Source organism: Populus trichocarpa, chromosome 1, assembly GCF_000002775.5.
Source record: "Populus trichocarpa isolate Nisqually-1 chromosome 1, P.trichocarpa_v4.1, whole genome shotgun sequence".
In the NCBI taxonomy this organism is placed as follows: Eukaryota; Viridiplantae; Streptophyta; class Magnoliopsida; order Malpighiales; family Salicaceae; genus Populus; species Populus trichocarpa.
The window spans coordinates 5018326-5090414 of NC_037285.2; the positions used below are offsets into that span (position 1 = coordinate 5018326).

The 72089-nt window shown below is 32.3% G+C and overlaps 5 protein-coding genes, 1 long non-coding RNA gene and 1 pseudogene across 8 annotated transcripts; 4 read left to right on the forward strand and 3 right to left on the reverse strand.

The window, feature by feature from the left end:
* Window positions 1-575: 575 nt before the first annotated feature.
* LOC7491431 (trihelix transcription factor ASR3) lies at window positions 576-3381 on the reverse strand. The gene is made up of 3 exons (XM_002299315.4): window positions 2417-3381; window positions 1986-2027; window positions 576-1197 (listed from the first exon to the last, which is right to left on the reverse strand). Exons 1-3 carry the CDS (start codon window positions 3123-3125, stop codon window positions 908-910), a joined length of 1041 nt encoding a protein of 346 aa, XP_002299351.1. The 5' UTR covers window positions 3126-3381; the 3' UTR covers window positions 576-907.
* Window positions 3382-9838: 6457 nt separating this feature from the next.
* LOC7491432 (uncharacterized) lies at window positions 9839-11307 on the forward strand. Its single transcript, XM_002297837.4, has 2 exons — window positions 9839-10245; window positions 10797-11307. Exons 1-2 carry the CDS (start codon window positions 9968-9970, stop codon window positions 11206-11208), a joined length of 690 nt encoding a protein of 229 aa, XP_002297873.1. The 5' UTR covers window positions 9839-9967; the 3' UTR covers window positions 11209-11307.
* A 13018-nt stretch (window positions 11308-24325) lies between these two features.
* LOC7482820 (protein MEI2-like 4) lies at window positions 24326-32704 on the forward strand. Of its 2 annotated transcripts, none has more exons than XM_002297839.4 (15): window positions 24326-24826; window positions 25458-25665; window positions 25879-25924; window positions 26991-27311; window positions 27484-27914; window positions 28026-28184; window positions 28355-28471; window positions 28554-28702; window positions 29097-29194; window positions 29430-29822; window positions 30197-30845; window positions 31107-31191; window positions 31300-31368; window positions 31599-31778; window positions 32008-32704. In XM_002297839.4, the coding sequence occupies exons 2-15, from the start codon at window positions 25591-25593 to the stop codon at window positions 32164-32166; spliced, it is 2931 nt and encodes a 976-aa protein (XP_002297875.4). In that variant the 5' UTR covers window positions 24326-24826; window positions 25458-25590; the 3' UTR covers window positions 32167-32704. The 2 variants fall into 2 exon arrangements, with proteins under 2 accessions (XP_002297875.4, XP_024438714.2); XM_024582946.2 differs by lacking the exon at window positions 24326-24826 and adding an exon at window positions 24833-24968.
* A 5018-nt stretch (window positions 32705-37722) lies between these two features.
* Window positions 37723-40818, reverse strand: LOC7482821 (OVARIAN TUMOR DOMAIN-containing deubiquitinating enzyme 1). 2 transcript variants are annotated; one of them, XM_024600887.2, is made up of 9 exons: window positions 40482-40818; window positions 40316-40381; window positions 40147-40230; window positions 39908-40030; window positions 39184-39236; window positions 38914-38963; window positions 38750-38850; window positions 38124-38407; window positions 37723-38004 (listed from the first exon to the last, which is right to left on the reverse strand). In XM_024600887.2, the coding sequence occupies exons 1-8, from the start codon at window positions 40593-40595 to the stop codon at window positions 38141-38143; spliced, it is 858 nt and encodes a 285-aa protein (XP_024456655.2). In that variant the 5' UTR covers window positions 40596-40818; the 3' UTR covers window positions 37723-38004; window positions 38124-38140. The 2 variants fall into 2 exon arrangements, with proteins under 2 accessions (XP_024456655.2, XP_002299353.3); XM_002299317.4 differs by having other exon boundaries at window positions 37723-38011; window positions 40482-40816.
* Window positions 40819-45893: 5075 nt separating this feature from the next.
* Window positions 45894-46673, forward strand: LOC112325448 (eukaryotic peptide chain release factor subunit 1-3-like; annotated as a pseudogene).
* A 743-nt stretch (window positions 46674-47416) lies between these two features.
* LOC127905414 (uncharacterized) lies at window positions 47417-49206 on the reverse strand. The gene is made up of 2 exons (XR_008059396.1): window positions 48798-49206; window positions 47417-48725 (listed from the first exon to the last, which is right to left on the reverse strand). It is a non-coding gene; the product is annotated as an uncharacterized LOC127905414 (long non-coding RNA).
* An 11063-nt stretch (window positions 49207-60269) lies between these two features.
* On the forward strand, window positions 60270-63313 carry LOC7482822 (ethylene-responsive transcription factor ERF113). Its single transcript, XM_002297841.4, has 2 exons — window positions 60270-60736; window positions 62628-63313. Exons 1-2 carry the CDS (start codon window positions 60595-60597, stop codon window positions 63179-63181), a joined length of 696 nt encoding a protein of 231 aa, XP_002297877.1. The 5' UTR covers window positions 60270-60594; the 3' UTR covers window positions 63182-63313.
* Window positions 63314-72089: the final 8776 nt, after the last annotated feature.

The window sequence follows — 72089 nt, forward strand, 5'->3', positions numbered from 1 at the left end:
TCAATATTTTAGAACAAATATTCCTTGAAAGTTATTTTATTTGTAGAAGTTTGGTAAAAATTGTTTTTCAAAAAAAATTTTATTTAAAAATATATTAAAATTTTATTTTATTTTTGATATCAATACATTAAAATAATAAAAAAATTTAAAAATTTAAAAATACAATTGAACCTAATGCTAATGCTATTTATAACATATTCATACAATCAAATCCAAAGTCAAGACCCTCACACATAATTTTACATTTTAGATATCGAAAAATCATACATAATTTTACATTGTAAATATTGAAAGATTGATCAACTTTCTCAATTTAGACGAGAAGTAACTTGAGGGATCAACTTTCTCAATTCAGACGAGGAGTAATTTGAGGGGTGTAGCTTCACTGGTCAGGCCATACGTTTGCTTCCTAAAGATCACCAGTTCAAGTCCCACAAACCTCAAAACCACTAGAGGCTTACATAGTCGTTAACTTCAGAATACATGAGATTAATCGAGATACACGAAAACTAGTCCGTCCATCATGTTAATAATAATAATTAAAAAAAAAAAACCCAAGGAGAGATTGCAATGCATGCAAGGAATGACCTCTGTAGCTTAATATAACGAATGACCTGTACATATACCCGAAACATCCAGGAGTGAACAATAAAGAAGCAGAATGTGGTGGTGTATACGCTTATCTCTGAATTTATTATCTACTCGAGGACCCTATGTATGGCCTATAATGGCACTACGCCACAGAGGTGGCAAAATACAAGGAAGAGTAATAAGAATAAAATACACGATGTGAAATGTGGTCCTAAGATAAACCATCAAGATCAATTTACCAATACTCCACCCCCAGCTAAATCTATGAAACTAAAAAAGAGCTTTGTTATGTGCACAATCTCCTATCTGGATTTAGCTACAACTTATCCGCTATTTTCCCAAGCGCATTCGCGAGCTTATTGAGAACAGCAACCAAGCCATCTGCATGATCCTTCCTCTGCTCCCGGTCCAGCTGAAAATTTGTGTTCTGAGCTTCAAGCTGAGCAGTCAGCATTTTGCCATTCCTTTCCAAGACATCAATCAAATGACTCTGCAAACTGATGGTTTCCTCATCACCATCTATCACAAACCGTTTCCGTTTCCGTTCCTCATGCGAAGCAGACCCCATCTCAGGATTTGTGGCGGGCCTTTTATCATTTGGTGGAACTGCAATGTACACAAAAAAGAGTACAGTTTCTCTGCATGTAAAACTAGCCGATGATGAAGTTTCAAGACCAGGAGAAGTTGGAATATGCCCGAACCACCAATTTTTTCTGACCTACACACTGGCCCGTAGCATATATCCACTAACAATGTGTTCATAGACCTCAAACAATAGAATAGGTAATGGTTATTGAACACTTGAATACCAAACTAAACCCCACAACCGGAGACATCAGTACACATAAACTGTAAACCATGAAGTCAATTTTTTCGACGGACTACAGTTATGAAAGAACCACATTCTACATTCAAACAAGAGTTTCACAATAACTTATCGAGTAATAAAAACCTCGCAATATATCATGCGATTAGTCGTGACCGCACAGCTGAAAGCTAGCAGGCAACAAAAACTTTCGAAAACACAGATCACATGAATTAAAGGCAAATCATGACAATCTGAGCCAAGGGTCAACCCAAAGTCCCAAAAGACAATTTAAAGTTGATGGGGTCATGATCCGACTCTTGCTCTTTATCCATATGGTCATTAGTTTTCCATTTGCGCCCTGTTCAGATTTTCATCATAAAGAGTCTGGTTGTAAATTACTTGCCCTACACAAACACGATCTCTTCAGGGTAAGGCTATAGAGCCACCGTCTCTTCAGGGTACGACTATGAATAAACTTGAAGAAAAGATCAGCGATTCTTTTTCCATGAAAGAATAGAAGAACCAATTGAAGAGGGCACCAAATCATAGACAATATGATCAATAAACTACTAGATCTGAGCATTACCTTGAGCTTGACTTGCTCGTGGAGCTGGCTGGTACTGCTTCTCTGTGCATGACAAGAACCAAAACAAAGAGCTAAAAAAATCAGCAACTGTGATAATCTAAAACCTCTGTTATTGGTAATAAATAAATACGAAAAAAATAATAGATAAATAGAAATTAAAAAAAAAGAAAAAGAAAAGGAGTAACCATGGAAATTGGAGGGCTTTCATTTTTTTAAAAAAAAGTACAAACGAAACACCCCATTTCAGTACTTAATAAAATCCGACCACCAACTTTATAGCAGCAGCATCATCTACCACTAAAAATCTTAAATCTTTTACTAACAACCAAACAAAATTTATAGAATCAAAACCACAATTATTACATAAACCCAAAAAACCCACCAAACCTCAAAATTTCAGAAGAAAAAATAAAACCTCCAACCCCAATTACCTGAAATCGGTGTCGGATTAGCAACCCCTGCCGTCACCGCCATCTTTATCGGTTGCACCTCCTTAACTACAGCCTCCGGACTCCCTCCTCCCTCCTCCTGCTCAAAATCCGAAAACAACCCATCCTCCGCCGCTGCACTCCGCCCACTATCAAAAACCACCTCCTCCGCTACTGCCTCCGCCTCCGCCGCCGTCGAAGACGGTGCCAAAGCAAGCGCCAATCCCGGGACCGTACCGCCGCCACCATCGAGAATATCATATACCTCCCTATCAAAAAACCCAGGCAACTTCCTTTCTCTTCTCAAATCATTCCTCATAACCCAAAAGGACTCCGTTTCTTCTCTTATTGAAGTCTCCCATTCTTTTATCTTCTTAAAATCACCTGCTAAATTACTCCATCTTTTCCGACACTGAACCGGTCCTCGGTTCACTCCATGTCTTTTACAGTAAGAAGATACTGAGGCCCATTTCGGTTCGATTTGACCCGACCCGATGCCCATACCCGATGCGCGACCTCTCCGGACTCTGTTTTCTGCCACTCTCTTGCCCTGTATGAGTACTAGAATTTCTTGCCGCGTCCACCGAGGGAGTCTCGGTGCTTTGTTTCCGTCATCCCCGCCGTCTCGGATGTTGGTGTCAACGCCGTTAGTTCTTTCGCCGTCAACTGGATTTTGAGTTGGGGTTAAGCTTAATTGCTGCTCTAAAGCCATAATTAAAGAAAATGATGAAAGAGGATTTTTTTTATCTTTTGGTTTTTTTAAAGGCACGTGACTTTACGAGGGTGGGGAAGTAACGGAGTTCTAAGGGAGAGTCCGTTACGGCGTTTAGAGGAGAGGGATCATCAATCACTTGTCCTCCCCGTAATTACAGAATTGAGAGAAGGAGAGAAATTGAGAGAGAGGTTTTGCTTTAAGGTTTCGGTGGTTTTTATTTTTTTATTTACTTTGGTATTGACTGAGTAGATAGTGCCTCTTAATCCATGATTAAGGGTAGTCAATTGTGTGATTGATCAGGGTTATATCTTTAATCGCTCAATTAACAGGACGGTATATATTTCTTTATTTTTTTTTAATACAAAGTTATTAAACTCGGCATGATTCGTTACTCAATCTATGGGCTAGGTAACAGCTTAACTAGAGTAGTCAAAATGATGTTTTTAATTTTATAAAAGCACTTTGTATTGCATTACAAAACACACAATGATAAATCTTGAGTCAATCCATGAGATCATGGAGGCTTTTTTAATATTTTTTTACACAAAAAATTCAATTTATAAATTGAAAAGTTTATTTAAGCATCTAATTAAATAAATCAAGATCCATCTATAGAAAAAAAATAAAAAAAAATCACTAACAATAACTAAAAACAAAATTGAAAAAGTCAATAGATACATTTTGCAACATAAAACATTTATCCGGTTGTGTTTGCTGTATTTATTTATTAAAATAAGTTTTGTATTCAATCAAATAATAACAGAAATATACACACACACATGAAACTAATTGAACAAAATAAGAAGAAAAAAAATATTATGCAAGGCTGCATATATTATAAATATTATCTAAAAATAAAGTTAATTGATATAAAACATAAAAAAATATATAGATACATTTTGCAACATAAAACATTTATCCGGTTGTGTTTGCTGTATTTATTTATTAAAATAAGTTTTGTATTCAATCAAATAATAACAGAAATATACACACACACATGAAACTAATTTAACAAAATAAGAAGAAAAAAAATATTATGCAAGGCTGCATATATTATAAATATTATCTAAAAATAAAGTTAATTGATATAAAACATAAAAAAATATATAGATAGATAAGAATAATATCTTCAAAAATTAAATACATATAAAATATGTAAAAAAAAACTCTATTAAAAAAAGACTAAATAATAAGAAAATAATAACAGAGGAGGGATAATAATTGAAACATAAAATATATTTTTTTATTAAAAAAGTATCAATTAGAAGAAAAACCAAAATCAGAATAAAAAAACAAGAAAAAAGCAATGATAGTTCAAGAGTCGCAGGCGTGTTTCAAATATATAAAAAAAACAAATGACTCGAGTCATAGCCTTTATCATGTTTAATAAGTTGGTTTTATTTTAATTAGACAAAAAAATAGACAATGATAGTAAATGGATAATTTTTCTTTTTAAATAAACCATGATAACTTAAAAAAAAAACCTTCAGAAGTACAAAATTGGATAAAAAATTAGCTCGAGTCAACCCAAGATAGCAGAATAGACATGCAACCTAAGTTATAAAAAAAGAGTCAACCCAAGTTAACCCGCAAAACTTGTGGCCAATGTCACAAGACTGAGATAATATGATATAAAAGAAATTAAAGAAAACCATAAAGTCAGCCTTCCTTTTTTAAAAAAAAAATAAAAACAATGTCAGACAATGAAATTAGAAAAAAATATAAGCCAACAAAGGATGTCAACTAGTATTAGTTTTTTAAATCCGTGACCTGGATCATTAAATTAAAAGCACTTTACATGGAAAAACAACAAAGGTGAAATCGAGAAAAAAACTAATTGCACAAGAGAATCTAAAATAAAAAATAACAATTAAAATAACGAGGGAGAAAATTAAAATAAAAAATAAATTAAATGACAATCCAAAACTTTTATTTGGAAGGTTAAATTGAAAAGAACAATAACTTTAATAAAAGTAAAAACAAAATCAAAACAATAAAAATCAAACTGAAAAAAAAAATACACCATAAACTTAGATTAAAAGAAAAATTAAAAACCTATAAAACTTTTACAAAAAAGCAAAGGACCAAATTAGAAATCAAAAGAATGATAATCAAATTGAAGAAAAAAAAATACATAACAAGATGGGATTAAAAGAATAAAGTGAAAATAAATAAAAATTTTATAAAAGGGTTAAAACTAAAAGAATAAGAACTAAATTTAAAATACAAAAAATAAAAAGAACCAACTTGTAATTTTTATGGGAGAAGAGAGAAAATAAAAGAAAGAAAGAAATTTATTAGCGACAAACCGCCCCACGACCTCTGACTTGCGCTACATTAGAAGGAAGAAGATGAGGCGGAGATTCAAATGACAAGGCAGAAACCTATCTCTAATCACTTACAGACACCACATGCTTTCAACAACTTTTTGAATTTTTATATTAAGTAATTAATGTAAAAAGACATAGAGATCCTTTGATTGTTACATAAATAACAAAAGAAAATATATGAGAAGAAAAAAAAACCCCTGCATGATGCTTTTTTTTTTTTTTAATTTCAAGAGCAAAATTATATTTTTTGCTGTATTTTAGAAAATAAAAAAAATTAAATACCTTCAAGTAATAGTTTTAAAATTTTGATTATCCAAGGTAATAAAATTATCTTATTATTTTAAAAATTAAAAATCACATATATTTCCGTATTAATAATTAATTGATCATGATCATATTCCTTTTAAAAAAAGAATATTTATTGGAAGAGCACAAAAATCATTGCACCTAGAAATGAATAATAAATTTAGTTTGTGTGTAAAGTTTTTGCTACGAATTTCAGAGTGGTAGGCTATAGATGATTACTTTGTTGATTTGGACAAGGGCTACCCTTATCTATCTTCCTGTTAAGTACTTTTCTAGGCCCCGTAATGAGGTCATTATCTTTGAGTAAAACACGGTTAATTTTAACACGTTTTATTGGGCCACCTTTCACGAGCTACGCATCTCTTTCCATCAAAACTATGTTTGGAATTCGGGTCAAATAGAGGTCGTCAAAATTTATTTTTTATTTAAAATAATATTATTTTTTAAAATTATTTTAATATGTTAATTTTAAAAATAAATAAAAATATTATTTTAATATATATATATATATAAACAACTATTATTACATTCCTAGATATCCTACTAATCCTCCTCTTGTACATGGCTTCACAAATTCATTTAATTGGTATTCTTTTTTATATAATTAAGTAGTAAATATTCTTAATCCTCGAAGTGAATATTTTTTTTTTTATTGAAGGAAGACCATCCTCTAAGACTTACAAAATCTTAAAAAAAACCACAAATTTCACTTTCAAACCATGATAAAATCATTCATGAATCTAATGTGGATCTTGAACGAAAAAATCAACATGCTCCACAATTTTTTTTTTTATATTAACGTGGGTGTTTGGATCAGTTTGGACACACCTCGACTAATCTCACAGACCCTGAAGTTAACGACCATGTAAACTTCCAGTGGCCAACATATTAACAATCACATGGCTCCAACTGAAACCAGAAGAAAAACAATAGTGGGTACTCAAGATTAATCTTGCACGTTAGATAATTCTTTTTATAATAATTTATCCCTGAATTTTTCTCTCCAAGAGCCAGAGATTCGGCATTCTTAGGTTTCCTTTTCAGTAATGGCGTGGACTAAAATGCTGATAAGGGCATCCTACCCTCCCAATAAAAACAAATTGGTACATCTTTCTCTTTTCTACGAGCATTTATATTAAATATTTTTTATTAAAAAATATATTAAAATAATATTTTTTATATAAAAATTTATTTTTGATATAAAGACATTAAAACAATTTAAAAAATAATTTTAAATAAAAATATAAATTTTTAACAAACAAAAACAAACTCTTAATCATTTCTTGTAATCTTCACTTGATGGCTAGCTAACACATGAGAATGCCCCATAATTTAAAGCCACATTTATGGTTGGTTGGATTTGAAAGTTGAGAGCCCCATGACGGGTGCCTTCTCTCTTCTCCTACACGTCCTTTTTGCCTTCCATTTCTTCTCATCTGTTTATCACTTTATCCCTTCCCATCTAATTAAATGAATTAGCCCATTTAGTTTCGTGTCAAGCAATATAAATATATTTGATTGTGGAAAAAAGCTTCCATAAAGGGGCTGGAAGGAAGCACAGACCTCATGAGGGGTTAGTAAAGGGTCACCATCTTCATGCGCTATCGTTGGGACCAGGTTGATGACTGTGGCCCTCCATCTGCGTGGGCTAGCCTATATGTAGCCGCCTTTACTAGGTGGTCGCTCTAGCCATGTTACCCCCTCCCCCTCTTTCTGGACCTCCGGTTGAATGAAATGGCTAAGCACGCACCCTTCCTGCCCCCTCGGGCATGCAATTGACATCTCTTTTATGTGCTCAGTGGTTAGAAAAAGGTTTGCACTCTTTTTTAATTTTTTAGTTTAAATCTCACATCAGCATTTTAAAAAATTTATTAATTTATAATTATATATATAAACATGACCTTTATTTCAAAATATTTGATTCGATAAAAATATCTTTAATCTCAAGAATCATCATCTTATCTTATCTTAAGAAAACTTTACATGACAAAATAAAAAAATACACATACTCAAAACATTAATACATGGTTATCTATTCCAATGAAAGCCCATCCAAGCAGCGGCAGAATCAGGGGAGGCGAGCAGGGGCCCGGGTCCCTATAAAATATTTTAAATTTTTGTATTTTTAGTGTTTAAATATGAGATAATATAATATATTTTTATTTTAAATAGATAAGTTTTCTAATAATAAATTATATCTTGAGTTTTGACCATTTCTATTATATAATTCCAGCTCCGTCCCTGTATGCAAAGGAAAAGAAAAGAAAGGACAATGAAAAAAACAATCGGCTAAACTGGGTTTTATTATGATCATGTCATGATTTTGTATGTTCATTTTATGTGTTTTTTATTTTTTAGTGTTTTTAAATTATTTTAATATATTTATATAAAAAATAAAATAAAAAAATATTATTTTAAAATATTTTAAAATAAAAAATATTTTATAAACAACCTTCATCACATCATCATATGTAGTGATGACTTACTCCCTCTGTTTCATGGATGGTGCAATTTTTTTTTTTTTGGTCTCTCAAAAAAAAAAAGGGTTAGATATGCTTGAAAAAATAGACACCCCATTAGCTTTGTTGCTGCCATCGCAATAATACGATGTTCGCATTCTAGCTATGGTCACATGCATTGTCTAAGTAATCAACTAAAGCCAAACAAATTTTGCTTAATCTTTGATTAGACCATAGGACCACCATGAACAACAGTGTCATGAACAGCTCTCGTTTTTTAATGGCTTCTGGGACTAATAACAGGTGTGGGTCCAAGATGGCTCTTTAATCACGAAGATTATCTTCTAATCATGGCGTCTGCTACTAGAAGCAATCAAGGAGTAAGTGATGTTTCCCACACTTAATATCATTGATTTGTAAACTTAATCGCAACTCAAAAGAAAAAAGAGGATCTTTTTGTGCGTGGCCTGTTTTGGATTGGATTGATTGTTTTCTCATTGGGTCAAGAGTGAAGATGTCTGATGGTACTTTTTCAAGCCACATCTGTGGGGAGATTGTAGTGGTTGGATCTCCGAGTGCCACTGTCTATGGAAGAATAACAGCTGAATCAGAAAAACACACAGCTCTGGCCCGAAGAGAACACAATCAGCATCTCTTGAATTAAATTATTGCGATGAATCGACTAATTATCTCCGAGCGCCACTGACTGGGCATGCCTCTCGGGTGTGGTCTCAAATTTGCAGTGCATGCTATAACAGCTTTGAGAATGGCAGTGGTGAGTGTTTTTTTAGCCCAAGAAAAGCATGAACAAATATTTATTCATAGAAAATTGTCATAATCACACCATCCATTGTAACATCCGTTGTTGGTAACATGTCAAATTAACAGGGGTTTGAAAGTATGATGACGGTTGCTTTTTAAAATAATTTTTGCTTGAAAAAATATTAAAATAATATTTTTTTTTATTTTTTAAAATTTATTTTTAACATTAATATATCAAAACAATAAAAAAAACACTAAAATATTAAAATTTTAACGAAAAACAAGTTGAAACTCACTCTAAAACAACAACAATAAAATGGTTTGCAGACCATTTTAAGCTTATATATCAACAGATAAAATGTGGGCATGTGTCAATGCATTATTGCCTTATTTGTAACCCAAGGTCTTCCATTAAGGCAACTCACAAAAATCTCAGCACATGCAATGTGGTTTTTCTAATTTGTGAATGGACCAGCATATGCTTGCTAGGTATGCTTAGTCCATGACATGCAAATCAATCCTTCTTGATGCAAACCTTTTTTTCTTCTCATTGTTTGACGGGTCCAAGTAAAAGAATATTGCAAGTGGAAGTGGACCGACTACTCACCATCAAAAATATATTTGATCATGTCTTGCATTAATGGCAATCTGGTGGGAGGTAACGATCCAACGGTTAACATCATCGGATCAGTCTGACTCTTCGTTTTGGTAAAATGGACTTTGGCAATTTATATGTAGACGTTGACAAAAAGACTGACAGACCACAGATGGGAAATTGGAATCTCCCCAAGAGAAGAGGATAATAAGATAAACATGCAACGTTGCAATTCACATAGCCACTAACATAAAGACGAAAAGCAATGGCTGTAAACCACATTTTACATTTTTTATGCTCTCCCCAGTGCTTTTATTTACATGGGGGTGTAAACAATTTGCTGATAACGAACCAGAAAGAACAATTTTCAGGTCCAAATAGAGAGCCATGGTTCGAGGAAAGGGCCACATGGGTTCGGCCGGCGAAGGGATTGGTTTGGTCTTCTTGACCCTGGCTTTGTGCATTGCTATCATGTTTGAGCAATGTCAAGGTCGCAGTGCCTATGCAGAGCCAGCAAACTGTCTACGCCTGGAGTGTGCTCCATATCAGGTGATTCACAGTCAAAAAGATTATGAAATTAGAAGTTACAGAACAGCGACTTGGATTTCTACTTCACCAGTCAACTCTAACTCGTACAAGGATGCAGTTGGTCATGGTTTCAACATGTAAGCACATCTTTCTCTCAACTTTCCTTTCATTTAGGGCAGATGTATCCTTCACTGCAAGAAATCACAAATCGCTTTTCTTTGTTTAATAAATACTGTAAAAGGGGTTTAGAGTGTATTTATTTTTGTGTTTAAAAATCGTTTTTGAAATATTTTTTTTTTACTTTAAAATAATTTTTTTTACTTTAATATTAAAAATAAATTTTGAAAAATAAAAAAATCATCTTAATATATTTTTATTTTAAAAGGCAACCACTTATTCCCTATCACTGTCTTAATTTTAACGTTTGCTATTTATCTATAATTTATTTTATAGGTGTTCTCCTAGCATAGGTCCAGACTTTAATTTAAGTATAAGAGAAGCTCTTGAGATTTAATATTTTAATTTTAATAATAAGCTAATCATTTGCCACACACAACCACCAGGTGGATGGATTATGGAATATCACTGACCAATTCTCCTACACTTTAAAATTACAATCTCGTCCATGCTTATTTGCCCCTTTAAGAATTTATTTAATGATTTCATGCTTATTATGGCGCCTGTGAAGCCTCGCTACGTATATTCAAGGAAACAATGATCAGGCAGCAAACATCAACATGACAGCTCCAGTTTTGGTAGATATGTTTTCATCAACCGCGAGTTCCCGCAACACAACCTTTACTGTGCACCTCTATTTGCCACAAAAGTACCAAAATAACCCTCCTCTCTCCCGTCAAGTACATCCAGTGAAGCTGCCTAAACACCGCCATGCAGCTGTGAAGAGGTTTGGAGGTTTTATGAACGACACCAACATCCCTGGACAAGTTTTGGCGTTGAAGAAAAGCCTCGAGGGCACCCCCTGGGAATCATCCATAGCAAGGACACAAAGCAGGGGTCGTGTGCCTTGCAGTGTTGCTGGCTACAACTCGCCCTACGAATATGAGAATCGTGCAAATGAAGTCATGTTTTGGTTTGATTAATGGTGACCAATCATTTGTACAAACAGTTCTGTAATGGAGGAAAAAGCAAGAAAAGAAATAAGCCATCTTTATCAAAGGATATGCTACCCAATTGCTTAAGATTTCCTTTTCCTTGTGCACAATCGTGCTCCCCTTTTCTTTAATCACGCACTTGATTTACGAGCCTGGATAGGTCCCGAGTGGCAGACAAAAACCAATAGACCTTGCAAAACTAGTTCAAGTGATTGATTTGTTCTTACCCACTGAAAAAAACTGGTTCGTACCAGGCTTGGCTATTGGCACTACAAGGGCTGAAAGCAGGATCACCTAGCATTTCAAACATAGGATTCAATAAACTAGATTTTACAGACTTCAAGGAACTAATTATGAGTGTGGTGAAAGCACAGAAAATATATAGTTTTATCAAACAGGAAGGAAATGATATTAGTTGCTCTGTTCTTCATTAAATTCTACCAAATATATCCTGTGAGTTTCTGAGATTGGGTTTAAAAGCAAATTACTAGCACTATCATATAGCCCTGTGGAGAAGAAGTGGGGGGGCATAAAATGTAGTACAATTTACAAAATCGTCCCCTCCGATGAGTTACCATTCCTTGATAATCGCCAAAGGGTGACAAGAAACGAGATATCCACCAGATAATTTCATTAATTTGACATGTCTCAGCTATTCAAACACATCAAGCCCAAAGAAGTTCTTGTATATAATAAGCATCCTGTACAAATTAAAATCTAGCAATGGCTTTATGTATTTGTTTTTCAATAGAAACGTGTACATAAGCTGTAATCTAATTTTATAACCTCCGTTTTACCTAATACAAGCGCCGCCGACACTCATCGGTGCCACAGTAGCATGGTGACTGTTTTAGTTTCCCATCAGGACCAACAACACTATCAAGTGTGTAACCATAGTCATATGTAAGTTCCTGTTTGCAACATAGCAAAACCATTTTTCATTATAAATTTGCTGTTGATGCCTAGAATTTAATATTTCACATTAAAAGGAAAGGAAGCCCAAGTTATAACATCAAGCACAAGAGATAACTATTTATTAGAATGCCAGGTTAGCATGAAAACAAAAAGAAGCTTATAAAGATATCAGAATAAAAAAGCCCCTTTCTTTTTCTGGTTTGATGCTGCTTGTTTTCCAAGTATGCTGGTAATCACTTGTGCTTGGATTCGACTGAGATTTTGTGCAGAAATTTGGCCATAGAGGCAACAAAACCCATATTTGTAGGTTGGTCACACTAACAGTGAGCTTAAAGAATTTTTTTCACCCAGTTGAGAGAAACCCTATTTCATTGATGATAACGCTCAATTCATTTGAAACGATGTTTCAGCTGTTGAAAATTTCACTTCGTCACTCTATTGGGTGTTATTTCCTTTTCCTTAGAGTAATTTTATCACCTTTAGTTCAGATTATGTTTATTCTAATGCTATCACCTTTAGTTCAGCTTATATTAGGGTAAAGAGTACTTTAATCACGATGTTCTTGAGCAATACCAAAGAGCAGCACATTACATAGTCAAGATTGCTTATCACGTTAATTCTATATTTGGTTGATTCAATAACTCTTACTGGTTGATAGATAAGCAGTGGGAGCACAAACAGAATCATAAAAGTTTTCTCATAGATAAACACCTTCAACAAACACAGGCATCATCTCAAGTACGCAGAAATTGAAACATGACCAATTTTTTCACAATTTTCACAAAGCATTACGTTTTTTAAGTGTTCTAAATTACTTCACATAGCAATTCAAGTGTATGCCATGAATTTAAGGAGCAGACAGTAAATTAATTTTATGCCTGAATCCAGTGCTCCTCATTGATGCATGGACACCTCTCAACTCTTTCATGTCTAGGACAACGCATGTAAAGGGATTTTCCAATCATAGATATAAATAAGACTTCGATATTTTCTTCAGAATCGGTTGATTTGAAGAACACTTAGCATCAGCGGATGAACTCCCCTTCTGCAAAGTTTTTATGGCACTAGCATAACAATCACAAAGACCAAGATCCGCCTCCAGAGAGAGAGAGTGAGGCAGAGACAGAGAGTTTAAAATGGTGAAAGTGGCCTGGAAAGGAGTTGGCACATGATAGCCATTTTGTTCTGTATTAATGGTTTCTCTTCGCCAAATAAGTTTTCAAAAGGAAAGGCATAAATTTTGAAATATGAGATACAATATTTCACGAGAAGCAAAAATGGACTGTTATTTAAATTTTCACCTCAAAGTATAGCAATACTTGTGCAGCTTTAGTCATACAGATGATAGTAATAATTCTTAATCATAATGATTCCTGCTTCTTTGTTAATTCAAACACCTGGCAGTTGTCTCACTGCCTACATTGATTCACAAGATAAAAAACAAATTTCAACACTGACATTTTGATTTGAAAAATAGGAAAGGAAACAAAGAATCAAATAGGTGCGTGATGATGTCTAAACCGGAAACACCTTAATGTAGCACAACCACAACAAAACAGTGTTGTGTTACTATTTAGCCAAGAGGAGGAAACAATGAAGAATATTTTCTGTAATTTTAAGGATTGCTAAAACCAATACTTCGAACAAAAAAATATACATAAGCATTCACCTATTCATTTCAATAAAAGATCCTTATAAATGCAATCACCTGAGAAAAGTTAAGGTGATGAGAATTAAAATTCCTCACTGTCTCCTTCACTGCTGTGCAGGCCTTCTGCTACAAAATTTTGATAGTCTGTCCATTTCAGGAAAGCAGTGTCTTCTAGCTCAATTTCTGCTTCATCAACTTTAAAAGGCAAGGAACCAAGGGCCAGACAACTTCTATCGCACCAATCTTCTCCGCCTTTTCTATCTATATCAGCTAGTCATTCTTGCAATGAATGATTCATGCAGGTTCTTCTCTTGACAGCATTATCTCTGGTCGATTCTAACTGTCTCTTCCTATTATAATCTCTGGTTTCTTTCTTGCACTCATCATGTTTAGGAGCATTTAACTCCCACCTCTGATCTCCATCATAATATGGCCTTCTCTCCCTCGGCCCTGTTGACTCTTCTTCAACTTCTTTTTTGCAAATGTCGAGTTTAGGAGCATCTAACTCCATGCTCTGACCATCATCATAACATGGCCTTTTCTCTTGAGGTGTATTTATAAGTCCAGGGCTGCATCTTCTCTCTAGAGGCCCTTTCGACTCGATGTTTTGAACTCGTTGCACAATGGTCTTTGTCACAGAAACCTCAAATGCTTCACTTAAAGGTTCTTCCTTGAGAGATTCATAACTGGAATATTGCTTTCTTTGCATGGACTCTCCATCAATTAATCCCAATATCAGAATTCTACATTTAGAAAAACAATCTTCGCATTTTCCAAATCAAGAATTAATAACCAGAAGCCCTGCTTGATACAATTTGTGATTCACATGTTTGGTCATAAGAAATTCTAAGCATTCAATCTCTTATATAAACAAAATCAAAGAAAATGACTTCAAAACTGTTCCAAGAAAAATAAAAAAAAAGATCCTAATGCCAATTAATTTCCTAATGAAAGTTGGAATTTTCCTTATAAACAGATCCTCCTATTCAGTACAGTACACATTCACAAACAAAATCCAAAAGAAAAAAAAATGCACAGAGACAGGCCAATGCAAGTAAAAAGGAACGTACCAGGAGCAATTCCAGAGAGAATGGGAGACAGGGAAGGAGAATGTGGGGTAATCCTCGGGACTAACGTAGGGTTTTTTTAAAAACCAACGTTGGATTTGGATTTGAGGATATACTACAAGGCAAAAGTACCCGCAGGAAAGTTTACTAATGAAGATCACGCGGTTCAAATTATATTTTTTTAAAAAAGTTATTTAAAATTAATTTTTATATATTTTAATTTGTTAATATTAAGAATAAATTTTTAAAATAAATATTATTATTTTAATATATTTTCAAGTAAAAATATTTTAAACCACAATTGCTATTAAATAAAATTTTAATTGAAAACAAAAATAGTTATGGTATTCTTTACTCTTTGTAAAGGTCACAATGGATAGTATTTATATTTCTTATATAGGATAAAATAATTTTTTTATTGAATAAATAAATCTAAACTGATAAAATCAAACAAACAACTGCAAGCATTAATTGTGTTTATTTAAATCATGATATCCACTTTAGCATTGTGATTTTTTTTATTTGAATCTTAAGATGAAATATAATTTTCTTGCTTCTAGAAGAATATTTTGTTTATTTTTAATTACGATGATTTTGGAACCATAATATTTTTTTGTAGAAAATTATTTATAAAAATAATTAGTGCTATATTTACAAATAATTCAAAAAAAATGTAGATAATTTAAGGATTAAATCACTAAAAGTACATGAAAAATAACATCTTAAGATTGTATAGAATTAGGAGGTACTTTGAATAAATAAGAAAAATATTTGAAAAAAACAAAAATATTTTATACACACACACACACGCTAAAAAACAAAATAAACACCTCAAGATTGTCCCAGCAACCTTCAAGAATTCATTTTCATCCTAAGAAAGGCATTTTAACTTTAAAAAATCAAATTATATTTAAAAACTCAATTATATTTTTGGTTTTTGATCTCCTTTATCCGGCTATTTGAATACCAAGAACAACCATTATTAAATTTCTCATGTCAAGTCCAATATATTGACACAAAAATAGGTTTTTTTACAATGCTCGTCGGAGTTTTTTTATTTTCCTCTCCTCTCTCCTCTCTCCTCTCTCCTCAATTAACCGTCAAAGCTAAAGTATAATGAAAATAAAATATAAAACTAAAATGTAACAAATTAAATATATACGAACCAAAATGTAGGGTCGAGTCCTCAACCTTTGACGACCCTTTAACATTAAACAACTACAATAATAAACAATAATTAAACACCAAGCGGTTTTAGTTTATTAGTAATAATAAAAAAATAGTAAAGTACATTAGTAATTGAGGCTCTCCTATTTTGTTTTTCTCTAGATACTGGGCCCTTGTTTGTCACAGAAAAAGAAAACTTGTCCATCCCCGTGGCCAAGAAGGGTTGAAGAGCTAAAGCCCTAACCCACCCATCAGCTGGAAACGAGAAGAAAAGGCAATTCATTTTTTTCATAATTAAAAAACGTAAATACATATAATTTTCAGAGGGAAGAGTATTATCTACAAGGTGTTTGATTCAGCGGCATCCATCGACGGGGAAAAAAATATACAAGGGCATCCTGTGTTCAAATCTCATATTTTACCCATCAAAACAAAAAAAGAGAGAGAGAATTGTATTTATATATAACTCGACCATAAAAATAATCCCAGTCAGTCAAATATTATATAGTAAGGCAAATATATATTTATATTGCAGAGCATCATTGACTAGCAGAAACATTAAAAAAGCTGCATGATTCAAGAGAGAAGCCAATCAGAAGCAGGGAAGTTCCCAAAATCAACGGCTAATGGTACATGGTAATTTGAAAGAACCAATGATAATAGCCCTGGATTAAAAAAGCAAGAAAAAACTGTATTGGGACAGGAGTTAACAGAGCTTAGATAAATAAAATATCACACGTGAAAGTAAATATAGGAGAGAATCTCATAGGGTGGCTATTCAAGACGAGTGCTAAACAATGTATCGCCACGCACATGCTTCCCTCTCCAATCATTAACAAAAAAGCTGGTTCGATTTGAAAAAATATTGTTTACTGATTGAGAATTTACTATTTATTAAAATAGTATAATGAATATTTTTTTTTTTTAATGTAAACCGGTTATTAAAGGTAATACAGTATTTAGTGTTTCTGTAAGATTCATTAGTCTTTATGATCATGGATGAGTTGGTATTTTTATATTTTAAAAGGATAGTAAAATGACTAAATTATTATTAAAAATATATTTGTTTAATTGATATTTAGGGTTTTTTTTTATTTTCATTCTGATTTTTTAGTTACAATCAAGCTAGCTAAAAAATATTTCAGTATTTTAATAAATATAATTAAAAATCTAAAATTGGTTGGTACTAGCAAAGCTCGTACCATAGAGTGGGGATGTCATGGTGTCATTTGGCAGCCAAAAATTTTCTTTTGACGTGTTGTTTGAATTGTCGCGACATCTCTTTCTTGTTAGGGCGACACATGGCATTAGTGGTGGGATGATTTACTGTTAGAAATGTTTTTTTTTTTGTCTTTTCTTTCTCTTCACCTCGAAATTCACTCCAGCCATTCAAAATTTTAGAGTTACCCTCTTATTTATTGCATTTCAATTTTGATCTTTATTCTTTTATTTCAATTTTTTTGTTCTTAACCTTTTTGTGAAATTTTCATTTGTTTTCAATTTCATCATTCAATCTTAATTCATTATATTTTGTTTTTTTCATTTTGATTTTTGTTCTTTTGATTGTTTTCTGGGTTCTTTTATTAAATTAATTTTTCTTTTTAATTTCACAATTTAATAAAAAAATATTAGTTATCCTCTAATTTATTTATTTTATTACAATTTTGGTCCTTATTTTCTTAATTGCTATTTTTTGTTTTGGATCCTTTTGTACAATTGATTTTTTTTAATTTTATTTTTCAACATTTGATTAGTTGGGGACTGAGTTTCATGGTTTTTTTAGATGAGGTGCTTCTGATATATGACCATGTTCACAGGTTTAAAAAGTTAACGCAGGTTGACATCATTTTTTATTTGGACTTATTTTCTTTTTCGATTTCATCATTGGACATTGTTTTTTTTAAATAAACTTTGTGATTTTTTTCATTTTCTTTTCTATCGATTTATCTCGATTTCATGACCTGGACGTAAGTTTAGCAGTTTAACTCGGGTTGACTCGACTATTTTAAAAGAAATTTTAATCTTTTTCTGGTTTCATCCTTCAAAAATTGGTTATTTTTTAAATTAATCTCCATTTTTTTTCTATTTAGTCTTTTATTGGGTTATCTCATCCTTATTATCCAAGTTTAGATTTATATATTAGGTTGAATCAGACCATTTTTTTTTTTGATCTAATTTCATCTTTCATATTTAATTGGTAAGGAATTAAGTTGCATCACTTTTTTCCTTTGAAAACAGATTTTTTTCCGTGATTATTGTTTTTTTTATTTGGTATATTTATTTTTTATTATCTAATTAAAATAAAATTAACTTAATTAACCCAATCAAATCTCTCACTCGAGTTATTAATTTTTTTTATAAAATGTATTTATGTTGTCCGAACATCAAAATTTTTTTAATCTAACCCTGCAAAGTAGCGCAGTTCCATGGATCCAGTTCTTTCTATTTTAATTTTAATTTTAATTAATTTCTTTAATCCCCTTGCTCTGGCTGACAGTAATGTTCCTTGTACTTTAGACAAAGCTACTTGTTGTCCTACCTCTACCACCAGTTTCGTAAATTCACAAAGGTGCCCAACCTTATGAATCAATTTGTTTCTTTTTTTCCACAAAAAAAACAGGCTGTCTATTTTATACGAGGAAGGAGATGTCTTCCATTTGGATAAAGCTTCTGAAACAATGAAAGTTTAAACATCATGTGGTCAAACAGTACGAGATAATTACTAGCATTGGCCATTTATTCAATCTACACATGCCCAATGAATTTCAAAGTTTCTACTCGTCGAGTAACAAACGGCTTTGCTTCATAAGTAGTCTAACACTACAAATTTGATTTAATAGAATAAATAGATTTTTTTCGAAGTAAGCTCTCGGCGCATTGAAAACGAAATATCTGATATGTTTACTAAAAACAAATATTAGGTGATTCCAAAATAAGTTATAATAATCATTTCTATCATTTTTATTATTATGTATGAAAAACCAAGATTTTATCAATATAATTTATATATCTTTACCAATAAATATTGGATCAAGAAAAATATAAAAATATAAATTTTTAAAATTTTTAGATGTGTTGAGCTGGCTAATACCAGCACCAAACACATGTATCAATTGAGTCATAAGATTACTAGCTGAGCAGCATGCATATTGAAAAGCACGCAAAATAACCTAATTTTGGGTGTGAGTAAAGTACACTGGTATGTTATTGTTGTTAATTTGCATTTTCAATTTATTATTTATAATTGACGAAGTTGGAAATTTTTTAAGAATCTTGGGTTTTTTTCATGGTTGATTGATGGGCTTTATAAATTCAGTCGTCGAAGAAGATTGCTAAATTTGGGTCTCGCGAGCACCTGCAAAATAAGTTTTTCGATGAGCTCATGACATCGAGAAACTTAGGAAGTAATGTGTGTTTGTAAGGAAGATGCATTAGATAATGTGAAGTTGAAGGAGAGCGTGTGAGCTCTCTTTCTCCCGGTGTGTGTTTGCTGGCAGAGTTGGTTAGCTTAGAGCTTGTTTTTTATTTTTTTGATGTATAATGCCATTTCAGTTATTTTTTTTATATATAATCATGAGTGTCCAGGTTATTTTATATGCATCTCGACTAATTTTTTGAGATATTAAAGTTAACCACCATGTAAACTTACAATGATTCTAAGATTTGTGGCACTCGAAATAGTAATATCTAAGAAGTAAACTCAGGGCCCGACCAGTTGAAGTACACCTCTCAAAGTTTCATTCATGAGTTTTTATATACATATTTGTTAGAGAATAATATAAATCATATCCTGGAACCTTACCTAATAGCTTAAGCTATTGGGTTGAGATGGTTCTTTGAAATGATATCAGAACCTTAATGACCAAGCGGTCACGAGTTCGAATCTCACCATCCCCATTAAGTTGATAAAAATTAAGCACAAGGTAATGTGGGCCTGTGCAAGTTTCAAGCCCAGAGGGCTTTCACTTGAGGGGATGTATTAGAGTATAATATAAATCATATCCTGGGAACTTACCTAATAGCTTAAGCTATTGGGTTGAGATGGTTCTTTGACAACATTAATATACATGTTATATAATCATGCGAAGATTATTTTTTTAATTGTCGATGGTTGCAATGTCATTGTGGATGGTCAATCTTCAATGCGAAAATATATTTTTTCTTTCCTCCTTAATACCAACACAATACATTTGAAATAATCAATAGTTACAGATTCAATAATTGTACTTTATCAGTAGGTGGGAGATAGGATCCTTTTCCACACGGGAAAGAGAGGAGCAGATGAACGAGTCGAGGTATCAGAAACAGTGTCAGGTTCAAAATCCAAACACGCCTACTTCCCCTTTCAGAAATAAAACAATATGTACTTGCATGCATATAGGAGCTGGGCTGTCATTTTATGCAATGGCCAGGCGAGCTAAACTAAGATCACGCAGTCTGTCCAAGTCTCAAACCGCGCTTCACGCGTGTCAAAAAGAGTGTGATTGGCTGCTTGTGCGCCAAATGGGTGACACAAGGACTCATGGGCGTGGCCATGTGCACCTATCTCATCTCAACACCATGGCAGGGCACCTGGCTCCAAAACAGGCACTGACTTATCATGACAGATTACACCATACCTAACCATTATCTAGCCATAGAAAATTTCCATTGCTTTACGTTGTCAATCCGTAAAATCAGTTCTGGTCTCGCACGTGCCTAGGCGCATTCTAGTTGTAATGGTAGTAATTATCTATGACAGTAAGTGACTTGGCGTGGATTCGATTCCATCATTCTTCTTCTTCTTTTTTGCATTTCTAATATATTTGGATTTTAATTTCCTTTAGTTGAAGTCCATATACAAATAATTGCGGTTATTTATTATAGAACAAAATATAATTATTAATTAAGATTCAACCTTTTAGATTTTAAGAATATATTTATCATACAATTACCATCCAAAACATTTAAATGTCATGGTTTGCATCAGCAATCGAAGTTAATTAAGAAGTTTGTATTCTGGATAAATATTCCACAGTGGTCCTAATTCCATGTGCTATCCAAAACATTTTTTTTCCAGCGAATGAATCCACGTTCTCCTCCTATATATATATATATATATATATATATATATATATATATTATTGTTAAATGATTGATAAGCTTCTCAAGTACTCAACTATGGTGAATCATAGTAAAATTAAAAAAAAAAAAAACTCCCCCTTGCCATGCAGGCCGAATGATGACAAAGGAGAGTATAGGTCATTGATTTGAGAAACTTTTGAATAATGCAACAATTGGTCGAATGATATTCTAACACTCCATCAAGTCTTGAAATTATATATAAAAAAAAAAATCTTTTTTATAAGATAAAATATGAGGTGTATTAAAAATTGTACATTTATCTCCCATGTAAATACAAAATCCACTGTAAAAATTATTCTTGGATCTCATTTATAAGTTATACGACACTTCACATCATCACAAGAAAACAATTTAATAAAAAAAATGAAATTATTTACAAAATTATCATTTTATTTCAATTAATAACTAAAAATCCTTTGCCATGTTGAAAAAAACAAAATTGTTATTCTCCCTCTCTTAGCCAAATCTAATAAAAATTTGTGTCATCCACGTATCAATTTACATATTTATCTATTTGTTCATCTTAAAAATCTAATAAAAAAACAAGAAAAGTTTTCCCTAATTTTATTTTCGTCTTCTCTCAAGAATTGATGCTGTTATGTGATTTTAAGACGATTGAAAAATGTTTTTTCCCCTCGTGATTTGGTTTCTTAACGTTGCATTCTTTGTTTGAAGCAGTGGGATTTTGCCTTCTTTGATCGGGATAAGTCACGTTGCAATTCAATTTCTAGCGTACGAGGAGATTAAGTGTTACGTGGCAAATAGAAGTATTGTTTACTATCTTATTCTTTATAGGTTGCGAGTCAAACTTTTGTACAGTTATGCTCGAACAATTGTTGATAAGTCAGTGCTTGCCTCTATACTGACTTAAATCCTCGCAAGGGATGCTCTAGCATGGCACTCCACTACAGTGAGGGTGAGAGTTCATCTCTTATGAAAGCTTTGTCCCTTGTTTTAATATCTTCATTTCAAATACCAGGTGGTGCGTTCAAGGCTTAAAAAAATGTGACCCAAGTGTTCTAATATCTTCTTTTCTAGGTTTTTAACCCATAAAATATTACCCAGATGATTATGAACTGGATTTCTTAACAACTCTGCCATGATATAATGAGAAAAGTGACTCCGGGGTGAATATGTTGTTTCATGGATCTTGAAAGTGAATATTATGTGTTGTTATGGGATTTTGAAAACCCTAAAAAAAATTCAAATTGATTTTTATTAGGTGTAAATTTTGAAATTATAGAGACAAAATAAAAAAATGATAAACTACAGGAGAGACTCGATGTAATTTTTCCGTCAAGATTCGGCTAAATTCCACCTTTTATGTTTCACGTGGATAGATATAAATACATATTTGATTTGTAATAAGATGGGACTAATTTAATTTTACAAAATCAAGAAACATAAATACATATCGATTTGTAATAAGATGGGACGACAATAAATACCCACAAATCAAGTTTTTATTATATTTGTAAAGTATTTATTAGATAAAAAATTTAGAAACTTATATTTTATGTATCAGATTTTGAATATTTGATTATTATCTATTACTCAACATAAAATAAAAAGATAATATATATTTTGAGGCATGTATATATTATATTAAATTAAAAAAATGTATATATTTTATACATATATATAGTTAAATCTGGGTTAGGTTTAGGATAGAATTTGTTAATATTTGTGCTCTATTTACTATACATAATATAATATAACTATCTAGAAAACCTATTCATTCGAGTTAATTCGGATATATCCATGGAGTTGAATTATCATCTCTTAACATCAATTAATTAGGCCGACAGATCACCTGGCTAATATTCGTGACTCATAAAGAGATTCTAAAAAATAAAATGATTTGGCACACGTGTCAACTAAGGGACGTTTGAGAACACGGCTACGGCTGCGTTTCTAAAAAAATTAAATTTTTTTTAATTAAAATTTAATATGATTTGTATATTTTGGATCGTTTTGATGTGCTGAAGTCAAAAATAATTTTTAAAAAATGAAAAAATATCATTGACATGCATTTTGGTACAAAAAATTATTTAAAAAACACCCGTAACCATACTACCAAACACACCCTAAATTTTCACGAATTCACGTTTTCGACATTTAACTTCATTTTTTAAGGACGCCTCTCTGTTTATAATTTATTCAGCCACGTAACATCAACCATGATTATAAGCCAAATAAGAATAATGGAATATAATTGTTATTGTTTTTTAAAGTATATTTTATTTAAAAATATATTAAAATAATATTTTTTATTTTTTAAAAATTATTTTTCATATCAACATATTAAAAATATTAAAAAAAATATTAACTTTTTTAAAAATATTTTTAAAACATAAAATTAAACCCTCTATAAGTGAAGCTCCTCGACTCTTACTGTACGAATATATTTCCAACCACTCATTACTCGAAGCCTGGAAAATAAAATCTAAAATTCCTGTTTCTCTACCACAAATTTCACATACCTTCACGTCACTGTATCACTGGATAATTTCTCAGCACATTAAAGAAAAACTAGTAAGAACTCTCTCTATCTATCTGAGAATTTAAGCACCGCACGGATCTCAAGGCCCGCTAAATCACAGAGGAGTTTCCAAAACTGTACCAAACCTGTGAGCACCACCACCCACAATATTTTCACCTTGTTATTTTCTTTTTCTTTTTCTTTTTTCACTGTCGGATCTCTTGGAAACTAACTTTCATTAACGAGCTTGAATAGACGAAAGTGTCAGACAGACACATAATATTTTTTTTTATTGTGTTATATGAGTTTAATTGGTTGATGTTAGAGTATTGATTGTTTTTGAAAATATTTTTTATTTAAAAATTTATTAAAATAATATTTTTATTTTTAAATTTTTAATATTATTATATTAAAATATTTAAAAGACAAAAGTTAATTAATTTAAGACAAAAAAATAAAAAAAACATATAAATAAATGAGTTCTAAGAAGGTGGCTTTAGCGAGGCTTTTACTTATTACTTAAAATAACCGATTCCATGGCTGAATCATTTCATAGCAGACCAAGTCCTTTCTCGTCATTTCACAATTCAAATTTAAAATTAACCGGCTTCAAAGAAAAAGCCAGCGTGGCATTTAGAGAGAGAAGGGGGGGGTAATATCTTAAAATTAATAATTAATTAATATTCTATTCTATCTAATCTAAAATCCATACAACACAGCGAAGAGCTAAAGACAGAAAGAAGACCTTTCTCTTTCTTTTACTAACAACGGATTTTCTAATTAACGGCGTTAGAATCAAGTCTGAACGGTTTCTCAACCTCAACTCTCTCTCATGATCTCGTGTTTGTAGGAACCTGGTCTAGTTTTTGCAACCAGAGTCTTCTCATTTTTTTTACCGGCAGAGAGATAAAAGAAAAGAACAACCTCGCCAATATTCTCACCTTCTGGCGAGAGGTCTCAATCTTGCCGGAGCTTCCGTTTCTCTCCACCGGAGAATCTGTTTCTTAGCTGAAGAGAGAAGATTTGTAATAAAAAAAGACGAAGAAGTAAAGTATAGGAGGAGGTTAACGTGCAATGCAGGGAAATTAAAAGAGAATCAAGGAAGGAAGGCGGTGTTTGGTTGGAGGATCTTACACGGCAAAGATGCTATGCTGCTAATAAGATGATGCCTTCTTCCTTCAATTTCCCTTTCCTTTAGCCGTAATTTATTCGATCTCTCTTTTGAATTCTCTCTCTGTTTAAATTCTCTTCTCTCTTCTCTTTCTTTCTCCTCTTTGTACTCCCCCCCTTCCCCCCCCTCTCTCTAGGAACCGGAGTCTGTTTTTTCTGCTTAATAATTGAGGTCTGTTACATTTTGTGCTCCAAGCCTCCAACGTGTGTTTTTGGAATTTTTATCATCTGGTCGGTTATTTTTTTGAGTCCAAAAATGTTCTGGTTACTCAATTTTGCTAATTCAGGTTAATTTTAAGCTGTTTTGGATCTTATTGAAAATTGCACCTGCAAAAAATAGATTTTAATTAACAATTCCGTGTTTCCTTTTAATTATTATTATTTTTATTTGAGAAAAGATTGGCTGGTGTGAATTATGAGAGATTATTATTGTAATTATTATTAGTATCCAATGAAGGAATAATTAATTTTGTTCTTGTTGTTTTTTTACTTGCCATAATTGCTTACTTTCCATTAAGATCTTAAGCTGAAACAACTTGCAGATTTTGCTATTAATGAAATTAATCATCCCTAATCCTTATCATTCTTACCCGTGCTTTTTTAAGTTGCCTAGTTTTGCCTTGCTTTGCTATCCCTTACTTTCCAAATTCTTGCCTTGCAGAGTTACATACAAGACTCAGAGATTTTTGTACACAAGTGTTAATGCAACAGTGGGCCGCCCAGATTGAGATTTTTTTTATTTTTTTTATGGGTGGGGGGTTTTTATATAGTCTTGTTTTAGGTATCAATTCATAATGCCATCTGAAATAATGGACTCACAGGGTTTGCCCTCATCATCATTTTTCTCTGAGGATGTTTCTTTTCCAGAGGTACTGCCGGTGCATCTCTGTGTTTCCACCTTTAGTTTAATCATCTGTTCGCGTTATCATTTCTGATTCTGTTTCATGGTTAGGTTATATTTTTGTAACGGTTTATATATTGGTGTAGATTGTAGTGCTTAATTATTATTATTATTATGTTTTTTTTTTTTGTGGTTTATGTTTGAATTGTTACTAATTGGTTTTGTTTTCTACCCTTGGCAGAGGCAGGTAGGGTTTTGGAAGTCAGACACGATGCCTGATCAACATGGTCAGTATATTTGAGATATGTGTGGGTTTTAAGGTTTTGATTCATCAAATGGACTGCTGGATCTTTTTTGTTACCTTTACATCTTTTTGATTGAGAACTTGGAATTGTTTGTATAGCAGTTAAGCAGTATGTTGGTCAATTCCTAGGACATAACAAGTGTTTCTTTATAGTCAGCCACTTTACAACTCTTTATCTGTCTTCCCAAATTGGGATCTGATTGTTTCTAGATTCTCACTTTAACATCGATTGTGTTGTGTGGTTTAGAAGGTTGGATATATCTTTCAATTCTGTCTGCCAGATCGCTAATAAACCATGTGGACATTAAGTAATTTAATAAGTATCTTGAATTGGAAAAAGAAGAATTAGCTCTGTGAGATGACGTAAACTGCTATTAATGAGGTCTATAGGATGACATGCTGGGGCATTATTGAGAGAATAAAGGTTTAATTTTGTGAATGTGGATTGATTGACCTGCCATAGTTGCTAACATGTTTAAGATATTAGTATTCGTTAACAAATATTTAATCATGATCTTCATTTTTGTCACGTGCCTTTAATAATCTTACTGAAAATACTTTGATATTAGTCTAAATATTTAATCGCGATCTTCATTCTTGTCACATGCCTTTAATAATCTTATTGAAAATACTTTGTCAACAAAGCTGGAACTAGAATTATTGATTTTTCTGGAAGTATGCGCTAAATAATTTAGCGAGTGAGTTTCAGGAGAAAGAGCCAGAAGGAATTGTGAATCGGATGCTTCTGTGATTCCTTTCATTGAATTTTCTGCTCTCCTCAAAGTGTTTTTCAGTAGAGTCACATGTAGTTCATGTACTCAGTTTTGATTATTATAGGCGGGGCTGGTGCCAAATTGAGATTTAACCAGAATTTAAGAATGGATCCTACCATGGAATTAATTATTGGTCTCTAAATTCTTTACAAACTATTCTTCTTAGTGCATGATCAATTTGTGAAATGATGTCATCGCTAGGTGAGTATAGCACTTCTACTATGGTAAGTGAGTTTTTTCATGGAGTAGAAACTAATATAATTTGTTTAACTGCAGCTGGGAAATCAGCTGTTTTGACACCCCTAGAGAAACCTGTAGCTGTGGATTCGGTTAAATCGCTTGAACATCCTCAGCTTTCCCTAATGCATGACCATAAAATGAATCATAGCTTAGATAAGCATGCGGTGGGAGCAGAGAGAGCATTAAGTAGGTCCTTCACATTGTTGAGACCTGTGGACATTGATCCAGGTACAAGGACTAGTTTGAATGTACAGCCGGCATCTTATTTTGCAGAAGGTTGCAAAGTGAACGCAATGGCAACTCAGCATGAGAATAGTCTCTTCTCAAGCTCATTATCAGAATTATTTAGCAGAAAGAGTAAGTTTCTTCTCCTATTTGGCTTGTTTTGCCACACTTTTTCCACAAAGGCCATGTAAATTTAAATTACGTGCCACATGCGAGCCTTTGCCATATCTAGATTTGGTTTCTAGGATGTACTTTCCTTTTGAGATACTGCGTACTGATCTACAGTTTCATGCTCTTGATGCAGTGAGTTTATCTTCAACCAATCCTCTATATGGCCATTCTGTTGATACTATTGCATCTCATTTCGAGGAAGAGGAACATTTTGAGTCCCTTGAAGAAATTGAGGCCCAAACCATTGGTAACCTTCTCCCTAATGATGATGACTTGTTTACTGGGGTGACCGATAGGGTAGAAAATATTAACCATCCCAGTGGTGGAGATGATATGGAGGAGTTGGACTTTTTCAGCAGCGTTGGAGGGATGGATTTGGGGGATGATGGTTCTGTGGCCCAGATTGATTCTGAATTTCCTGGAGGAGCTTCCAATGGTCAGCTGGGGGCATGCAATCTTTCAATGGCAGGAGAACACCCTTATGGTGAACACCCTTCTAGAACACTCTTTGTGAGAAATATAAATAGCAATGTTGAAGACTCTGAGTTAAGAGCTGTATTTGAGGTATGTGTTTGACATGTTTTAGTTTGCGTTTCACACATGCTATTAACTTGAGCTACTTGTCTTCAAAGATTGTCTCACCCTCTGTTATTATTGTGTATGCTTAATGTGCAGCAATATGGTGATATCCGTACACTTTATACGGCTTGCAAGCATCGTGGTTTTGTTATGATATCCTATTACGATATTAGAGCAGCCAAAAACGCGATGAAAGCACTACAGAATAGGCCATTGAGACGTAGGAAACTTGACATTCATTACTCAATTCCAAAGGTGGATTTCAATGTTTTTCCTGTTTAATTATTGTGCTATTATTAGTCCATCATCACTTTAGTTTATCAGAATGACGGTCCCATTGTTAAGACTTTTACTCTTTTGCATACATTCTACATTTGTGTGCATGCATGAATCCTGTCACATGACTTGTTGATTACTTTTGTCAGGACAACCCTTCAGAGAAAGATTTTAACCAGGGTACTCTTGTTGTATCCAACCTTGATTCTTCTGTTTCAAATGACGAACTTCGTCAGATCTTTGGTGTTTATGGAGAGATCAAGGAGGTGAACTCGGTTGCTGATTTTATATTGCTATTAACAAAACTCTGCAACCTAGGCATGAACCCATGTTGCTCTTGCATTGCAGATTCGTGAAACCCCAAACAGAAATCATCACAAATTAGTTGAATTTTATGATGTGAGAGCTGCAGAAGCTGCTCTTTGTGCAATGAATAAGAGTGATATTGCTGGGAAGCGGATTAAGCTAGAGGCAAGCCATCCACGGGGTTTAAAACGGTGGGTGTTGTCCAAGCATACTAACTCTGCATTTATTTATTTTTTCCTCACATTCTTTCTTCCTTCTTTTGCTTTATGTTTCTTTTGATTAACTATCCAATTTAGTGGGAGAGTTGCAGAAGTATTTCCTCTCTTTCCATGTTCGGGTGTGATAAAATAGAGAAACATTAGTTTAAGCAGACAGAACCAATGGTTTTCCTGGTTGCATTTACATTTTTGTATATATATTTGCTTCACAGCATAGAAATGCAAGACCTACTCCATCCCCCTGTTCGTTACTTTTTGTTGCCAATATTCAAACTATTAGCTGGTTTGTCATTTCTGCTTAACTGACCTAGACTTTTCTTTGGATCTCTCGCTAAACTCTAGGTTTATCTTGATTTTTGGCATGCAGTTTATCGCAACAGATTCCTACTGAGTTGGAACAAGATGATTTTCGGCCTTTTGTGCAGCAGATTAGCCCTTCCATTAACTTAACTACTGGATTCTCTGGTATGATTGTTGGAAATGTGATATCTTACTCATTATAGGATAATGCTACATAAGACAAACCGAAGTTAGTGAATTTTGCACGAATAGACACATTGACGGGAGTTATAATATTATGCAACTTTTGGGTCATTTATTTCATCTGTCTGTTCATGTAAAATTCGTTAAATTTCATTCGTTATTTTCTTTTTTATCCCTTAATTTAATAGTCATGTCACTCATGAAGCATTGTTAACAGGAACAATTACATCCAGTGGCATGGATAATGGGCCTATTTTGGGTGCACCCTCTGCAATACAAGCTCCATTTTTGAAATCTGCATTGCATCATGGAATCTCTTCTAGTGTTCCTAACAGCTTGTCCTCACTTTTGAGAGTTGAATCAGCTGGCAATCAAACTGGCTTTGCTGAGCTTAGTCACTCACCAGGTCAATTGAAATTTGATATTCAGGGCGCTCCAAATTTTCATCCTCATTCACTTCCAGAGTATGATGGTCTAAATAGTGGTGTTCACTGCAATTCTCCTGGAGCAATGGCTGCAAACATCAATCCAAGGCCACTTGAAAGAATTTATACCCGGCAGTTAGCCAGAATGAGCTCAAATGGAAATCCAATTGAGTTCAGTGAAGGAGGTAAGTGCAATGAATATCTTGCTGAAGTTGTCTTCTATTTGTTTATTTTTTGCTTTTCGGACTCCACATAGCTTGTGGAGCCCAGTGGTGCTGCTAACAATACTGAGTTTTTAGTGGTTTGACTTACAAAAGCCAAGTTTTCAAACTACCGTATCTTTTCCATGGAACTACAGGAATTTCTAGATCAAGGTTAATAGGTTTCATTGCGTGCCTTTGGTTTGCTAGTTTCACATGCAGATAATGAAAGTTGTGATGTTAGAAAGATATACATGTTAAATGATTGAGTTCTATGCTAGAAGAATACTGGTGATTATTTGTTACAATTTCAAATTCTTAATAGATTCATTTATCTGGCCTTTGCTCCATTTTATCAGTTTTTGGATCTGCTCAAAATGGAAGCTGCCCTCTAACTGGGCATCACTATATATGGGGTAACTCCTATCATCACCAGCTTCCAGGCATGATTTGGCCAAGCTCACCATCGTTTGTCAATGGAATTTCTATTGCTCATCCTGGACCACGGCTGCATGGACCTCCTAGAGCACCATCTCCTATGCTGAATCCAGTTTTACCCATCAATAACCAACATGTGGGATCAGCGCCAGCTGTTAATCCTTCTCTCTGGGATAGGCAACGTGCATATGCAGGGGAATCTCCTGACACATCTGGTTTCCATCCTGGCTCCCTTGGGAGCATAAGGATATCCAATAATTCGTTGCAGTCCATGGAATTTCTCTCTGCTAACATGTTTCCTCATGGTGGCGGAAACCGTCTGGAACTTTTAATGACCCCAAAAAATGTCGGGCTCCAATCCCAACAGCAGAGGTCCATGGTGTTTCCTGGCAGAGGCCAAATGATTCCCATGATTAATACATTTGATCCTCCTAGTGAACGTGCTAGAAGCCGTAGAAATGAGGGCAGCATTAGTCAGGCTGACAAGAAACAATATGAGCTTGACATTGATCGGATATTGCGAGGGGAAGACAACCGTACAACACTTATGATAAAGAATATTCCGAACAAGTATGTGGTACCTAACTTCAAAACCGTGATCATATTCTGCTTGGTGGCTACTATTTTTTTATTGATGGAACTCTGTTTCTGAAGCAGTAACTTGTAGTCCATGAAAGTGTGATGTTTATGCATGCTCAATGATTTTTATATAGAACAAACTTCACTGGACAAGAAATATTTGCACTATGACCACATTTCAGTTAAAAGGTTGCCAATAGTTCTTCTTTTCCAGGTTATGATTTAACTGTGACAATGTGGTGTTGATGACAGGTATACTTCAAAAATGCTTCTGGCAGCAATTGATGAACACCATAAAGGGTCTTACAATTTCATTTACCTGCCAATTGATTTTAAGGCAAGTGCCCGTTAATTTCAAGGTTAAAGATGAGTAGTGGGAAAACCAAAGTTTCTGTTGATACAATTTCAATCCATATGCAATACCTGACCCTAACAATTTTTGCAGAACAAATGCAATGTTGGGTATGCATTTATCAACATGATTGATCCCAGTCAAATAATTCCATTCTATCAGGTTTGTGATGTGTAAGCTGTAATGTTGTTAATAGATTGGATAAATTACTTTGTCCGCCCTTGTTGTACTTGCCATTCCTTTTACACTGCACCCAAAATTTTAAGGTGAAGGTATATCTTGCAATAAGATGATAAAGTAGGGGTGGCTAGTGTAGTTATAGGCCAATGGCAATTTTATCCTAAAGGTTACATGCAAAGGCTAAAGCTAAAAGGAAAGTTAAATTATGGCAGGCATTTAATGGGAAGAAATGGGAGAAGTTCAATAGTGAAAAGGTAGCATTGCTTGCATATGCTCGCATACAAGGAAAAACAGCTCTCATTGCACATTTCCAGAATTCAAGCTTGATGAACGAGGATAAGAGATGCAGACCCATTCTCTTCAATACTGATGGACCCAATGCAGGTGACCAGGTATGCACATCACAGCATGTCAGGCAATTTGGATTTTAGTTACGTGTTTCCATATGGACTTTAACATAAAACAGAATCTAGAAATGCTGCTAAATGTGGGTGGGATCTTGTGCTGATGTCCATAAAATGGGCTTCAGTCTCAGTAGAACAACCAAATTCACCTCATTTAACGGCAGTCTTAGAGAAAAGAATGAAAGTAATTTCACGCCGACCCTGTATTTATTTGCAGGTTCCCTTTCCAATGGGGGTTAATGTAAGAACTAGACCTGGGAAACCCCGAACCATCACCCACGAGGAGAATCAGCAAGGAAGCCCATCAAATCTGGCGGGTGGGGAGGATTCTTCAAATGGGGATGCTTCCTCAGGTTCTGGAAAGGAGTCTGATTAAGCAAGCCACTTGTTTTTGAGGGCGCTAACCTTGTAGGACTGAGTAATTTAAAATCGGTACCACTCCAAGTCTTTATGAATGATGTTGGGGTGCCTGATTAAAAAGGGACCTTTTTTGTTTCAGCTTTTGAGAAGTTTCTTAAACGTTTAGGGGACATGGCCAGACCTAAGGTGATTTTCCAATTTTATTCTGGTTTTCATAAAATTCTGAACTGGTTAGGCAAGAGAAGCATCTGGTGGAGCTTCGAAATTTTGGATGTTGTTGAGAGTAGTCCTATATAGATATATATACAACATATGTATAGGAGTTTCTGAGAACTGAAGGGATCATTTTGTCGTGGTTCCAGAGGCTTCTGTATTTTCCCGGGTTTTGTTTGTTTTTTGAATGCATGGCTTGGATCCCATTTGTAGTTTTTCGCTGATATATACCGAAGTCAGGGAGGAGCTCTGTTTTGGAAATTTTTGAGGTGGTCACTTATTGATGTCGTTTACCATTATTGCTTATTGATAGAGGCGTGCTGTGCCCTTAACTTTGTGCCTATTCTTTTCTGGAAATCTCACAATTTTACGGCCTCACATGCTGTTTATTCGTATGTGTTGTGATATCTATGGTTGATACACTAAAGGAATTCTATTCAGCAAGTACGTGTAGGTTGACCTATGCTTGCGCCGCCTGTTTTTGTGCTCTAGATCTCGGAATAATGTGTGTAAATTTCTTGTGCTATTTTGCTGGGAAATTTTGATGGTAGTCCCGGCACAGGTTTCTGCAACATGTAATGAATTTGCTCGATATTAAAAAATAAAATAAAATGGAAGCCAAGGTGAATTCACTGTTCCTAGACACAGATCACCGCAATAGTGTAATTATTATGTTGCTATTCCAACAAAAATTCAATGATCTTGCTATTGGTGTAATTTTTTTTACGGGTTTCATTAGTTATTATGAATTAAAAATATATTGTAAAGACTATATAACTTGATCAAAGATAATTTTATCTTTTTTATATTTTGGAAGCAAAGTATAAAGACTATCATACCATAAGAAGCAAAAAAAATTCAAACTTGCAAACCAGGATATTTTTGTATTTTCAAATTGAATTTCTAGTAATTAACAAGTTGTCTAGGGAGAGATTTGATCTTTTCATAAATATAGATATTATTTTAAAAAAAATGGTTGGTATGTGCATACGCATGAACTAGTGAAAGAGTGGCGTGTGAGGTGTTGTCTCATGTCCAAATGCTTATTATTTGTTTTGTTTTTTTATTAATTGTTTTCTTCAATCTCGTCCCTCATTATTTAGTTTCATTTAATTTTTATATCAAATTTGATCCTTATTTTTTTAATTGTTGTTTGTTTTTATCCTTTTCCTGATCGAATTTTGTTTTCAATTCCATCTCTCAGCATTTGATTTCAAATTATTTTTATATTAAATTTAGTTCTCATTGTTTTTATTGCTATTTCTTTTGTTTTGGAGTCTTTCTTATTGAATATTTTTTTTTATCAATTTTATCTCCCAATATTTTATTGATTTAGAATTTTGCTTCATTATGTTTTAGGGTTTGCCTTTCATGGGATTAGTCCTAAATTTATAACCAAGATCACAAGTTTTGAAAGTTAACATGGTTTGACTTTAGTCTTTTTCTAGGTCTTTTATAAAGTTGACTTTTTTTCCTTCAACATTTGATTTATTAGAAATTAGTCTTTATGTTTTTTTTTTTCACTTTTCTTTCTATGGGGTCATCTCAGTCCTATACCCATTGAGGCAGGGCTAATAGGTTAACTTGGGTCGACTTTGATATTTTTTTTTCATTATTTTTCAATTTTGCCCTTGATAATTGGGTTGTTTGATAATTAAACTTCATAATTTTACTCAGTTTACTTTCGATGGGGTTATCCTTATATCACGATCAAATTGCATATTTAACATGCTAACCAAAATGGACTTGAGTCGGTTTTTTTAATTTGTTTTACGTTAATTTTTTTGGTTATTTTATTTATTGTCTTTGAATTTTTTATTTATTTTATTTAAATTATTTAAGCTCATTAAACTCAGTTGAGTCAATGATACAAGTCTCATATATTTTTTGCTTTTTTTTATAAACATTTGTGTTGCCTTGACATCATTCTTTTTATGTTAAAAAAAATCTAGGCCGACATACGGCCTAGCATGGAACCCCTGTCTAGTAGTACCTAAAAGAACTAAACATGTTTCTAATCGTATCACCATTACTGGTTTACCAGGTTGTGAACCTGTTACCATGAAATACAATTCTTTTTTTTCTCCTTTTGTTTTTAAATGCGAGGCAATTATAACGAGAGTTAAATGATGCGGAGAAATCACTGTAAATCAAGAGATTTTTTATTGTGAATTGTAATAGTAGTTTTATTTTTAATTTCTCATCTTTTCACGAGACGTTTCTTTGGCGTTCTTTTTCTTTCCTAACGAATGGGTGGCGCCTGTGCAATAAAGAAGGCAGTGTGACGCTTCCTGGTGATCAAATCTGGCTATTCACCATCTCACTGGATGCGCAACCATGCCCTCTTCCACAGTTCTTAGATGTCTCTTTCCTGAGGAGGAACCTCCTCATCCTTTCTTACACAAGCACAACATGTTCTACAACCACCTCTTTTAACTATGGTTATTCAACAACACAGACAACTAATTACCTGTAATTGTTGAGTTTTGATACACATCCTCTACGATCTCCAACCATGATGATTGATCGCACATAGCAAAAATTATCAGGAATCGTTGGGCTCTAATACCACCTGAAACATACATGAGCGAAGGATAATGAAGTTAGTTACAAGTGAAAACCATCAAAGACCAAGAAAACCGTGATTATAAAGAGACTCTCAAAATATTTAATTTTATTCATCCATGTCTAACTTGTAAAAAAGCTATTACAACACTTTATATATATAAAAAGAAGCTAAAACATTCTAGTAATATTGAATAAGAAAAATAAAATAGAAAAATTATTTCCTTCAAATAATAATAAAAAACCTAGAAAAATATAATGACACATAATAGAAAAATAAAAAAAATTAACTAAGAAAAATATCTATTTTGTTTTTCAAATAAAAACTCTTGCATCACTAATGTAATTAAATGAATTTGGCATACAATTTTTTATTGTCCTAGTCCAATTATCATATGAATCTGTTAATTCATTATTAATTGAATCCAAATATAAATTTATCTCGATTATAATCGATAATATAACTTAAGTCAACTCAGGTTAACCAGTTAAACCCGTGACATAGTTCTTGAGACTTGGATAACTTCAAAAAAATAAAATAATTATGAAGCTCTACTTCCAATAGATCCAAAGTTGAAGGTTGAAATAAAAAAAATAAATTAAATTCATGAGACCAAGATAACTTCATAGAAATCAAATAAAAAAAATACAAAACTCAATTTTCAAGCAACCTAATATTGAAGGATGAATTTGAAAAAAAAAACAAATAAAAAAATATTGAGTTGTTGGAGGGTGAAATTGAAACAAAAATATTCAATTAAAAAATAAACAAAGTTAACACGAGCCAACTTGCTAAACCTGTGATTCAAGTTATTAGATGGAGATATCCATATAAAAAGCAAATAAAAAAATATATTAAATAATATTTTTTTAGATATATTTTTAATAGTTTTGATGTGTTGATGTCAAAATTTTAAAAAATATCTCAAAAAATTATTTTAATATATTTTCAATTGAAAAATATTATTGAAAAACATCATACACCGTATTACTAAATACACATGTAGGCTGAAATTAGCTTCAAATTAAGCTAATTTATGAAAGGAGAATAAATTATAACCTCTAATAAAGCCTCAAATTACCAAGAGCCGAAAAGTGCACACTTTAAGCCTAAATGACAAACGCGTTATAGAATAGAATGAAGACCGTTAACAAAAACACTAAAAAAAATGGTGTTTTTGAACTATGAAATCACTATAGAAATGTGGCATGTTTTGTAAAATTTCTAACTTCTTTGGCTGCTTTCATGTGGCATTTTTACTATTTTCTTTACTTTTTTTTTATCTCAAAGTTTTGATTTTTCAATCTCATCTTCCCATGAAACGTTTTAACTCTTTTTTTGTTTCATAAAAAATGATTGTTAAAGTCACTCCTTCTACCACGCGTCATCATGAAAAAAAAACCTTGTTGAGACAATTCTAACAACACAAGTAAGGGCACCATTGAAGCTCAAAAGAGGCTGCATGCACCACCATAGTAAGGCCACCTTCCTCACATGCCGATGCATGTTTTTGAATTATGAAATCACTATAGAAATGTGGCATGTTTTGTAAAATTTCCAACTTCTTTGGCTGCTTTTATTTTGGCATTTTTACTATTTTCTTTGCTTTTTTTTTTGTCTTAAAGTTTTGATTTTTCAATCTCATCTTCCCATGTCACGTTTTAAATTTTTTTTGTTTCATAAAAAATGGTCGCTAAAATCACTCCTTCCACCACGCATCATCATAAAAAAAAAGACCTCGTTGAGACAGTTCTAACAATACAAGTAAGGGCACAATTGAAGCTCAAAAGAGGTTGCATGCACCACCATAGTAAGGCCACCTTTGTCACATGCCGGTGCATGTGGTACATATATCAGATATATTTTTCATTTTCATTCAATTTAGTCCTTGATTTTCTAATTTCTTTTCAATTTAGACCTTAATTCTCTAACCCTTATATTTTTTTCACTCTTATTCAATTTTTCCCATAATTCTCCGATAACTCTTTAATTTTATATTGAATTTTATCTCAACTTTACCCGATAAAAACCTAATAGGAGAGAAACCACAATACAAGAAAAAAAAGAAACAAAATAACTCAACCATGCCTCAAGCATAGCTCAATTGAACACAGCACGAAGGTGAAAATATACTCGCACAACAAAAAAATATTGCCATGCTCATGTTTAGCTATCCAATCTATTAATTTCAAAATATTATCATTTATCATTAATTGTAGTCCTTAATTTTCTAATTTCTCTTCAATTTAGACCTTAATTCTCTACCCCTTATATTTTTCACTCTTATTCAATTTTTTCCATAATTCTCCAATAACTCTTCAATTTTATATTGAATTTTATCTCGACTTTATCGGATAAAAACCCAATTGGAGAGAAACCACAATACAAGAAAAAAAATAATGATAACTCAACCATGCCTCTAGCATAGCTCAATTGAACACAACAAAAGGGCAAAAAACGAAAAAAATATTGTCATGCTCATGTTCAGCTATCCAATCTATTAGTTTCAAAATACTATCATTTATCATTAATTGTTGATAAAAAAAAAAAACAGTTTTCTTCCTAAATCAAAGAGTTGGTTGGAGGGTTTCAAGTTTGTCCAATAGATTTAATGACAATATCAAAGAGTTCTGCATGACTTTTGACTTTTTTTTTGCTTTGAAAAAATTTGGTCATAGCTGCGGGAAGTAACTTTAGTTCCTACCTAAATCAAGACTTGAGTCTCCATGATGGCAACACAAAGTTTGCTTATGTTTCATTCCCTAACAAAGTGGAGGAAAAGAGTGGTGGGCATGCATTAAACAGTTTTCTTCCTCTTTCAGCAAATGCAATTTCACAAAGATGATTAAACACCAGGTGAGGACATGCTCCATCCTAAATTGGAACAGATGACTGTCTGAAACTTTCAGGCAACCTGCATTTAGGCCCCCACTCACAATTCAGAAGCATTAGAACATTTATCACAATGTACAGCACAAATACAGATGAGGCTAAGGCCTTTGCTTTGCAACTTTGTGTTTCGTCATAATTCAAATTGACCTTGACAGCCTCCATCACCCGGACTTCTTTAATGGTCTGCATTCTGCAATATATACAAGTGAGACTCAATAACTTAAAAGATGTCCCACCCACCCACCCACCCATACACAAGTGTTCCATGTACCATAGCTACCAAAAAGATGAGAGCAGCTTACCAGAATTGCAGAAAGCATCACTTCGGGTAGAGAATGTCATAGTGACCCGGACGATAAAGCAAGGTAATGAAGGGATTGATGCTCTCAGAACTAGCACTAGTGGCACTTGGGAGATTGCCTGGAGCAGGAACGAAATCATGATGATTTACATTGACAACACCTGCATCACAAGAGCTGCGGTCGAGGTATACAACACGAATTGGCACACCCAATGCATCTGACAGTGCAGTAATGTGCATGTGGTCACTTTCTTCGCCCATAGGTTCCACTGATGACTTGCAAAACTAAGGCAAAACAGATATATCAATTGGGAACTCCAAGATTTTATGCATTCATTATCTAACTTTCTGAAATACATGAAACTGGATTTCTACCATGATGAATTTGACACCGAGAAAAGGTATCAAATTACAGACTAAACAAATTATTAATGGTGTTTGGTTTGGAATGTAAAACTTTGAAAGACAAAATAAGGAGAATTGTGGACTCGATGTAAAATGACACTGGTTTAAGTTATGCTAGTGAAAGCTACCAATTCATCCTTGTTTTTCACTAAATGCACAGAACTAACAATGCATGGAAAATGTTTGAAAGTAACACCAGAAACTATAATCCATTGAACAAACCTGCTCTACTGTTGTGTTCGTCAATCCAAATATAAAGGGTTCAAAAAACTGAGAACGTTTTCTTATTTCTCCAGTGGTCACAAATCTGAAAAACATGACAACTAACCAACCAAATTTGTCAGGAGAAGGTCGCAAACATCAATTCATACCATCAAGACACTCACCATAGTCTGATACAGACTGATCACGACTCCTATTTAGAAGCTCTTCGTGACTGCAAATGAAAATAAAATTTGTATTTAGAGCTCAAAAAGGTCAATTGACTAGGATTAACAAGCACAACCTAATATTTTGGCCTCATAAGCACTATATCAGTTCATGGTTGTAAATAAAAATGCAGGAGCTGATGAGTAATTTAGAGAGCTTAAAATTCCAATGAAGTTGTATTTTTTAAGCAGTTAACAGACATGACATAGCAGGGGGGAAAAGGGCACCTTATTGAATTTTCATTTCCTTGAAGAACATCATCCAGCTGCTCAAGAAATAACTGCATATTTTTCACAATGAAATCTGAGTTACAGATTATATGCAAGAAAGCCTTGAAGGCAGGTACGGTTTGGTAGAAGCTTCTATGAAGAAAGCTTGTCACGACCTAAAAACTCATTGCTTAAAAGCTCAAAAGAAAAATCAATCTTCTCATCTCAAGAATAGAGCAGGAAATGAAACAAGATAGAAAATATTTTGGTGGCATCAGCATCTCAATATAACATTAAGAGCTTGCATTAACTTAACTAAATTCATCCATGCCTCACGTATAAAAAAAATATATATACCCGTCCTTCTTTGTTTTCCATAATGTTTATGTGAACGAGCTATTTAAGTGGTTCTTTAAATCACCGTCCATATTTCCAAAGAAGTCCACCTCATGTCTGAAGGGGCCAGCAATGAAATTATAACTCCAATTCATCAAATCAACAGAACTTACAAACATGGAGTTCAAATGTCCAAATCATATTCTAAAACTGAGTTTCCTTTGAATTTGTTTGTACATTTGCACATGTATTGACTCCAGTTCACTCCACGGACTAATTCTTAAACAAAGTCTTTGTTGCATAACCGGCACACAAAAAAAGAAGATTGAAAGAGTTCAAAAATGTTTTAAAAAATGAATAAACGTACATCTTGCATAGAGTAACAGAATGCACATGATAGATTTACCGCAAAAAAATCCTCAAACGTGAAGTCCACATAACCCAAACTCTGCAGTGTTTTCCTACATTCTTCAACATTGAGTTTGATACGATCAACTTCCGCCCTATCTTGTGTCTCCAAAATATGCTCCTATCTCAAGAAAACCACAGCTTATTTAAAAGGGTAAATTACGCATACTGTGCTCCCTCCTCCTCCAACAAAAAGCACAAGGATAGAAACCAAATAAATAGTTACAAAGACATTACTAGGTACGAAAACATAAAGCTTCGAAAGAAGCAATTCCCATCTCCACGTGTTCGCCTAATTGCAACATACTTGTCACCAAGAACCTACACGAGCAGCGATAATAATCAACTAGTACATTAACTCAAGACAGCCATAAAGAAAACAAGAAAACGAGATGACGATAACAACCTTTATTTTCTCAAGCAAGATAGGACTAGCAGATTGGTACTCGGCTGCTAATGTAGACAAAGGCTCCTGTTGTAAAAAATCCAATCGCCCAAGATATATCCTTTCAATTAAAATGCAAATAAAAACTCAAACAGAATTAAATAATTTCAAACAAGAGAGAAATTGCCTTGTCGCCAAGTAATGGGATACTTGATTGCTTTTGCATGATATCATCATCTACTCCTCCACAACAATTTGCCAAATCTTCGATTTTACATGTCAGCTGTTCTTCATTCTGCATCTTCTCCTTCTCTTTCTTTCTTGACTTTTGGAAGATGAAAGTGCGGTTGACAGTGTTGAGATCAGTATACCTGAAAATCAAGATTCTGTTCAATAGGGGGCGAGACCTTGAAACCCTGACTAAATTAATTCTTTCTGCTAAAAAAATCGAATTCCCAAGTGATTAAATTCCCATTTTTATTTTTGTTTTGTTTTCCTAAAGAAACCGATTTCTCTCCTGATATTATTAGTTACCTACCTGATTTTTATTTCATGACGAGGCAAATACGTTTTTTTTTTAATTTCTTATTTATTACCGGCATGCTATAGGTATAAATTGTAATTTTTAGTTGGTTTTTATTTTTTTAAGTGTTTTAATTTTTTTAAAAAATATTTTTATAATATTTTTTATTTTTTAAATTTATTTTTAATATTAATAAAAAAAAAATTTACAAAAATATCTTACAACCTCAAAACAAACAAGGCTTTATATTTGCGTTGGGCTACCCCTACCTGTGCAAATTATTATCGACCCTGGCCTGCGTGTGAACTTAGTTATTCATATCAAAGGTTGTTAAAAATATATATATTTTTTATACAATATGAAAAATATAATATAAACTTAAATTGTAAAATCAAAAACTTATAAATAATTTTTTTAATTAATTATATATTGATAATTATAGTCAAGAAATTAAATAATTTTAAATTTGATAAAATAAATCAATAATATTATAATTAATGAGTTATCTAAATCAAATGAGAGAGATAAATACTATGAATTAATAAATTAATGATATGGAAAAATAAAAAGTCTCGGAATAAAATTTCTCAATACAGAGAAATCACTTAAAGATAAGAATTAAAAAGCACATATAAACATAGTGACAACCTGTTTGTTCCCATCACAATAAGTCTTGATAGATCCCTTTTTGGTTGTAGGTAATGAGTTTAAATTAGTAATTAACTAACATAAATTCAATAATGAAATAAACTCCTAAACAATGTCTAATGCGCTAGAAAAAATTAAAATTAAAAATAATTATTTAAAAATAAATAAATAAATAAAGTCTTCATATTAAAATTCTTTCTTATAGCCCGAATCTTCAATTTGTGTATATTCTTGGCAGATTTGAGTCCTGATTTCAAATATGTCGTTCTCTCTTGTTTTGATCAATTATTGGGTATACGATGTATAGTTAGAAGATTTTAGATGTCTAGTTTCTATCCCAACTTTAATCGAAGCAAAATTTCACCGGTAGCTCTAGATATGTCTCAAACAGTACATGAAGATCTTGTTTGACAATATTAGTTTACTAACTTTGACCCTTTGAAATATTATGTTTCTTAACTCCATTTGACCTGAAAATTTACCTCAATATATTTTCATGTATCTAATATTTTCCTGTAAAATTCCAGCTTTATCCAATATACAGTTTGAAAGATATGTTCAATCTTACAAAACTAGTCAACAGATATTTTAAGGCCAAATTTGAACCTGAATTGGTTTATATCACAAATTTAGTAAACTCGTAAAATCGGATTGAGTTTACCGATTTTACTGATTTTGCACGAGTTAAGTTCAATTTTACTAGTTTCGAGTTTTTAGTCCAATTTGACATGTTAGATACATATTAACTTGTAAAAGTGTAAGATTTTAAGAGTCAACTGGTGATTTTAACAACCTTGATCCACATATCCGGCCATTGGCTTTGATTTAAAAAAAAAAAAATTAAAAACAATATTATTTTCAATAAAATATAATCAATAAAGATTAAATTTGTCAACGATGGCTAACCATATATTAAAAAAAAAACTTTGTACTGCAATTAACATCACCTTAAATTATGAATTATAATTTTTATTTGCATTTTAATAATTTATTATTTATTATTATATATCTAATAAAAAAATAATACTAATAATAAATTATTCATGGAAATTCAATTCAAATTTTTTTTTATTCTTAAAATTTTTAAATACATTTTTAAAATTATTTTATCACATTAATGATTTTTTTTTTAACTTTCAAACATACATGAAATATGGACATACTATTTTAATATTTCTTTTTAACTTGCTTTAAAAATTATAAATTTTTTATTTATTTTAAGAAAACCAATAACTCAAGTTAAACACATTGACTTCACTGAGATAAATAAAAAGTACTTTAATAGGAAATTTTATCTCGACGAAAAACAATACTCAAAATGATTGTATTGGTGAATTTAATAACAATGTGAAGCAATTCTTTGAAATTTGAACACCTTTTTTTAGGTTTGCCAAAAACTTGGCCTCTCGGCATAGCCTGAATCTGTAAACTAATATATATTAATAGTTATTAATGGAGTCACATACAATTAACCAAAACTAACGGGGGAAATTATTATTTCTCTCATTATTGATTATTGGAACAATTTTTTTCTAATTCATTATTTTTTTAAAAAATTATCTTTTAATATTAGATTTATTGGAGATTGAGCTCTATAATTTATTTTTGTGTTTTTTTACAAGGTTATTATAGTCTCGTGACTCAGATTGTAAGTTTTGTAGGTTAACTCGATATACTTGGGTTTTTTTTTCTGCCCCTTTTGTAATCGAATTTTTTAAAATTTTCATCATTTGGGTAGATTGAGAATTAAGTTTCATAATTTATTTTAGTTTATTTTTTATAAGGTTACCTCAGTCTCATAAATTGATTAAAGGGTTTGGCGGGTTAGTCTAGGTTGTACTGAGTCTTTTTTTTAATTGATTTATTTTTTAATTTCATCATTAAAATTAATTGAGCTTCATATTTTTTTTTTGTACTGGATTATCTCAGTCTCATGATCTAAGTTTAACAGGTTAACCCAAGCAAGGTTGTTAAAATCGTGATTTTGACACGGCACGAAAAATACAAAACAAACTCGGATCGTAAAAACGGATCGTAAAATCATAAAATCATAAAATCATAAGGAATTTTAAAATACATTAAAAAAAATTCATGCTTCAAATAAAAATTCATACATAATTCAAGCACCTTAAAATACATGGTTCAAATAAAAATTCATACATAATTTAAATAACTTTTCATTAACTAATAATTAACAAACTTAAAACAAACAATCTGCTGGTGTGTCATGTAAACTAAAATCAGCTTCATTACCTTCATCTTCCTCATTATTCCTCAAACATTCATCAATATCATTAGCATCAAGATGATTATTAGTATCACTACTAGTACCAACACCAATATTATGAAAATTAGTGCTACTACTAAGTACCAACACCAATATCATCAATTTGAATCTCCAAATCGCGATTCAAGCCAAATGCTGTTTGAAACGAAAAATACTTCCACTGATAATTTTTTGACAATACTTGCACTGAACGTTTCTAAAATTCTTATCAATATCTATACCATGTTGCCATCCCACATCAAGCTTATTACCAAAAGAATTTTTTCTAAATGCCATAAGTAATTTTTTTAACTTTTGCGGGTTAAAACTTGAAATCGGTCAAAATCGGTCAAACTCGTAAAATTGGTCCGATTTTACCGATTTTAACCGAGTTTGACCGATTTCGAGTTTTAACCCGATTTGACATATTATATACATGTTGACTCGTAAAATCGTAAGATTTTAAGAATCAACTCGCGATTTTGACAACAATGAACCCGAGCTGACTCGAGTTTTTTTAATTAATTTTTTTTTCAATTTCATTCTTCAATATTGAGTCAATTGAGAATTGGACTTTAATATATTTTTTTTTTATTTGTTTTCTATTAGGTTATCAGGGTTTCATGATCCAGGTCACAAATTTTACATATTAACTTGGGTTGACCAGGGGTCGATCCAATATGTTTGATATCTCAATATTTTTATTTTTAAAAAAATATCATCTTGAAAATTTTTCTAGTCAAACCATTTTTTTCTCATTGTTCAGGTGGCCTTTGAACTTGCTAAGTTGATCAAGTCACTTCGGGTTAATTCCTATATGTTTTTTTTGTTTTTTTAAAACACGCTAGCAATGTTTAAATATTTTTTAAAAAATTGATCGGACACGTAACATAATTTCTCTCTTTTTTTTGTTCTTTGGTGAATAAAAAGTTTTTATTTTTCCTAACCTTTTGATATATTTTTCATTAAATTTTAATTAATTAGCAATATACTTAAAACACTACGTGGTAAGTACATAATTAGAAATAGAGTCACTGTGGTGGCATAAGGGAAAAGAGAAAAACTTAGAAATTTTTTATTCCGAAAAGGAATTTGAAGAGATCTTGGAATATTTTGAAAATTTAATGCGTGAAAGCGTGAAAGTGAAAATGCTATTTTTTAAATAAAGTTAACTGATCTCTTCAATTTTTCTTTTTCTTGTTTGTCAGTTTCGAATTTATTTTTTATATTCATCGAGGGTTTTTTTTTTCAAGATTAACGGACACAGTTTGTCTAATATTGGCTTGATTAAATTTGTCATACCAAGAAATTATTAATCAATTGCTAGTTTCTGCGTGTCTTGACTCCATTCTGATATAAAATGTACTTTATCAATGGCAGGGTCTTATTTACAAGGATATATAAACATGGAATAAAATTAACTGTAATTAAACCAAATTATTTATCTTAATTGTTTGTCTAATAAATTTGTTTCTTCAGTCGTGGGACTATTATAATTTTTTTGTAAGATCCACTGGATTATCAATCCTGCTGTACTAGACACAAACAATTAATTACCTCTTTGTTTCTTTACAGCATGAATACAATGCAAAATTCTGTCTTTTTTTTTTTTTTTTTGAAGTGTTTACAATTTCCCTGTCAACCTAAACATTCAGTAACAATAACAACTTCAAGCATATTTAAGCAAAAAATTGCTTGTATTAAACTCATAATCATAAAAAATAAAATATCTCCAAAAATATAAAACAAAACTATCCAAAAAATATAAATATAATACAGTATAAAATACCAACAAATATCTTATACAATTTTTATTACATTACATAATAAAACATCACATTTAAATCAATTCAACACCTTTTAATCAGAATCCTTCTTTTTATTTTCTTCATCGTCATGTTCAACATCATCTTTGTTGAATTCAAGGTCGATCTCAACATTTTCATCTATACATTTATGTTTATTGATATTTAATATTATATTTAACTCATCAACATCAACATCAATCTTAATATAAGTATTTGTGATGATATAAAAATTTAGATTTTTTTAACTCGATAAATTGATATATACTATCTCCTCTATTAATTATTTCATTAATTATTATCATCTTTAACAATTTGAACACGAGATCTAAATTTGGTTTTCACAACGATTAATCATATGTTAGGAAGGCAGCTGAACTTGCTATAAAGCATTTTATAGATCCTCCAATGTTGTTGGATTAATACTTACTGGTTCTGCTTACTTTAAGACAGAGCTGAGCCGGTCTGACTTGTTTGATCTCCGCCTACAGGCTGAAGTACTAAAAGTTGTAGATGTTTCATGTGGTGGGGAAAACGGCTACAATCAAGCCATTGAGTTTTCCTTGGAGATTCTATCCAATGTTAAGTCCGTACAGGAGAAGCGCTTGATTGGTAAGTTCTTGGAAGAAGTCAGTCAGGATAATGGAAAGTTAGTGTATGGCTTGGATGATACCATGAAGGTTCTGGAGATGAGTGCTTTCCAGACACTGATTATCTGGGAAGATTTGAATATAAATCGGTATGTGCTGAAAAACATCAAGACAGATGAGATTATAATAAAGCATTTAAACAAGGAGCAACAGGGCGACCAGAGCAACTTTCAGAATTCAACCGCCAAATCTGACTTGGAGGTTGAAGATGAAAAGTCCCTTCTGGAATGGTTTGCAGATGAGTACCAGCAATTCGGCTGCTTGCTTGAGATTTTCACAGATAATTCAGAGGAAGGATCAGATTCTTGTAGAGGATTTGGTGGCATTGGAGGAATCCTTCGCTATCAGTTGGACACTAGATCACTTGATGAGCCAGAAATTTATGAAGACTCTGAGTAAGCCTACATCAAGGAACTGATTTTCATTGCTCTTCAATCTCTTCATTGTGATGCCAGCAATATATATTGAAGCTTCTATTAGCTTCTTCTTTAAGGTGCTTTGTTTTTCATGATTAGTGATGTAGGACAGCTAGTTTAAGGGTTTATGGAATGATTTAAGACAAAGTCTAAATAAATGAATGAACCATAAATTTGTGACAGAGTTGAAATTCCTAGCTATACTGCTTTGAATTTAAAATCGATCATGTGTGTGTTGAGTCGGCTAGGTTGGATAGATTTTTGTTTCGTTAATAACTATTTATGCATACAAGCTGTTCTTGAACGTCACTGAGAAGCTAGCTCAAATTTACTTGATGTCTCTTGCTGCTGCTTCAAGCTTGGAATTCTGACGCGGGACTGTGGGCGATTTTCTTGGGATCTATCGGTTCTCTCCTTGCAGCAGTGTAAAAGACCTTTTTCCAGGGGTCTTCATGAAAGTAAAATATAATACATTACATCCATTACGTTCAAACATTTGATTTGGTTAAAATATCCTTAAAAGTTTAAGAATCATCATTTATATGTATATATATATTAAGAAGATTTTATTGATGAATATTAAATGCACTGCAACAACTTAAAATATCAATGAAATCTAAAGTAGACAACACCCCTTAACAAGAAGTTTAAGACTTCTTCAACCTTGAAGTTGAGTTTGCTTTCTAGAGATTACTAGTTCGAGTATCAAAAATCTCAGAGTTACTAGAAACTTACATGATCGTTAACTTCAGAATCCGTGTAATTAATCGAAGTACATGTAAATTGGTCCGAACACTCACGTTAATAATAATAATAAAAAAATTAAAACTGCTTCATTAGAATTTAAAACAGTACAAAAAAATGTTGTCTTAAGTCGTTGGCATTTAAACCAATACTAAAAAAAAATTGAGTCCGCGTCACTGGAATTCAAACCAGTACAAGAATTTTGATCCTTGTGTCAATAAAATTTAACCTAGTGCTAAGAAGTTTGAGCTTGGATCAGAATTCAATTCATACAAAGAATCTTACTCTTTAATAAGTTTGATCCTTCGTCACCAAAATTCAAACTGGTACCAAGATTTTGATCTTAGTGCCACTTACTTCAATTCAATGAAGTTTGATCCTGTGTCAAAATTCAACGTGTACTTGGAAGTTCAGTCTTGCACCAAAATTCAACCTACACTAAGAATTTTACTCTCTTTGAAGTTTGATCCTGTATAATTGGAATTCAACCAAATATCAGAAGTTAAGCCTTATATCACTGTCCAACAATAAGGACACCTCTAGCCAAGTCTCATGATGGTCAAGTAAGTCAAATTAAACTTTATGATAAAAAAAAATTACTTCCTTGAGTAGTCACTCTATAAAATAACCATGTTTTCAAAAAACACTTTGAGTGAGTTTCTTAAATTTCAAAACTTTATGGGGGTAGGCTATCTCTTGACATGACTACAGAGTAGATCATCTCTCAGAATGAATGAATTTTAAAATTACATGAGAAAGGTCAACGACCAAGGGGTATGGATCTAAAGTCATGGATTCCAAGTTAATCCTTCCAATTACATGAATAGCAAGTAATATAAATAGCCAAAATCAAAATAATATTTCAACTTAAAAAAAATATTAGTTCCGATTACTTTTCAAAATAATTTTTACTTAAAAATATATTAAATAATTTTTTTATATATTTTTTAAATTATTTTTAATATTAGTACATCAAAATAATATGAAAATATCAAAAAATTATTAATTTAAAATAAAAAAATAAAAAATTTAAATATTTTTAAAAACATTTTTAAAATAAAAAATAAAAAAAGTGCATCTGAAAAGAGATAAAAAAAAATAAAGCCTAAAAACTAGCCTCCTCTTTGGGGAGAACAAAAAAAACCATCCCTCCCTCTCCTTTAAAACACCAAAACAAAGAACCACCATATATATTTTCCTCCATTGTTCATGGCAGACTAGCACCTCGAGCTTCATCAGCCACCACCAGCTCCTCCACGCCGCTGCCTCCCTTCATTTTCAACCCAAACACCAGCCTTTCTCTCCTATGTCGACGACCATATCTCCTATGCGCCTCAACCACAGAAATCACCATCATAAAAAGTCCTCCACGCAAGCACCTACAAGTCAAATAACAAAAGCTATTGAGAGAAAGAAAGAAGAGAGGAAGAAGAAAAGAGAAGGAAGCCAACATTGTGACAGACACTCCACCAGCAGCTTCGGCCAGCCACCCAACCTCCTCCACTGGTGACATCAGCATTTGTAACCTGTAAAGAGAAGAATCAAAGAGGAAGAAAAATTACAGTAGAGAGAGAAATGAAACAAAAATTTTAACTCAGCTGATCTCCTTTCTCTGGCAGTCGTGAGCCTCGCCATCGGTGTCAGCAGGAAGAGGAAGGACTGGTCTACCACATGAAGGTTCTCACGAGTGCTGCGGGTTAAAAACTGGTAAACCTTGAGGTAAAGCAATGGAGGAGAAAATGAATGGGGACGAAGGGAAGGGAACCGTATTCACGCACTCAGCATGAGCTTAGAGAAAAAAAAGACAGGAAGAGGAAGCCGAGAGAATTAGGGAGAGAATCTTTCATTTCCGTTATATTTTTCTATATCCTCTGTTCCAATCCTCAGGGAATTTAAAGGTAAAATCTATTCTTTCTCTATAGCCAGCGTGGCACTCTACACGTGGACATCGTAGCTTACTCAATTTTATTTAAACAAGACTGCACAAAACGCAGTCATCGTTACAATTGGTTTAAATTAAATCCCGCTTCCCCCTTGCTAGTTTTCATCTTCTTCGTTTCCAGCTGTGACAACGAGCTCTCAGGTCTCGTCGGCGCTTGCAACGACGCGCTAGCAATGGTGATTCTCTTCCAGCACATGCAACATAAGCGCCACCACTGTTCATTCCTCTTCCAGCAGATTCCAGACGTCTATAGTTGTTCCCCAAGGTCAAACTCAAACCTTGAAAATGACTTTTGTGGTTTTATAATTTAAATGAATTTTGTGTGGATTTTTTTGGAAATTATTATGTGGGTGTTCAAAAAAACCGAAAAACTGATTAAACCGAGAAAATTAGAAAACAAATAACTGAAAAAATCAAACCGTGAAAAAAACCGATAAAACTGATTAAAATTTTGAAAAAAACGACCGGTTCGGTTTTGGTTTTTTAAACCTGGAACCGAAAAAATCGAACCGAACCCGAACCGAAAAAAACCGTAAAAAAACCGAGCCAGCATGAAAAAACCAAGCCAAACCGGAAAAAACCGAGTCAAACCAAAAAACCGAGCCAAACCGGTTTGAACCGGTTTTTGTTCTAAAAAACCGAACCGAACCGAAACCAGTCGGTTTGAACCAGTTTCGGTTTTTTTAAAAAAAAATTCGGTTTGGTTATTTTTTTTGATAAAAACCGAACCGAACTGAAAATAAACACTCTATGTATGATGATTTTTGTCTGTGTTGGTTGATTACATGAGGGGGTTTGACTTGTTGATTTTTGTTGGTTGATTATCTGTTGATTTGGGAAGTTTTTGATAAACCTTGGATTAATTTGTGTGTTAGGTGAAATATTACGTGTCATCATTTTTATTGAGTTTTAATGTTTGATTGAATTTGTTAAGGATGATTATGAGAAGTTGATAAAAGATTTGATTGTAAAATAATCTTAGATTATGTTGATTGGACTATGAGATTGTTGAATTATGGAATATTTGTGGTGGAATTGTCACTGTAAATTTTTTTGAATGATTGGTTATTTTTCTAAAAAAATATGAAATAAAAAAAAGTATTACAAGAATAATAATGATTAATTATCTCAGTAGGCATTGTCTTTTGATGTTGATTAATGAACATAAAAAATAAATAAATAAATAAAAATAATCATTGTATTAATTGTCTCTATTAGTTGATTATTGACCCAAAATAAAATGGTTTATTTTTAGACCATGTTTTATTGATATTGAATATCGGATAATAGTATCAATCAATATATAATTCTTGAATTAATTGTTTCTATTAAATACTATTCCATCCAGGATGATATGGTCTGATACTATAACTTGTCCTTTGAATGTTGATAAATGAAGAATATGATCAATTAATTAATGATTAATTAATGATCTCTTGGATGGTAATTGATTAATAAAACTTTGGTTATCACATAACTGTTCATTTCATTTTTCCGATTAATCCGATAGGCCTATCATTTTTAAATAACTTTGGATGGAATGGTCTAAAATTAGAACTTGTCTTTCGGATATTATATAGTCAGTTGACCATGATCATGAACATCCCAATCTCATATTAAATGATTATATTATTTGTTAAAAGAAATAGGATGAAATGGTCTCATGATAGACTCTGTTCTTTGAATGTTAATTAACAAATAATAGAGTTAATTAATATGGTTCATCAAATGAATTAGGATTGTAAGGTTCAATATCAAGCTATGTCCTTCAGACGTTGTTTTGTAAATAAAGACAATACCCTGAATACCATACGTATTAGTTTAGGCAAACCATATTAAAATATATTAATTATTAAAAACAAATAATAATACAACTTATCTTTGATAAGATATATAAGGTGATGCCTATTTTTTCTATTGCATAATCAACTATTTACCTAATATCTGAAAATCAGTTAGGATTCTTAGTTAACAAAAAAACTAAATTACAACTTTTTTTCTTTCTATTATACCTCCTTTACAAGTGAGCTAGCCCTGATATCCACATGCGATAAACTACGTCGGAGGCATGGATTACATGGCGTGTTTTTTAGCAATGAGTCATAAGCCATCAATGACTTTGACTGATGATTTTGATTCAAAGATAGGTGTGGTTGCCAAGGATTGGACTAATGTTGCCAAGAAAGGCTTTGTTGATGTAAATCAACTTGTTTGATTGATTCGTTAATTTGCCCTAGTTTTAATTTCTGAATTTAAAATTGTTTTTATTTTATTTTTGTGCAATATTTATAATTTACATATACTATGAGTTAGTATTAATGAAAAGAATAAAGTAGTGGAGTTCAAGGCAAGTTTAGGTTTGATTTTAGTTGATAGATCAGAGAAAATACTCATATGGTAGTTATTATAGAAGATTATTATATGTAAGGTCATTTCACACTGTAAGATTAAATGATGTATATGAATAAAAAGATGTTTTCTTAGGCATCTAAAGAGCTCAACTTCTAGCTATGAAGTTGGAGCCTCAACCCAATATAAGTAAGAAGTAATAAGCGATAATAGAAAAAATAGGGATTCCCTGTAAAACTAAACTATGATGAGTGTTTGATTTGTATAACCAATCAAGGCATCAAGTGTTTTAAGGAATGTTAAAGTGCAACTAAGGTAGAAAGATTTTCCAGTTTGTCCAACTAAGATTATGGGTTCTATTCAAATAGAGGGTAAACTTTAATTGATAATGTTAGGTTATTGTCTAACTAACATTATAGGTTCAATTCAAATTTGTTAGAAAAAAATTACTTATGATTTTATAATTTGTTTTTAATATCCGAGTTTACATCGTTAAAAATGCATTTTTTACAACTATTCCGGCCTCTATTTTATCCATCACTAGAGATAGCCCCTTTTCCATTAATCAACATCAATGTTGACCACTTATTTTGCCCCCAGTCTCTTTCCCCACTGGAAAAAGCCACAAACAATGGCGACAACATCTAGTAATAGAAGAGAGAGAGATTTGAAAGAGAAAGGAAAATGCCAAAGCTTTCCTAGCCTCAATCTCTCTCATAAAGTGTTGATTTGCCTCTCGCTAACTAGGAAATAAAAAAAGGATTGAGGAGTTCCCAATCCACCAAGTGGCAGCCCTCTCCAGTGACGGTGGCCCTTGGGTATAAGTGTCGCCACTGTATTGCAGCATTATTTCGAGGCCCCAACAACTTCTACTCATCCAAAATGTTGATTTTGAACTTTGAAAGTTTTCTTAATTTGTTGATATGTTGTTGTGCTAATTAGTTTGATAATTCATTATATGATATGGTTTGTAATTAGTGAAATAACATTGTGTTTGCAGGTTGTGATTGGTGAAATGATACTACACGTGTGGGTTGTTATTGGTGAAATGACATTGTGTAGGTTATCATTCGTGAAATGATTGTGTGCGTGAGTAGTTTTTTTTATGTGTTAGATAAATTGATAAAAAAAAAATAATGCCATAAAAAATAATTTTTTCTTAATTTCCATTATGGATAAGTTCCTCTAAAAATTATTTTTGCATATTTTATCATTGTAAAAAAAAAAGCATGTATTTCTTGTTTGTTTTTTTACAAAACAAGAAAAAAAAGGCCAAAAATATTTTTCACATTTTAGCATTTGATATAAATACTTGTTTTAGCATATTCTTAAAAAATACAAAATACAAAAAAATATTTTGCATGCATTTTGGACCTTATAACAAGTTTATAAAGCTTAGTAGGATTTGAGCCAAACTAAAAGGCCTGCTATACTTGACATACCAAAAATCTTAAAAATTCAACCTTGGTTTTCTAAAAACCCAATAAAAAAAAGGTTTTGTTATTTACTTTTAATGTTTGAAGTAAATGGACTTATAGTGAATCGTTACCTCGAATGACAAGAGAAGTAACATGTTTCCTAAATTAAAAAAAAAAATTAATGCAATATTATTAAGATATCATATGTTAGGTGAACTTTATCAAGTATCCTTTCATGAACTTTCTTTAGATTCTAGGTTAGATTCTATTAATCCAACATAGGCTTATGATTACATTTTTTAACATAACTTGAGTTGTGATCTGAGGTAACCAACTTAGAATTGTTAATTTACCAAGCTATTAGGAATGACAAAAACAAATCATAGTAAATTAAGGTTTAACCCATCCTAGTAAAACTCGCATGCACCCAATAGATACACCACCGATAATTTGAACACAACAAACCTTAGTAATTTAGGACAAGAGTAATAATGCAGTTTATCTCAAGTAAGATATTTTATGGGTGATATTATCTTCTTTTAGCGTAATTGGTATTTTATTTTAGATCTTTGATGATCAATTATAGTTTTATGATGATCATAATACTAGGTGACAATTCTATTTTATAAAATTAGACCTTTTCCTATCAAATAACCAGATAATCAATTTTTCCTTCTAAGGTTGCCTAGACTTCTAGTAGCGACATAGAGGATCCATAGTTGTTTTTTCTAATATTATCTTTGAAATGATTTATACTTCTTTTCAAACTCTAGAAATATTTAGTCAAAAGATATAATTTATTTGTGTCTAAATTTTTAATATTTACCTCACTTGTATTAAAAAAAAAGTCTTTAAAATAAAAATATTACTAAAACTATATTATCAATGTAATTATGTTAAAATTTAGTGAAGCCTTCACTAAAATTATATTTATGTTTGTATTTGATGTACTGTTGTGTTATACCTACATGGGTTTTTTCAAATTTTGTTTCCACACGGTATTTTATACTTTTTTTATTTGAACTTTTTAAAATTAATTTAATATTTTTATAAAAAAATATTATTGATACACATGAGACCATGTGCTAAGATGTGTGTGTGACCTTTGAAAACGGCATGGAGCGTCCGGAAGGTCGCTTAGGCTTATGTCATCCAGTATGTAATTGCTGGTCGTAGTCAAATGGGAATATGGCTAAGGAAGTCAGCGACAACCCTGAGCAAATGGCCGGTTGGAGGTCCGTCCACCTACCTAATATCTATCATCATAATTATTTGACAAAATTGCATAGTGTGACCTTTTGAATTCTCCCCCCTCCAATCCAATTCGATTGTCTCATTCTTGATATAAATTCAAATTGATGTATGCAATATCAATTTGAATTTCTACTTCGTATATCTCGGTATAGTTTCTTTGCCTCTGATCAAACTAACCTTAAAACGGCCTTACTTCAGGATAGAAGGAAGGCCGTGTTAGGCTAATCATCAGGCCACTAACTAGCTAGTTGATGTGAGATTATCGAACCCTTAATTTGTATAGTTCTCTAAGAGCCTGTTTAGCTATGCGGTTCAACCTGCTTTTCACCAAATTTCAATTATTATTTTTTTTTACTAAAATTGAGTGTAGTTTGTACTTTTTGGATCGTTTTGATGTGCTGATGTCAAAAATAATTTTTAAAAAATAAAAAAATATCATTGGCATGTATTTCGGCATGAAAAGCTACTTGAAAAGCAACCGCTACCACACTACCAAACACCAGTTAGATTTCAAGCGGAAGAAAAAAGTCAAACTTAGATGGTGTTGTGTTTTTTAAGATATTTTTTATTTGAAAATATATTAAAATATTTTTTTAAGATTTTTTTTATTTTAATAATTAAATAATAATTTAATATTTTTTAAAATAACCATCCACACCGCACCTAGTCATCATAATTAACCAGATTCAAGTTAGAATTTGTCTTTCTTCAAGATCTTGACAGAAAGCAAGTATTCAAACACTATAACGTTTCGTGCGGAAGAAATCAAGCAAATTGCAGTACAAGACAAACCACCGAATCCTAAAGGAAGTAACATTGCTCCAAACATGCTTATTAATACCCGGTGCAATGGATACAAGACTGAATATGTCAACAACTAATTAAAGAATTGAGTTATAGTCGTAAAGATTCGTCTTTCTATATATATATATATATATATATATATATATATATATAAAAGTGTTTTTAAAAAATATTCTAGAAGGATTAGAATAAGGGGCGATTTGAAATTGTGATGGCGGTGGTAGTTTAAAGTGTTTTTCGCTTAGAAATATATTAAAATAAAATTTTTTTTATTTTTAAAAAATTATTTTTAACATCAGTATATCAAAATAATCTAAAAAAATTAAAAAATTTTCATTTTAAAAAAAAAATCAAAAATTTACATGGTTTGCAAACGTTCCCAAACATGCTCTAAGTGTGTTTGGCATTGTGTTATAGTTTTATTGTTAAAGTTTAAAAATATATTTTTTAAAAAAATATTCTTTGTTACAGTTTTAGAAAGATAGGTTTAAAAAAATACATATTTGATTAAAATTATTATAAAATTAATTTTTATATGCAAAATAAATAAATAAATAAATAAATTTTATAAATGAAAAGCAGGTTGTTTTATTTTCTATAAAATTAATGTTTGAAACACATTTATATATATTAAAAATCAAAAGTTATTTGGTTAACTAAATCTTTTTCTGTAATATGATAAAAAACAGAAGCTAACGATATCTAATTTTGAGAAAATATTACGTGGATCTGGTTTATCGAACCAAAATAATTTTAACTAATTGGTACACTGAATTCCATTATTTGTAAATGAAGATAGTGTGATTTGTCCGGTCTGATAGACAAAATCCATGCCATCTAGTGTAGCTTCTGTTTTTTTTTTTATTAACGCTGAAGTTGATGTTAGCTTGTGCTTATCCTAACTAATTTTACAAGTTCTAAAATTGTGGAACTCAGACTAGTGATCTCTAAAAAGCAAACTTAGAATCTGACCAGTTAAACTACACCGCTTAGGGTTCACGTCAAATCTTCTTTAATTTTATAGATGGTGGACTGAACTAAACGCCCAATAATATAAATAATCGAGGTTATTAATTTTTAATATTATATTAGTTATTTTTTAAAATGTTTTTTTAATATATAAAAATAATATTTTTTTATTTTTTTAAAATTATTTTTGATATTAGTATATTAGAATATTTTTTTTTTTTTTAAAAGCACTTTTATAACATAAAATCAAATGGGTTTTACGGAAAATATTCAAAAGCAACGTTATTGATCATGAATTAGTTTTTCAAATAAAATCAATAACAGAGAGAGAGAGGTGGAGTCAATCGATGAGTTTTACTAATAACGTCACCCATTTAAGATAGATATTTTATGATAGATAGATAGATAGCATTATTCATACAACAGTCTTTAATACCATTTTAAAGAGTTCATCTTAGGAATGAAGAAGTCAAATATTATGGATTCCTTAACACATAGCTAGTTTCTCGCCTGAATATCCTTACTTTATTGCCGAGCGGAATATACAATGGATTCGATAGGAGGCGTGTGCATACATAAGTCCTTTGTCTTCAGAGGAAATAGTACCCTCGCAAGGTCACATGAAATAGTTGATACAAATGAATGTGTTCATATATATATAAACACACACACCCATGATCAGTGCACATCTGACTTATCTCGCATGTGCTGATCGCAAGGGCACATGCACGTAACATAGAGGCAAGCATATATGTACTCAAGAAATTCTGTCTCTGACTTTCCCTTTTTTCCTTCTGATGAATCTTCTGTTCGATCGTTTGATAAATAGAAAGGCGAGAGGTTATCGAATGAGTGTAAGACTAGAAACTTCGGAAGCTGAGTCTTAATGACATTTTATCAATGTGTAGTGTTGAATGGAGTTGCTTGCATGTTTCTGTCTTTACAGCTTGATCCCACATCCGACATGCATAATCAAGGGAAGAAAATGGCTACCTATATATAGAAGTCGATCCCTACATAAAGAAAGCAGAACCTAAGCTTCATGGTGAAGTGCACGTTAGAAACACGGTAGCTCTTGTCCACAGTTCAGAGATTGACTAGATTTTTTGGCTAAATTACTTTTTCTCATGTGTATCGTGAAAGTAATAGTCTGACAGATTATATGGCTAAGCAGGGAGTGCGACGATACAGTGATTTTATTGCTTGGTTTTGATCAATCTCTCAGCTTATATCTATCAGGCTGCTAAAGGTGCTCCACTTCGAAAGTTCAAATTCACTAGAGAGATGAATTGGAGACTCTTGGAAGTTTCCCTGGATTTTGTTGTGATGGTTATCTTGTGTAGATTTCAATGTTGTTTTCTTAGGCTATATATGTTGTTTTGTCCTCTTTGTATGGACCTTGCTTCATTTGGTAGTTCCTGCAAAATTAATATGTTGCAGGCTCTGTAATTTCATATGCCGCCAGGTTATGGCGTTCAATAAAATTATATACTTTTCAAAAAAAAAAACCATCTTCCATGGAATTTTTTTAAAAAATTAATTTAAAATTAAATTTTTTTTTATATTTAGAGATTATTTTGATATGCCGATATTAAAAAAATATTTTTTAAAATAAAAAAAATATTATTTTAATAAATTTCTAAACAAAAAATATTTTAAAAAATCATTAATATCACAGTTCCAAACACTCTAAAAATCAAACTGTTGAAACTTCGATCGACCAATTAATATTAAATTGTTGGCTTTTCTCACAGGCTGCAGGCTGCAGGCTGCAGGCTGCAGGCTTTGGTCATATGCAACTAGTTCTCACCCAAATCTTTTGCATTTTCTAATTCAAATTCTTGCGCTCGCCGTTGAACACAAATGGTCTTCAAGTACATGGATGACATTCAAAGTGATGTAATTACTTAAAAAAACATAGATAGGTAGATAGTCTAACTCGTAGCTTATTTGACTTTTAGTGGAGTGCTCAGGCATGAATCACTCTAGCTAGTACTGCTTGAATTCTAATTAATGAGATTTATTAATTGCATTGATTCAGTTGCTTCAAAGAAATAATCTCATGGCTACAAAGTGAAACATGATTGATCACATTTAGCTCGCGTTTATGCAATTGCAACCTCCGTCCTTTTGAGCTCTTCCGGCAGCAATTCCCTATATTCCGATGCCACGAAATAGGAAATGCTCTCAAAATATATTTTTCAGCTCTGGCATTGTGCAGAACAAGCTGTCTCCATATGCACAGCGTCATATCCCCTCAGAAATTGTTTGCATTCAACCACTAATTACTTCACATTTGGTGAAAACGCTCATCAAATTCAAATATATGGCCAAATTGCAAGGTATCCCTAATATTTCAAGTAATTGGGCATCCTGATGGATTGTAAAGATTCTTGAAATTTCTAAATTCAATTTCATTCAATAAAAAAAAAATTAAAAATCAAAAGCAAGTTGAAAAGAAAATGCTATAAAGATTATATGAAAATTTGGGTTAAGTTTTTTTAATGGATATGGGATCTATTACTATTACTATTCTTATTTAAACTTAATACAAATAAATATAATTATAATAACTACGCCAACATGCAGACAAGATTATGATAACATAGTCAAATTGTTTCAATTGATAATTAACTATTCAAGTATAATTGAATAAACAAATTTGCTTCACCGTCTTTAAAAAAAAATCATCTCTCTCGATCATTCACAAACTTAATTCGTCTCTCTTGTCACCCGCTAACTCAAGAAACTAACTGGAGCTCACCATGAACAATTCTATATATATATATATATATATATATATATATATATATATATATATATATATATCATGTTCATGACACATGGTAAATTCGTGAAGTGTTCTTACTGACATGCAACCTTAATTTTTATAAACTTTCAAAAAACAAATTTGTTAAATTCTTATCTAGGTTTTTCAGAGCACAAGCATGTTTCTAGATTATATATGTCACATGGCGTGATTATTAAACTCAAATCAAACAAAAAAAAATGAATTTTAGTTTTACATTCAAGATTGTCGTGCCTTAAAACATACAATATATATTTAGTAATGGTGGAGTCGAAAGGCTGATCGCGTGGCATTGAAACATTCCATTGATTTGATGGTGGTCTTGACCCTAGAGGGGATCAGGACCTAGGAAGTGGGTTCTAATCACTATTTTATATAGAACATATATTAAAACTAAAAGAAAGAAATCTATGGGGTATAAGTCAAAAAGATTGATAATTGAAATAATTCTCTGTATGTTTTAGCCTAATTGGTTGATTTAGCATGACTAATCCACACAAACATCTTTTAAATTAATAAACCACTTTGATTGATACCACTTCCCTATAATATATTTTTATTTTATTTTTTTTACGACTTCAACCCTTTAATTAATTATTAAACTAATGAGTATTTTAGTTGACAATTGCAGTCCATCTAAATTTATGTGGATCGCACATGCTTCCTAATAAAAAGTCGCACATGCTTCCTAATAAAAAGTTAAAAATACAACTATCTAGGTGGTGGCTCAATAATAAAAGCTTGGGACAAAGAGATTTGCTTCCTCTGTGGTCTCAGGTTCGAACCTTGTGGTTGCTCATATGATGGCCACTGGAGGTTTACATGGTCGTTAACTTCAGGGCTCGTGGGATTAGTCAAGGTGCACGCAAGCTGGCCCAGACACCCACGTTAAACTATAAAAAAAAAATCAAAAATACATGAAAAATATAATCATAAAATCATTAAGTAACCAGCCTGGTAATGTTAGGATAAATATATCATTATTACAGCACGTACGTATAAATATCAACCTCTAACTCCGTGTACTTTTGGGTCTTTTTTGGTGGTTTTTTAGGGAGGGAGAGAGACTTGCATGTCATATTCAATGGCTGAGATTAAATGGGTGAAATCTAATAGACCGATTTGTAATGTTATAAGATCGCAAAACACATTTTAGGGGCATTTCTGCAGTTATTCAAAGAAGAGGAGCAATCCCACTATTTTAGGATACTCGGGGGACGTTTAAATGATTGCAGGATTAATTAATTTCCACCAAAATACCACTCGTTTATTTATTTATTTTGAGAAATACGGAAATACTAGTCGTTTTTTTGTAATAAAATAAAAGTCAACTTTTTTATATCGCGCAAGCAGATACAAGAAGATAAACACTGACCCATAAATACCACCTGTCAAAGTACCCTTACTTCTTCCGGTTCTTCCCCCCTCTCTCTCTGCCTGTGCACCCAAGCCCAACACTAACAGTCCTTTGATCTGATTCTTGATGTGTAGGGCTTATTCAGAAGCTGCAAATCTAGCAAAGCAACAGTCATTTCATGCCCTAGTGTCACCGTCCTAAAACCAAAAGATTTAGCATCAACTGTCTTTTTTCAAAGGTGGATCGCAGGTATGGAAAGAGGCCACTTCCACCGGAAGCATCAGAGGAGAAGGAAAAGGAACTTGATGACTTCCCTTCTTATTCTTCCACTTGGTCAGAGACAGACATGTCTTCTATGGTTTCAGCTCTCACTCAAGCTATGGGTACTACCGACAATAACGTCCCAACGGTGCAATCAACCCCATTTGCTCTCCATCAATCCGTCGTCAAAGGCGAACCTGACCAGTCTCAACCAGTGCAAGATCAAGGTGATGGATATTTCTTCCCTTCCTTGATTTGAATCTTTCTTTTCAAAATCCTTTACCTACGCCGGCCTTTAGCTCCACTCAAATAAAGTTTTTGGCATTATCCCAAATGATCTAGACAAATTTAATTTACACAAAAAAAAAAAAAACGAAGACACTTGCTTCATATCTGGAAATGGAAAAAAACTAGAGAAAAATAGTACTCCTAGAGCAATAAGTTCACTTGGCAAAGTTAATCGTTTTCTTGCTTAAGTTGTCAAGACTTTCTAATTTTACTGCTTCTTCATCTTGTTTTAATAGATATTTATCTCGTCAAAGTTGTCGCACTCTATCGAAACATGTCCTTTCTCTTTATTTTCATTGATTAAATTTTATTTTTTTTATAAAAAAAAAGGCCAGCCTAATAACCCCTTCATTTTTTTCTCTGCGGAGATGCACATGTTAGTGATGTGAAGGTGGTAACAAATCATTTACCATGTGCTCTAGTTGATTCTGTCAATCTCTTCCTATTGGCTATAACTAGCTTCACTGGTGTGAACTGATCATGATTCACGACATTCCTCGTATTAACTAGAAGGGAAAAGGGAAGGATATGGTCACTTCCGTGAATCCCTAGCATTCCTTTTTGTTGGGGCATTGACCTTGTGCCTTATCCTTTGATGATCTCTACTTAGTTCTTCTCGTTGCTTCACCGTGCCTAATCTTGAAAGTGACAGCACGGTTTGTTGGTACATAAGACCAAATTTTTTTTGTCCTTGATGAACACCGCAATCTATCAATTAATTTCGTGTTTGGGTTTCTTTTAAAGGGATTGAATCCTGATTTTTTGCTTGCTTTTCAATGTTAAATGTCTTCTTAACGACTTTGCTCGCATAAAATTATAATTAATAGAATCAAATCAAAAGAAAACTTGAAAAACAATTATGAATTCCTGGCCTTTATCCAACGCACGTTCAGCTTGCTTGGCATTATAGTACTGCATCTTACTTTACCTATCGAGTTGCATTTATATATAAACATATATAGAGTTCTAGCTCTAATTAAGTTGAGACTTGCTTTTATTGGTCTAAATTACTCGATTACCAAACTATAGCTAGAGGAGTAAAGGAGGAGGAGTTTTGAGCTTCGGAGACGTGCCAGTGCTACTGTCTTCTATTGCCCCACTCTCTGTGAGTTATTACAGGGGATGAGTATCTCTATTCGCTCAGTTAGTAAGGGGTGTGTGTATTTAATGGCTAGGGATATATATGTTTTCTTTTTAATATAAAAAAAGGGTTGTAATTCAATATTTCTTGAAAAGAAATGAAAAAATAATATCATTTGAGATGCAAATCGTTAACGATCTAGATATTAATATAAAAAATAAAACCCACTTTGTTTTGACATCTAATTTATTGTCAGTATGAAAAATTAATTTAACCTTCACCTGAAAATTAATTTTTTTAAATTCAATGATTCTTCGATATGATATAATCTCTTAGCTTATTCAAATCTAATAAACTTTTGCATGAGAAGTTCATAAAAATATAAAGTTTTATCTTTAGCTTTTACCTATTGGAAAGTGAATAATTATTATGTTATTTATGTGAATATATCCTAGCCATTATACCTGATAATATTAGAATATTACTGTGGAGAGGGGTAGAATCTACTTGCATCGTATACGTTTGCACTCGAACACTATCCCATACACTCATAACCTTTGAATTATCTCATATGGTTGCTGAGGCTGAAAATTTTGAGACCATTGACTTGCACTCTAATCCCTAGCGTTCATTTAATTATTTTGAGAATCCTTTTGTACTCTCTTTTTTTTACATATTTATATGCATGATCATGCATCACTGTTAAAATTCAGTTCCTTACAATCGCTTACACGATTTTGTTTGTGCAGAAAATACAAGGAGAAGGCATTACAGAGGAGTGAGACAAAGACCTTGGGGTAAGTGGGCAGCCGAAATACGTGACCCTAAAAAGGCAGCTCGAGTCTGGCTTGGTACTTTTGATACTGCTGAGGATGCAGCTGTTGCGTATGACAAGGCAGCGCTTAAGTTCAAAGGCAGCAAGGCTAAGCTTAATTTTCCTGAAAGAGTTCACGAGTTCGGCTACTTCATGAGTTCTGGGGCTTCAAGCAATGTCATGACTGAACAAAATCCTAGGCCAGTTGCTCCCCCTCCCCCTCCCCCCTCATCATTTGCACCAGACACTTACCCAGACTTGCTTCAATATGCACAAATCCTTTCTAGCAATGATGCCAATTTCCCGTACTACACTTCAAACCTCTTTAATCAACAACCTTTCCCCGGCCATTTTTCACAAAGCTTTCTATCACAGCAACAACTAAATCAACAACAAGAAGATCTAATGAGATTCTCGTCAAGGTTTGATGGCTCCTCTAGCTCAGATCAACAGGAACATGGGAAGGGCTCCAGTAATCCTAGCGAGTAATATTATCTTTGATTTTTCAGTACTAAGAGGCCAACATGGCATTCCTTAGTTAAGGATCAAATATATATAAGGCATGTATCAAAGCATTACCATCAAATATCGAGAAGTTCAAAAATCAAGAACTTCCAAGTATTCTTGTGGTGTTTTGGAAGCCCGCCTTTCTTTTCTTTTCTTTTCTTTTTATAATAATTGAGTGTATTATTTAAAAGGTAATCATTTAGAAAATATCCCTAAAAAGTTGTGATTTTTTTTTTTTTTTAAATGAAGAAATATTGTCTGCGAGTTTTAAAAGCTCTTCTCTTTGAATTCCTTCTAAGTTCAATGCACGGGGAGTAGGACGCCCTTATTTTAGTCACCCCCAGAATCATCTCTCACTTTGCAATTTGCATGCATGGTTTGTAAGCTATGAAAATATAACCATATTTAAGAAATTTTGATAATGTTATCGTGTTTTTTTTTTCAAATACTATTTGCATCTGGTCTTTGCCACGGTCTTAATCGCTTTTGATTCTTGTACTTGTGCAATAATGTTGAATCTAGCTGTCTCTCTTTATTATCGTTAAGGTTTGATTTTAAAGTATATTTTATTTGAAAATATATTAAAATAATATTTTTATTTATTTATTTAAATTTATTTAGTTATTAACATATCAAAACAAAATAAAAACATGCAAAAAATAATTTAAAATAAAAAAATATTAATTTTTAAAAATATTTTTAAAATATAAAACCAAACATCATCTTAACAAAGTTGGTAGTGTGGAATCATGAGGCGTAACTTAATTGATCAGACTTTGGATTTGCTCCCCAATAATCACGAGTTTGAGTCTTTTTAAAGTCACTGGAGGCTTATATAATCATTAACTTTAAGGCTTATAAAATTAATTGAGATGTGTATAACCTGACAGAAACATCTATATTAATATATATAAAAAAAAGTTGGTATTGTGGGGTTTGTTAACGCGCGCAAGCGCATGCCTATCTATTCATCTATTTATATCTTTCAAACTTGTTCGCCCACATTTTGCCATTTATTCAATGCAACGGTGTTTTTTACTTGTTTATTTTCAAGTCTAAAGGCCAACTTTGTGGAAAACTCTTAAGAATTTGTCAAAAGCCATGCATTGCTCGTCAAACTTCTGAGCCAAACTGGTGGAGATCTTCTCGAGGACCTAAAGATCTAGCCAGGACCTTAGCAACGTCAAAATCACCTTCTGTTGGGTAAACTCGTTGGATGCCATACTTCAAATTTGGTTGATCGAATGTATAATTGATCTTATGCGTATAGTCCAAAGCCGACGTCGACGCTTCCATCCAATATTTTGTTTTTTCATCAATAAGGCTACACTTTTTTATTATTATTTATATAAATGGTTAGGTTAGCTTATATATACTTGACTAATCTTATAAACCTTAAAAAACTTAAACTTATAATTATTAAAAAATAAATTCAAAATTTAACAAGTTAAGTTATCCCTCCCTCCGAGTTTAATAATGCTACACTTGCTGATACAGACGATGTTCCAGGTGCCCCCGGCCGGTGATTATGCTCGATTTGAAATCCATCCAATATTCAAAGATACCGTCACTTCATTAATTAAAGATAAGGATAGAATATTATTCGATCCAACTAAAAATCTAGCTAGTTTCGTCAATCAATCAAATATTGTAGATAGCCCGGCCAGGCTATGATAAAAAAACATTGACGAACATTTCGTTGTTGGTGAAAAATGAAAACGAAATTCGAGATACAAAAGATAATACTATCATTATAGTGTACATAAAGATGATTTTAATTGCCCATATATATACACACACTAATTAATTACTTATGAATAGCATTTAATTTTAATATTTCTTATGGAATACTCGGATATTGTGAACGTGTTTTTGGAACCATAAAAGAAAACTAATTAAAAATTGAAAAATTAATGTTTACATTCATTAACTTATTCCCGAGTTTCATTTTTTCATTGTTAAGTTATATTATGATATAATTTATATTATTTTTTAACATGTTATATTAAATAAAAACATTTTAAACTAGAAATTTATATAAACTCATATTATTTTGTATTAATAATTAGATGGGAGAATAAAAGTGGTAAAATTTGATATCATGATCGTTTAATCATCAAAACTCCTATACCATATCAAAAAATCATCTCAATCTAAAAGGTTAAACTATTAGGTAAAGTCTCAATATATAATTTATATTATTTTTTGACATTGTATCAGAGTTTTATTGATCAAGCGGTTACGAGTTCGACTACTCTCACAACCTCCATTTTATTTTATAGAAATTAAACACAAGGTAGCATGAATATGTGCAAGTTTCAAGTCTAAATGGCTTGTACTTGAGGAGTGTGTTAGAGAGTAATATAAAACTATTATTGGGACCTCAACTAATAGCTTAAATTTTTGGGTTGAAATGGTTATTTGACACTTTTATCCAAAATATTATTTTTTAAATAAAAACTTGCCATAATATTAAAAACAAGTTTTCTTAAAAAAATCATAAATTGATAGTTTTCATGTGGATGTATTTAAAAATCAAAGAAAAAAATTATATAAAAAATAACAAAATATTTATTTCAATTGTCAATATATATTTATTAAAAAAATATTTTTAATATTATAGTAAAAAACAATAATATTAATTGAAAATAATGGCATATTAGGTTAATATTTTTTAAAAATATATACAATTAAAAAAATTGAGACTAATAGGCTTACATGCCTAATTCAAAAAAAGAACTAGGTGTCTTGGGCCTGGAAGCTCAGGCTTGGGCCTTTTTTTTTCAAATAGCGAATAACATGTCATCTATCTGTAATTTTTTCTAGGGTGGCTTTGAAGATTGAAAAACCAGGTTTTATATTTTTGGACTCCTAGAAACCTACTTGTAAACCATTTTTTCACCCAATGGCATGGGAAAAAATTCCCATGGACCTTTGAAACTCCATTTACGACAACAAAAACATATTTTTGTTAGCCTAAAACCTCAAAATTAAATCAAAAAAAAAATTAAGTCTCAATGTACCTTTTCTGACATCATTTAAGGTGAAAGCTACCTCCATTGAGTTTCTCTTTTAAAGTTAAATCATAAACACTAAAATAAAAGTTATTGGTGACCGAAATCCAACCACTTGATATATTTCTCCCTCTTCAACTTTTTTTTTGGTAAGTTTTTCTCTATTTTCTTTTAACATTTATAGACTTTAATAAAATGAGTTTTAGAACCAAAACATAGTAACGTAAAATAATAGGGACCAAATGTGCAAAAAAATAAAACTTGAGGGATCACATAATAATTTTTGCATCCCTTTTTTTGTGGAAACTGGCTTGTTTTTTTTCCTTTAAGCAAACTTTGGTCCTTTATCTCTCAATATGTTTTCTTTTTACGGAAAAAAAAAACTTGAGGGATCAAACATCGTGAATGAACAATAAAATGTTAGTATGTGTATAGTGTTTTCTGTGCAGTGAATTGTGGGTCTCTTTTGGTAGTTGTTTTTTTTAATGTTAATGTTAATTGTCCTACTTTATCCACACACGAGAAAAATCTTTAAACTGTTACCCATGCACGGGCCTTGTCCACTTGCCAAAGAAAGGAGTGGGCCATACGCAGATCACCCAAAGCCCAAGAATTGCCGTTTCATCCTTTTACTTTTTGAGTTTCAACCACAAAACGACAATGGCTAAAGGAAACGACAAAAGTTAAGGAACTTATTTTCAGTTGTTTCTTTCTATTATTGTAATGAAAGGTGATCACCACGTAAGCCGCGTGAAATGTGACGTGGATATCGTCCCAAATCGCAAAGAATAAGCATGAATTAGGGTTCATAAAGATAATGACATCTGGGTTTTGGCGTGGCTGGACCCTGACCGTGGTTTTAGATGTTGACATGGGACGCTTTCGGCTTCTCCGTGTCAAATCTTGCAGCTCTACGTACTCCGTGCCCTGTGCTAATATTACTCCTATTCATGGCTAGGTTTAACAGCTAAACTACTAATTATGATCCTCTTCATGTACAATTATTGAAAACAAATGTGTTTTGTTGTCTAACAACTCTGAAATATAATCTTGTACGCAGATGGAGGTTTGGCCTACATCTCTCTTGATTCTTTCAGCCATTTTCGTGTTCGTAGACGAGTCAAGGAGAAGTCTTACAGGATTCTTACGAGCTATGAGAACTCGTGGGTGCATCCTTGTTCGTGTGATAGATATTTAATTTTGTTTCAAGTGTACTCTTGGTGTCGGCGTGTGTATTTCTAACTTGAGGTTTCAAAAGTTTAAATCATGTTTTCCATCACACACACACATAAAAACTTAGTTGAATTAAATAATATTATGATAAATTGTGATATATCAAAAGCAAAATGTATGAACAGAAGCATTCAGAATCTCCAAATAATATATCAAAAAATCATCTCAATCCAATAATTTAAATTGTTAGATAAAATCTCAGTATATGATTTATATTATTCTCTAACACACCTCCTCAAGTGCAAGCTTTTTGACCTTGAAACTTGCACAAACTCATACTATCTTGTGCTTAATTTTTATCAAATAAATAGGGATAGTGAGATTCAAATTCGTGACCAAACCAATTCAACCCAACAGCTTAAGCTCTTGGGTTGATATGGTTCTTTAACATGGTATCAGAACCTTGATGATCAAGTGGTCGTGAGTTTGAATCTCACCACCCCCATTTATTTGATAAAAAGTAATATTGGCATGTGCAAGTTTCAAGCCCAAAAGGCTATCACTTGAAGGGGTGTGTTAAAGAATAATATAAATCATATATTGGGACCTCACCTAATAACTTAAGCTATTGAGTTGAGATGGTTCTTTGACATGGTATTAGAGCCTTGATGACCAAGTGGTCATGAGTTCGAATCTCACCACCCCCATTTATTTGATAAAAACCAAGCACGGGGTAATATGGGCATGTGCAAGTTTCAAGCTTAAAGAGCTTTCACTTGAGGGGGTGTGTTAGAGAATAATATAAATCATATATTGGGACCTCACCTAATAGTTTAAGCTCTTGTAAATCATATATTGGGACCTCACATAATAGCTTAAGCCAAGAGCTTAAGCTATTAGGTGATGTCTCAATATATTATTTATATTATTCTTTAACATAAAAAAAAAAAAAAGTGATCGTATCATATTGCATGGTTTAAGACTCGAGTAATACATGATCATTAGGTTTCAACATTAAATAACTAATGAAGCTCTCCTAAGCTTTCTCTCTGGTCTCTCAAATTATATAAGTGAAAGGTATATATAGTCTAATGGTTTTGGCTACTTTATGACATCAACCATGCGAATAATGGCTTCTCTTACCAACATCGTATGAAGTTTTGATCAATGAGATATATAGATTCAGTAGGTTGATCAAGGAGTCGTTGCTAGAAGATTTTCAAATACAAACTCAAATACAGACGGTAAAAATACGTCGGTATATTACAGTGACTTTTACCAACGAAATATTTCTTCTCTATTTCTCTCGATATACACCGACTGAAATTTTATCATTGGTGTATATCGAGAGAATCACGGTTGGAAATAAAGTAATGAAAAAAATATGACGTGTCATTATCACGGACAACATTACCGAGGAAATATGTTTGTCGATAATATTTAAGCTATAACCTGGCAAACAATGACCCTCTCACTCCCCCTCTCTCATTTCTTCTCCTTTTTTATTTTTATTCTGCTGAAAATAGCACATAACACCCCATGTTTTGACACAAATCAAGCTCTCATCATCATAAATTCGGCCATCCCAACACTAAGTATATTAGCATCCTTGTTCTGATTCAATTTTTTTTTTTTTTAAGATTCGCCACATCAAGTAAGCAAAACTAGCTATTTTTTCTCGTAAACCATTTTTAAATGTTAATTTCTTTGGCATTTTGATGTAGTATATGTAGTTTGTTGTGTGTTTACTTGTTTTATAGCTTTTTTCCATAGAAATTTGTTGTATGAATGTATGATTGATACATGTTAGGGTTTGTTTGAGATTTTAAAAAATTATATTTGTTTGTCATTTGATGAAATTAAGTTTGATTTTGTGACTTGGGTGTTTTATAATGAAATAAATAATGACTCATTTATGGGTACGTTTCATATTTTATCAATTTTATTATTAAATTGAAAAATTCAGCAAGTTAAGAGGAATTTGAATATTTTAAGAAAATTAATAATGATTTAAGAGTACTATTCAAATAGATTGAATAACTTTGAGTTAGATCAATGATAGCTAATTAGTTAGGTACCGATAATTTGCTTAGTTCACATTACTAATTAATACATGTTATCATCAATATTCTATATAGGTTTCATATAAGTAATGGATGATTGTTTTTGAATGTATCAAGTTTCACCTGAAGGGTTGCACAAGATGAATTATTGTAATGAGGTTGAGAGTTTTATTAATTATGCACAATCTAATTTGAAAAATATTAGTGTGGATGATATTAGATGTCCATATAAAAGGTATAAAAATAAAAAGTTTCTTGATCTAGATGTTTTTAAAATATATCTTCTATAAAAAGAGTTCATAGAGAAATACTTGTGCTGGTTTGCACACGAAGAACTGTATGTTCCTTACGAGACCATGGTAGAAAGGATAGTTGGGTCAACATCAAGTTCTAGAAGCATGCATAGAGCTATAGATTATAATAGTAATCATTATAGGAGTATGGCTATAGATGCAATGAGAATGAATCAGGGTGATGCACGTAAATGTTCAATCGTAGATGAAGAACCAAATATAGACGTAACTAGATTTTTTTATCTTTCAAAAGATTATAAGGAACCTTTATAAGATAGGTGCATAAATTATAGGAAATTATTGTTCATCGCACATGTGTTCACTATCAAGTTAGATCATAAGATGAGGAGGGCTAGTTATGATACAATCGTCGAATGGGCGATAAGTATTTTACCTAAAAGGGATAAGCTGAAAGATAACTTTTATGCTGTTAAATCTATTATGAAACTCCTTAGCTTAGGATACCAGAAAATTGGCATGTGTCCAAACTTTTGCATATTATACTACACAGAAAATAAACCCTAAACTAGAAGGGGAAGGGAAGGAATCTTGTTGCACATAAAAAACTGAGATACTTCTAATTCACTTCTAGACTATTAAATCTATTCATGTTTCTAAAAACTGCTGAGCACGTGACATGACATCATTCATATAATGCGGTGGATTAAATCATGGTACACCCTTCTAATTATAGTTTTTAAACCCGGCCCGATCCAAGGCTCGGGTTCTGGGTTTTGACCGGGTCAATTTCTTTTTTTTTAAATCAAAATGATGTCGTTTTAGTATAAAAAAGTCAATGGGTTGCAACTGGGTTTTTGACCGGGTCTTGCTTGGTCAACCCGTCGTGCGGGCCGAGCCAAGTTTCAAAACTATGCTTCCAATGGTAAAGCCTGAAAACTTTTCTCTTATACTTTTATAAACTGATAGATTGAAAAAATTCATCGTACATAACATCGTTAATTTTTACTATCTCAAAATTACAATTCACACTAACAGGTCCATTTTGTTTACTTCTTATGCGAAGTGCATGGTAAGATTCTGTTTTATTACATACATTTTTTAAAAAATTGTTGATTTATATGAAAATATTTAACTAACAGTAACTTTTTTTTTATAAACTATAGTTCTTGGACACGAACCAAAATCGATGGAGCTTTTTGTAGAAACTCACATGCAAGATAAGGATCGTCGAAAAGGGGTGCAACAGCTAGTGGATTGTCGAGCTTAGAAGTTCGTGGTAAGTTGGATTTTAATTTTTTTTCCTTGTGCTATTATTTTTTAAAATTTATTGACTGATTTTTTTCAGAACACTTATAACACCTGATTGCTCGAGAGATACAAGGACAATCCTTCAACCCACCAGGAACTCGATCTTAATTTGTGGTTGGAGGCTACGTTGTCCGGTAGACCTGATAGAAATCGGGTTTATAATATCTCAAACACTACGGCTGAGGATATGCGAATGAGCTATAGTGTATCGACCGTTGATTCCTCGCAATCGGGTTCGAGCTCCCAATCTTCAGCTATCCAAACAATTGTACAAAAGTAAGTTGAAGCTCAGACAACCTGGCTTCGTGCCGAGATGGCTCAACTTAGGTTCGAGACGACCAAACTTGGGTGATTGTACGAGGAGATGTTGTCAAACTTTGGTGGTTCGAAACAACCATCGTCACCTACCTAGTCCCGACGAAGATCCACCCTCGCCTTCTCTTTCTCCTCTAGCTTTTGTCTTTTATATAAGTTGTATTCAAATTGATATTTTTTAAAATTGGTAATAAAAATTAAGTTTTTATTTTAGTTTTATTTCTTTTAACTTTAAAATATTTTATTTTTTATTTTAAAAAAATATTTAATACATTACTAATGGAATTACTGACGAACTAGTCCCTCAAAAAGTTCTGGAGAGTTGGAAAAAAATCACAGGATATTACCATTAAAGTTACAGATAGAATTACCGACGAATCAAGCTCCTCGAAAAGTTCCAGAGAATTCAAAAGGAATTACAAGGATTGTCACTAATATGTGAATCACTAGCCGGTTAATTTCGTCGGCAAGATGAATTCAATCACAAATAAAATTATAAATGATTTTTCTTATTGATGATATGTCATACTCGCTAATGGAATTATCAAAGAAATGATACTGGTAATTTCTTTTATTTCGCGTGTTTTTATCGTTTATAAAACTATTAGTAATTATATTATCGATATGATAGAAATCAGCAACAATAAATTTTTCAATGACGAGTTATCATCCATGATTCTATCTATAAGTGTTTTTGTAACCGAATCAATGATAAATCCCTAGATATTATTCCGTCAATATTATATCGGTCGAGTACGAGTGT

What these genes read in the sequence shown, in the direction of transcription:
- LOC7491431 (XM_002299315.4), bottom strand. Translation starts at nt 3,125, where the DNA reads ATGGCTTTAGAGCAGCAATTAAGCTTAACCCCAACTCAAAATCCAGTT. An exon ending in TAATCCGACACCGATTTCAG is followed by an intron (nt 2,028 to 2,416) that starts GTAATTGGGGTT and finishes TGTCATGCACAG; the next exon opens with AGAAGCAGTACCAGCCAGCT. An exon ending in ACGAGCAAGTCAAGCTCAAG is followed by an intron (nt 1,198 to 1,985) that starts GTAATGCTCAGA and finishes TGTACATTGCAG; the next exon opens with TTCCACCAAATGATAAAAGG.
- LOC7491432 (XM_002297837.4), top strand. Translation starts at nt 9,968, where the DNA reads ATGGTTCGAGGAAAGGGCCACATGGGTTCGGCCGGCGAAGGGATTGGT. An exon ending in GTTGGTCATGGTTTCAACAT is followed by an intron (nt 10,246 to 10,796) that starts GTAAGCACATCT and finishes GCGCCTGTGAAG; the next exon opens with CCTCGCTACGTATATTCAAG.
- LOC7482820 (XM_002297839.4), top strand. Translation starts at nt 25,591, where the DNA reads ATGCCATCTGAAATAATGGACTCACAGGGTTTGCCCTCATCATCATTT. An exon ending in TTCATTACTCAATTCCAAAG is followed by an intron (nt 28,185 to 28,354) that starts GTGGATTTCAAT and finishes TACTTTTGTCAG; the next exon opens with GACAACCCTTCAGAGAAAGA. An exon ending in ATAAAGAATATTCCGAACAA is followed by an intron (nt 30,846 to 31,106) that starts GTATGTGGTACC and finishes TGTTGATGACAG; the next exon opens with GTATACTTCAAAAATGCTTC.
- LOC7482821 (XM_024600887.2), bottom strand. Translation starts at nt 40,595, where the DNA reads ATGCAGAATGAAGAACAGCTGACATGTAAAATCGAAGATTTGGCAAAT. An exon ending in TCCCATTACTTGGCGACAAG is followed by an intron (nt 40,382 to 40,481) that starts GCAATTTCTCTC and finishes TTTTTACAACAG; the next exon opens with GAGCCTTTGTCTACATTAGC. An exon ending in CGAACACAACAGTAGAGCAG is followed by an intron (nt 38,408 to 38,749) that starts GTTTGTTCAATG and finishes GTTTTGCCTTAG; the next exon opens with TTTTGCAAGTCATCAGTGGA.
- LOC7482822 (XM_002297841.4), top strand. Translation starts at nt 60,595, where the DNA reads ATGTCTTCTATGGTTTCAGCTCTCACTCAAGCTATGGGTACTACCGAC. An exon ending in TCAACCAGTGCAAGATCAAG is followed by an intron (nt 60,737 to 62,627) that starts GTGATGGATATT and finishes TTGTTTGTGCAG; the next exon opens with AAAATACAAGGAGAAGGCAT.